The following is a 72089-nucleotide window of genomic DNA, read 5'->3' as shown; positions in this document are numbered from 1 at the left end:
GAAGGTTTTAAAACCATTAATATGGAATTGTTCACTAGACCAGGTTTCCTGTAAACAAAGTATGTCACAGCTCTGGATGTAGTTACACCATACTGGATTAGTTATCTTTGACCGTAGACCTGAGATGTTCCATGAAATGACTTTAGTGTGAGGCACATCATTATTATGTGGGTGTGTGGATGGGACAGGCCCATTACTATTAAAATTGTCAATATGGGCTACCATTGGTGGTTGTGCAGGAAGGCTCCCGGGTACGGACAGAGGAGCCTCTTTCTCTTTGTTGTTTTCACTCGCTCGTATGTCCTCCTCCCGCCGTTGCTGATTTATATCCCTCTCTTGGCCAGACTATTCCATGTGACAGTTATATGCTGTGTACCCCAGACTGCTACTCCCTGCTGACCCAGCCTCCCAAGTTAAGTGTGGAGCCTGTCGAGTCAGTCAGTCAATATCTCCTATGGTACTAAAAACATCAAATCGCTTATTAGTCGGGACAGCATACCTTTGTAGTCCCGCCCCAAGGAACTTCTGTCACTCTAAGCAATAATGTATGGGCCTAGGGGGTTGATAAAAGAATCCCAGGGGAAGGATATTTATCCCCTTATTGGTTACAAACCTGGAGCCCGCCCTTCCTAGTATAGTTTGAATCATTTCAGGGGAGCTAAACCTTAACACAACACAGTCACCTGGCATAGACTTGTTAGAGCTCCCAATCCATCCAATTCTCCTGGCCATCTTAAATCCAGTAAACAGTTTGTTAGTTAGACCTGTCCTTTCACCTAAAAAGTGAAGCGACTTATTTATTAGAGTGGACCAATGTTCTTCCTCACCAAATGATAACGGAGGGACATTTGCCATAACAACTGTATATGGTGTAGCTTGCGGGGAAAGGTTTAAAATACTCATTTCCGATGTCCTTCTCCGGGTCTCATTTGGGTCTCTTGGGGTGTTTGAGGGGTTGGCCCTAATGCCTGGAGTTTGTACTCCCCCCCCCCAGGGTAAACCGCATAGGACCGCTCACCTGCTGATTTTCCCCTGCCTTTATACTCAAAGATGTGTGTATTGACTCCACTTGATTATGTGATGATAGTGGTACACTTGCTCCCGTCAAGTTAGGTCTTGACGGATCGTTTATACTTCTCACAATTGAGTGACCCTGGTTCTGTGGAGCTCTCTCACTGGCACAATGATCCTTAGGTCGGCTACCTGGTGGGCCCTCTTGCGTTCTGCATGCACATGGAATGCAGCAACCCGGTGGAATCGAAGTTACAGAGTTCTCAAGATTAGTTAGCCTCCCTTCGATTTGCGTGAGTACTAACTTTAGTGGACTCAAAAGACCCGCCATAGTGGCTTCCATCCTTTTCGAGTACTCCTCCTGCTCAATTTCCAGAAATGAACTTGTGTGCCCTTGGGCATTCGGAGTGGTATTTAACTCCTAGTTGGTTTCCTTCTCCGCCATTTTGGCCTTACCGCCCGAGCCTTTAAAATATGACTTTGTTTATTAAGACCCTGCCCCCTTTTCTTCTTAGGTAGGGGTGCAGGATTACTGCCTTCTTTAGATTTACCCTTCTGTCCTCTGATGGTCACTGTCATACTTTGCATTGTGTTCTTGGGCTCCTTGGCCACAGGAGAATCATTATTATCCAAGCCACTCGCCATGGGTTGCAATGGGTCAATTACAGAACTATCAGTGTCCTGGGTGTTACTTGCTACTGGGGTGGTTATTGCGGAGCGAGCATGGGAAAAGTGTGGCTCCAATGAGAGCCTGCGCTCTGTGAGCTGTATTTCATGTATTAATGCTGCCTCAGCCCTAATTAGAAAGGCATCTAGAGTCCCAGCCACTCCCTGGCCAGTAAGCGATTTGTGTCTACTCATGTAGGAGGTCTCCTCTGTTTGTCTACAATATATAGCTATTGGACTGTTCCTTTGAGCCTACATCGGGGCAGATTTATGTTTCCTGGCACATCCCTGCAAATCAGCAGGGATGCGCCAGGAAAGATGCGTCATGCAAGTTTACCCTTGCGCCACCACTGATGCGCCGCATTTACAATGCAGCGCATCATGGCACAAGGATAAACAGATGCGTGACGCATCTGATGGCATAAGGGCGGCGCATTGCTGGAGTCGTGTCGCAAGCACAACGCAACTCCAGCAATGCTCAGGGGCTGCCCATACCTAACATGCTGCGTCATGCCTTACGCCTGCTTCAAGCAGGCGCAGGGTTTTGACGCAGCAGCGTCGTAAAAGTGACTCAGTGAAATCTTGTAGATTTCACTGCATCACTTTTTCGAGGCTTTTTCCGACGGAATGCCCACCCTGCATACATTAAACCTGACGCAGGTTTATTGTAGCGCAGGGCTTTACAACGTGACGCATCTCCCTAGATGCGTCACGTTGTAAATAAGGCGCAACATGGCGCCGGGTTTACGCCGCCGCTGCGTAACAGAAGTGACGCAACGGCGGCGTAAATGTTTCGCAAGGGGCTTGTAAATCTGCCCCTTAGTATTTAACAAGTATATGAACTCTTACTTTAAAATGTCAGTGGTGTTGCCCAGACCAGCCTCCTCCGGTCACTGATGGGCGCAGACGGGTCCACCCTTGGCCCGGGCATTTGTCCGGGCGTGGCCCAGGCACGCCCGCGCGCGGCCCAGGCACGCCCACACACGTTCTGCACTGCGGGAGCCCTGGTCCGCTTAAAAGTGCCTTCTGGCGCGCTGTCAGGCCGTCGGCAGAAGCGTCCTTGCAGCTAGGTAGCCTGGGAGCTGTAGTTCCTGCTTCCAGGCAACGCACAGCGGATTGGCCTCCTGGACCTCCCGTCAGCGGAAGCGTCCTTGCAGCTAGGTAGCCAGGGAGCTGTAGTTCCTGCTCCCAGGCAACGCAGAGCAGATTGGCCTCCTGGACCCCCTGGCAGCAAATGTGGCAGAGTGCAGGCTACAAAGGTGAGTGTCGGCCTTTGTATTTAGAATTATACATGCAAAAGACTGACCATCTTGTATAGATAAACCCAACGAAGTGCTCCAAGTGACGACGCAGTGAGAAAGTGATTATCAGTGAGCCATTACAACTAAAGTGACATAGAAAGATCAATATTTACTAAATAGAAATATGTAAAAAATAAACACGCAAATCAGGCCCTGACAAACTCAAAGGAGGCTTTAACAGCCCTCGAAAAGACTGTTTCGAAGTTTAGGATTGTGACACAACAGAGGAAACTTGACAAGCTGGCAAAAGACATAAAAAAGTACGACAAGGGTTTGACTTACCCATACCTAACAGAGGGCTATTACAATCAAGATAAGCAAGGTACATTTTCCAACAGTGGTAGACAATATCGCCGTATTTGTTTTAAATATCGCCACATTTGTTTTAAAGCCTGCACTTTTAAAAATTGTACTAATTGTTGCTGAACTTGAATTTGACCTGTATTTTTAATTGCGGGTACCTGCACGCCGCACTTTTTGGGAGGGTAGTACCGTGATTCTTGATCTGCTGGAACCGGAAGTCACCGGAAGCTGCAGTCTCTGAGGTCAGCGGTCTAGTGGTATGTTTCATGCGGCCTATCATAAAAACAGGGCCGCAGCGCAGCCGTGCCAAAGGCAAACCCATCTGCTCCTGTCCGCGCATGGTCGGGATAAGGGGCCAGAACCCCTGCACCCCCACAGCCAATGCAAGATACTAGACTGAGTTATTCAAGGAAGGAACTTTTAGACTTGGTAGACCATCAATCTAACACTAAAAGGCATTGCATAGAAGCCTCCCCAGGGAATACGATGGGCCCTTTCTCATGTCGGGGTTGCAAATGGAGCAGCAATTCATCCATCGACCGGCCACAGAACGCAACCTCCCAGACTGGCCACCACCTGAACTGTATGTATCTCAATGCCAGATCAGTGCCGAAGCACTCCCTAGAAATCTGGGACTTATTAGTAGAAGGACAGCCAGACTTAGCTTTTGTAACAGAAACTCGGTTAGACAGTAAAAACACTCCAGACATAGCCATTGCCGTGCCAACGGGCTACAAACTATTGAAGCAAGACAGAATAGGCAGGAAAGGAGGTGGCAGGATTGCTTCTCCTGCCTCCCCGAACCAATTGTTCAGCTGGGAAAGCACGAAATTCTGGCATTTCAAATTTTAAATAGCATCCAGACCTTACTTGGGGGTGCCATTCTTTACAACCCTCCTGGGTATAAACCAGATTTCAGTGCACAGCTTCTGACTCAGCTGTTTCCTTCATGCCTCAAATATAAGAAATATATATCAATAGGAGATTTTAATGTGCGCTATGAAGATGTTAATGACAATGCGACCAAAAATCTAGCAAGGGACATGCAGATCTTGCAACTAAAACAGCATATTAAGGAACCTAGGAACATTGGTGAGCACACTTTAGACCTTGTGTTCTCTAATATAGAACCTATAAAGAGAATAGTAGTAAAACCTCTCTTCTGGACTGATCATTTCCTGATCTCCTTCATCCTTAGTCTACCGATGAAATCAATCCGTTCTCAAATAAATTCAACTGGGGAAAAAAGACCCTGGAGGCTCGTCACTCCCGACACATTTTCCTCAAAAGATCAACATATTCTGATGTTATCACATGTGCATACAAGTTTAGATAATCCTCTAGTAGAAATTTCCAACACTCTTGATCTATGTGTCCCTAAGCTTGAGAATAAATCTCAAAGCAGAACAAAATCCGAAAAATGGTATTCAACTGATCTCAAAATCTTGGAAAGAAAGTGCAAAACACTGGAACACAAGTGGAGACTATCCAGAGCAGATACAGATAGACAGTCATATAAGTTAGAAATGAGATCCTACAATAATGCCATCAAAAATGCAAAAAAAGTCATTCTTTGCAAAACGGGTAAATGAAAATAGTAGTTCACCTAAAGAACTCTATAAAATAGTCAAAGAGCTCTGCACTCCACCCAGCCTGTCTCAAGTGCTGGTACCCTCCGTTGAGAAATGTGAATCCATCAGTGAATTCTTTGTCTAAAAAATCTCGACTATCTATTCCTCTTTTGGAGATCAGCATCCTCCAGATAACACAAACTGGGAAATCTTAGATCCAGATTCTGATGCCCAGGCCCATCTCCAAAACTTCAGAAATTTTACTGAAGAGGAGGTAGCAAAAGCAATGGACGAAGTCAAATCCGGGTCTATTTTCTCCCGGATTGCACGCACTATCTGTTCTTATGTTACACAAATATTTAATCAGTCACTTGATTCTGAAACATTCCCCGAGGTATGGAAAAAAGCCACGGTAATTCCTGTTTAAAAAAAAACTGGAACTGATGTTCAAAACACAGCAAATTACCGTCCTTCTATCCCAGCTCCCAAATCTATCCAAAGCAATGGAGAAGCTCGTAAACAAACAATTAACAGACTACCACGAGATGAATGAACTATTGGATGTCACTCAAACCGGCTTTAGAGCCAATAATAGCACCGAAACCACCCTTCTGGCAGTGCTAGATAACATCAGGTCTGTTGTGGACCAAGGAAGAGCCGCCGCTTTGATCCTGTTGGACCTGTCGGCGGCTTTTGATACCATCTTGCATAATATCCTGTTAAAATCCCTGCATGGTAAGGGCATACAATCCAAAGCCCTTCAGTGGCTTTGCTCCTTCTTGAGTAACCGAACTCAGACAGTACAACTGGGTACTTTCTCCTCAAACCCAAAAACAATGACGTTCGGAGTACCACAGGGAGCCTCCCTGAGCCCTACCTTGTTTAATGAATATGTGTCTTCACTAGCCAAAATCAGCGAAAAATGGGGCATCAGCATCTGCTCTTATGCAGAGGATACTCAATTGATGATTGCCCTTGATGGACACGAAGACACCAGGATTAGACTTATGAGCTGTCTTTCAGAAATGGCAGTTTGGATGTCTGATCACTGCCTGAAATTAAACGCAGACAAATCGGAGATCCTACTGTTTGGAGGAGCACACCTACTGTGGAACGCAACCTGGTGGCCGGCATTAATGGGTAATGTCCCCACACCCAAACAAGCTGAAAAAAATGTGGGCATTCTTGTTGATAGTGCCCTTTCCATGCAAGATCACATACGCGCCCTAGGTGGGAAAAGTTTTGCACCACTAAAACTGTTAAGGAGACTCTTTCAGTGGATCCCCATAGAATGTAGTAGAACCATTGTCCAGGCCTTGCTCGTAAGCAGGCTGGACTATGGGAATGCTCTATTTGTTGGCATGGCAGACTATTTATTCTTACGACTTCAGCTGGTTCAGAATGCAGCAGCCAAATTGGTATGCAACAAGAGCAAGTACAGCTCAGCATCGGAATGTTTGAGGTCATTACACTGGCTCTCAATGAGACAAAGAGCCAATTTCAAATTATTGAGCCATACCTACAAGGTCTTACACCATCTGGGCCCACAAATCCTCCAAGATAGAGTCAAATTCTATGCACCTGCGAAGAACCTGTGATCACGATTCCAGGCACAGGTTAAACGGATCAAGAAGTCCAGAGTAGGGGGCCGCTCCTTCTCTCATCTTGCGGCGACACTATGGAATGAACTTCCGCTTGATCTCCGGCTCACTGACAGTCACATGGCATTTAGGAAAAAACTGAAAACTTATTTGTTCCCCAAAGCCTGATCCGTTACCAGTTATCCTCTTGAAGAACTCCTCACTTGTGTTCCGCTCTCCTTTTGCGCCGTGATATCCTTTGGATGAATGTTTGCACTCTACAAATAAATAAATAAATAAGCAAAAATAAAAAGTAAGTTGGTTACTTTTTCAGAATCCTCAGCATCAGATTACTCTGAGTCTGAACCCATTACAAGCATGGCCACACACGTAAGCAGTGCTCAAAACCCGAACTCCAGAATGTTTTAGAACAGGACACGAGAGACCAATGGCCACCAAGGAAAGGCATACCTCGGGGGTACCAGGGACAACAAGGCAGGGGAGGAGGAAGAGGGCAGGGTCGAGGACGGGACAGCTACCAACAGATGGGGCTCGGGGAGCGACAAACCAGAAGACAATAGTACCAATGGTAGTTGACACTGCTCCAGACACCACTCCCACACCAACATTTATATTCAGTCTATCCCGTCACATCCTGACACATTATGAAATGACAGTCCTCAAAAGAGGACTGGGCTTTGTACCCACTAATAGGCCAGATCCCTCACCTGATTGGAATTACAAAGTTTTTTTAGGAAACTTAGAAATAGAAGTTTTTTCTTATCCAACACATACAAAATACACAACCTTCAATCCTCCTTTGAGTTCTATCCCTGCAGAACTACTTACATTCAAGAATGTTGTTAGCAAGAAAGTCGACAAACTACTCAGTACAAGGAAGCATGTGCACTACAACAGCACAACAGATAAAAGCAAAGCACTTACTAATCTTGCACATAATCAGAATATTGTAATTAAGCCAGCTGACAAGGGTGGGGGCATTGTTCTCCAAGACAGAGAGGCCTATTGTGCAGAGTTACTAAGACAACTAGTGAAGAGAGAACACTACACCAAACTGAGAGGTGACCCCACCCCAGAGGTTAGGTCCCTGATTAAAAATATTACAGATGTGCGTCTAGAATTAGGGTAACTTTCAGAACATGAACATTGTTTTTTTAATGTGACCCATCCCAGGATTCCATTTCTGTATACCCTACCGAAGGTCCATAAAAACACTATCAGTCCGCCTGGTCACCCCATTGTCTCAGGTTGTGTATCCTTATTGGAACCAATCTGTCAATTTATTGACATATTTCTGAAGCCGTTTGTGTCACTCACACGGTCTTTTGTGAGGGACAGAATGGACTTCATAAAACAGATGGAAGAGAAACCTTTTGATAGCTTCACCCAGATTCTAGTGACTATGGACATCCAGGCACTATATACAAACATCCCTCAACAAGCAACCCTTAGGGTTATTCAAAAAACCTTAGGCACCAGGGGACAACTGCACTGGATACCCACTACATTCCAAGTCAATTTGACCAAAATAGCCTTGGAGAATACCTACTTCCAATTCCTTGACACCCACTACTACCAGCGGAAAGGGGTCGCCATGGGAGCAGGCTTTGCTCCTGATCTGGCGAACCTCTACATGATGATCATGAAAGTATACACCTTTTCAGTAATACCAATCGCTTCAAATCCAACATCATACAATGGCACCAATACATCGATGATTTATTCCTTATATGGGAGAGTAGACCTTGGTAACTACTGTCTATGGATCAATTCTCTCTCCACTGACATTAAGGTCACGGAGAAACACAATAAATCACACATTTCCTTCCTTGATCTTACTATCAGAGCAGAAAATGGGTTCCTCTACACTTCTCTGTATGGGAAACCCACAGAAAGAAATTCCCTCCTCATGTATTATAGCCATCATCTGAGAGGTCTGTGAGACAACCTCCCATATGGGCAGTTCCTCAGGATCCAGAGGAACTGCTTCAAGAAGAAGGATTTCTTACGCGAATCCGATATACTAATTTCTCGTCTCATGGAAAGGGGCAACCCCACAAGGTTACTCTGGAAATCCAGAAAAAGAACATGGTATGCACACAGGGAGCACCTGCTTACACACACGATACGTAGGGAGACAGATGATTGCCTGATTTTTTGTCAGTACGTACAATACTGACAGTAATGCCATTCGTAAAATTCTCTACTGGCACCTGATAGGCAACATCATAGATCATAAGGATATACCCCTTTGCTCCTTCAAAAGAGGTCTAAATGTAAGACACAAACTTATCAGAGCAGCATTACCCAATACTACAGCCCCTACTTTTCATTCTCAGTGGGATGTACCACCTGTCCTGGATCATTTCAAATGTGTACAATGTACAGCATGCCAAATGTGCAATGAAACCAACATTTTTGTTCATAGGAATGTATCATATACCCTAAGATCTTTTTCCATTCCCAAAATGTTTTGTATGTAATTTAGTGTCCCTGTCAGATAATATTTGTAGGACAGACCACTCAAAAGGTAAAATCAAGTATCCTACAGCAGAAGAGTCAAATCAATTGAAGGACTGCGGGTGCACCATTAGTGGAACACTACACAACTTTGGGACACACAGCAAACCAAATCCAGTGACAAGTAGTTGAGGCCCTACAACTTGAGAGAAGGAGACTGCAATGCCTGAATTAGTATGTCTTTGGATCCAGCGAGTGGGCTCAATGGAGAATGGCCTTAACTGTCAAGTCGAATGGTGACAGCATACATCTATAACTCGCTGACATTGTGGACCTATTGGGAGAATTTGGATTTTTGTACATACTTGGTTTATTGTTAGAGGATTGCTATGGGGATATTCCTCCCCACTGGCTAGAAACTGTATGGTTCAAAACTGTTTAAGGTACTCTTACCCTCCCTGTGTCCTTTCCTGTTTCTCTTTTAGCTGGTACATTCTCTATTTAACTTGTACTCTCTGCTCTCTCTCATTTTTCATTTATAACCTATGAGCACGAGGAGTCCCCAGGGTCCTGCATACTCTTTTGTATTTACTCGCACCATGTGATTCGATACATTAAGATCATGTAGTTCACACGCACATTCGTAATACGGTCCCTCTCTCTGTGCCTTTGACATGCGTACTTTGTGGTCACTACTCATTTTCTGCTGTACTTTCCTGAGGTGGCAGGGTCACGTGGTGTTTCTATTCAGCATTTTAAGGCACACCACTACGGGCCAGAACTTTTTGTTTTGGGCCTGCACTTCCCGATTTATTTCTTCAGCACAGATGCGGTCGAGATGCGCTGTTGCTACCGATAATGTAAGGGGACCCTGAGTTATCATTGAAGTGAAGAGCAGGTTCCTTGCAACACACAAATGACCTTGTGTTCTCAGTTGAAAAGCGGTCTGAGAGGTGATATGGGACATCAGGCTCCCTATAGCCAGCTCGCATTTTTTGTCACAGCACAGTGTCGATGTGATCCCGGAGTGTCATGCACATGGACCAGCGGATGTTTAGAGAAGCAGGCCTTTCAGCCAGTTCTCACTTTTTCATAATATGGGCCTAGTTGATGGCTCTACACATTTTTGTCAGTACCAACTGTCCTTGCCGGTTGATCAATCCCAATAAATACGGACTTGTGTAAAGGGAACCGAGAAGGTACCGCACAATTATTGGCCAAATGTGGATTTCACGATGACACACTGTGGTGATGTCATGCTTTGTGGTCATCTTTTGATTTTTGAGCTTCCTGGTATATCAAATATTTTTTTGCTGATATGATGCCCGAGTAGATTGAATTTTCACCGGTCATCTCATATTATACTCCCGCGACCACAACAGCCCATCTTTGTTCATGTTCTCTCCTCATCCTTGTAGTCCTAGTTTTCAATCACACACAAAAGGTTTTGCTTTGCATTACCATTCAGGCTAAGGAGTCTTCATCTCTCCTGGTTGGTTTACCCCTGTAGGAGGAACTGGCTGGGCTTTGAGATTTTGTTATTTGTTTATCTTTTCCTTGTGGACCTCCCTAAGTCACCTGCTTTTCTGTTTTCTTTGTTTCTTTTGCAGTATGCAGTGGCTTTGTTTAGTTTTTGGAACAGGTTAGTTTCCATTAAGTGCTCTTCCAGATGTGAGACCCGTCATTTTCTTCCTGCATGTGTCAAATTCCCACATTCTCACATGTCTGAATTTCCCTTTAGATTGGTTATAACACACACTTGCGCATGCTTGTTCCTTTTTTCACGCCTTGGACACTTCAGCATGACACTTGTTAGGTTCCAATGTTTCACATTGAGTAAGCATGCTTGACTTTCTTGGAACCAATTTCAGTTTTGACAACCTGCGCGCTACTCCTGGTGTGCATGTGGTTTTTCTCTCTATACTCCCCCTTCTACTTTTTCTAATTAGGATATGCTCACTTTAATAATGAGCATGGATCTTTCTAATTTCCCATAGAAAGAAATGTGAGTGGGATTCCTTTCATGAAAACTTGCCCCTAATTATTTCTGGTATGGTAAGAACTCATTTTAGACCTTCACTACTTGCTCAGTTTGAATTGATACTGAGCTAGGACTGACTCGTTGTTACCTTTTCTTATAAGTGACTACCTTTTGTTTTGTCCTGATGAAGACCCCAGAGGATTCATCCAGTTAAGGGGTCAAAACGTCGGCTTGATTTACGCCCACCCCTGACATTCATTGTTGGATACTTATACTCTGATGCTTTTAAAACTTTGGGTTTTAATTACTCACTTAAATAATCTAAAGTGGTTTGGGTTGTAAATATTGATCTTTCGATGTCACTTTGGTTGTCATGGCTCACTGATAATCTCTTTCTCCCTGCGCTTTCACTTGGAACACTTTGTTGGATTTGTATATAAAAGATGATCAGTCTTTTGCATGTATGATTCGAAATACAAAGTGGAAATATTTGCAATGTGGTTGTACAAAAAAATGTTTAAGCTAAAAAGAAATTGACAGACACAAGATCAATAAAATTTCGATGTCTTGTTTAAAAATACATTTTGTTTTGAACTTTCCCTCCGAATAGAACACTTGTTTTTATGACTGTATTACCCTTGTTCTAGGGATTAAAGGGTGCCCCTTTCTTCTTTGTCAGGGAGAAACTGTGGGTGCACCGAAATACACCCAACATTGTGACCAAATTATCACCTTTCCAATGTTTGAGGGGTAGGCTTGGGGGTCCAAGCTTAATCCTGTTCAGTTGAAATGTGAGGAGAGGATGAAGGTGGTTGGTTCATTCAAGTGAGGTGGAGAGATATCAGTTGAAATACAAGCAGTGCTTTGATGATAAGCACTATGTATGTGAGCGAGAGTGGCATGTGGATGATTATGTTTTCGTGAAGAAGCCAGGATGGACACCTAAAGGAAGATCAAAATACTGGGGTCCAAAGCGCATAGTGCGGGTGATAAATATGGTGCTTTTGTGTGATGGAAGTGTTTGGAGCATGTCCAGGCTGGCAAGTTGTGATGAGAGAGTTAAACATAGCAACAATAATAAGTCAGATGAGAAGGGGTCTGAGGAAACAGCTGGAGGAAGTATTCACAGTTTCCGTCCCAAGAGAGCACCCTCCTACTTGTTGGACTATGATTTGAGTGATAAGTATTAAAGTTGTTACTAAACTGACTGTATATTTTTTCATCCCTTACATCTGTAACTTTGTCACTGAATATTTTATAGGAACTTAGGATGTGCTAAAGCATTTATTGTTATTTCATTTGAAAAGTATATGTGTAATTGTTCTTTTGACTTTTCTATTTTTTATTGGTTTGACAGTACTAGGAACCAGCTGTAGCTAGTGGTCTTCCTTTATTTTTATAGAGGGGGAGATGTGTTGTTGCTTGTTCTTGGAATGTCTATAATCAGGAGTTTTGCCAGTGATGATGCAAGGGCTCCTAGGCAAATGGGGTAGAATACTGGGGGAAAGCAGGCACAACTGTTGGAGTAGAAGGAAGTATAGGACTGTGTCTCGTTGGTGAAATAAATATCTTGAACTATCTGTCCAGCATGATATCTTAACATATTTGTTTATAGCTATTGGTGGCTTTTTGACAAAGCCAATAGGTTTACTTTATATATGTTGATGTGCTGACTCTTGATAAAGGCAATAGTCCTAGCGCATTTCATATTTTTGCAATCTTACCCTTTGACAAACTCAGTAGATCTGCCTTACTTAAAATGTTACCCTTCACTGTTACATGATATAGTGAGCTCTGTGCGGCAGGGGTGGGCACCCACTGGGGGTAGGGCGCCCACTCCTCACAAGGCCCTGTGTCCAACCCCAGGCCATGCTTGGCTGAAGGTCATGCACAGTGAGGGGTGGGCGCCCAACCTCATGCTGCACACTGCGCTAGAAGGTAACTTCTTCACGCAAATGCGAATGCGCGGGCGCATGCGCGGGCGTCCACGCATGCACATTTGCGTGAAGAAGTTACCGTCCAGCAAGAAGAGGGAGCCCCGGGACGCCGCACTGAAGGTAAGGTGGTTTATTTACCTTTAACCTTCTTTAAATTATTTTAAAATGAGGGCGGGCGGGAGGTGGGCGGCGCGTAGTGGGGCTACGCGGAGCGCGCGAGTGTGCGTAGATTTTGCAACACTACGCGCTGCTTCACGTAGCCCCACTATGCCCACTACGCCCAGGCTTAGTTTTAAACATACATAGCCACTGAAATTCACCAGTTGTAGGTAGCTCTGGTAACTATAACTCTTGCTCTAAGATAACTTTAAATCGTGCCCCACCATACCCAGATTTCTCATCAATAATTACATTGCAAATGTTGCTGTGATATTATCAATGGTGTCACAGAAGATGTCATGAGTGATGTAATATGTGGGGTAATTAGCAAGGGCGAGGGCACAAGTTATAGTTACCTTAGGGCATGAGTTATAGTTACCAGAACTAAGTAAAACTGGTGAATGTTAGTGGTTTTCTACTTTTAAAACGTTATGTTGTCACTGATATTCTCACCTAACTATAACGTCACTTTAACCATTGTTTTTTTCAGTGAATTTCTAGAATTTATTTAACTTTAATAACCTGTTAGCCTTAAAGTCGTATTCCACCAAACTTTTTGCCTTTCTCGTCTATTTTAGCTCACCTCGATTTCACTGGCCTGTCGACTCTGCACACTTTACCCATGGTAAACAGTGCTAACGTGCATGTGCTCACTCTTTAAAATCCGCTTACCCCCAATTGCCATATTTAATTTAATTATAAGTCCCTAGGAAAGTGGTACTACATCTACCCAGGGCCTGTAAATTAATTGCAGCTAGAGAGCCTGCAGCACTTATTGTGCTACCCACTTAAGTAGCAGATTGCAGGGACCTTAGTTAGGCTCAGATTTCACTAGTACAAAAACAGTGAAATTCAGCAGTTATAGTTACCAGAGATAATTATAACATACGCCCCCGCAATGCACTGCTTTTGACCTCACATATTACATCCTTCATGACATGGTCAATGACATCACTGATGACATCTCAAATGTCATCACTGATGACATCATCCAGTGATTGTGAGTGTACCACAAAAGTTAAATTACTGTACTTTGTGTACTACTAATGAGTGATTCAATTTTTTAACATATATTGTGTGAGTGGCTGTATGACTGTGTGTATCCGTGTATGAGTGGTTGTGTGAGTGACTGGGTGTGTGAGTGGCTGTTAGCATGGGTGTTCGGCTAATTGAGTGGGTGTGTGAGTGGCTGTATTGGAGACCGAGGTATGAACTTTAGCAACGCCGCAACGTCACTTTGTTTACTTTCAGGTGGCGCAATATGTAACAGCATATTTACAAAGCCACGTAAAGCTACTTTATGTGGCTTTTCATGGCCTTGTAAATATGTGCACCTTTCTCACTGAACACTGCGTGAAAGGGGCGTTCCATAGAATTTGACAAATTCCCAGATTTACGAGAAATCATAAAACTGGGAATGCATCAGAATCTAACACCATCCCAGGAGTGGTGTTAGGGAGGCGCATAGAGGAGAAATGTTTTCCTTTGTCCTCGCATTTTCCTTTTCCTATGTGTGCTGCACTCTACAGCACTCATAGAAAGAGGAAATCGCCTGAATTGCTTGATTTTGAGCAGGAAGGTCTCCCTTCCTACACAAAATCAATCAGCCCGCGATGCATGCAACCTTGAACCATGGTGCAAGGGTGCCTGCATTGGCGCATGGCAGCCCATTGTGCGCCAGCGCAGGGGAAAAGGGCAGGAATGTGTTAGATACGGCATATTCCAGCCCGTTTCTTTTGATGCAGGGCAGCGCAGCAAGATTCCTTGCGGCACTGCCCTACACCAAAACCTCATAAATGAGGCCAAAGTGTCTGTGTGATTGGCCGTATGGGTGAGTGAATAGACGTGTGAGTGCTTGTATGGATGTGTGATTGGGGATGTAGGTTGTTGTATGGGTGTATGAGTGGCTCTGTCGAGAGGCCGTATGTCTGAGTAAGTCTATGGGTGTGCGGGTGGTTGTATGAGTCAGTGAGTGAACGAGTGGGGGTGTGAATGGTTGTGTGGATGATATCATCAGTGATGGCATTTGAGAAGTCATCAGTGGTATCATGAGTGATGTCACTGACCATGTCATGAGTGTTGTAATATGTGAGGTCATAAGCAGTGCTGTTGTGTAATCTCCACCCTACAGTTGTAACTGCACGTTTGAGGACAGCATAACCATTGGGATGGTACCAGACCCAGACTGATTCTATGTACCCACTCAGAATATGTTGTCCTATAGGTCAGCTCGCTCACAGTGCCACCATACACCCCCCCTAGACCTAGTCGGGTAGCAAATGGTTCTGGCAACCTCTGACCATGACAACCCTGATCTCCAGGAATCGTAGTAACAGACCCAGAACCCTTTTGCTCAGTCACTCTTGCTCTCTTCTTCTCAGAGAAATATACAAGGACTACACAGTGAGATGTTTTCAATGTTTATTGAACCAATGTGATTCTTGTATAAAATATATGTGCTGCAATGATCAATGGACAGAAGCAAATGAAAGTGATTAGAAATACTTGGGCAGTGAACAGAATAAAAAGTTCGACCATCATGCTAAGACAATGTATATATGCAGGTATGGAGAAGTGTGGCTCAATGGTTAGAGCGGCAGACCCTGATGCAGAGGTCTGGCCCGGGACCAGGGTTCAATTCCCGCCTCAGGGGCTCTTGGATTCAATTTCCCTGGACCTGATAATTCTCGCCTCTGTGCCTATTCTAATCATGGGTCCGACTGTGCAACTCTGGGCAATAGCTTGCTTAATCTCCACAACGGCCCCCACAGCGCTAGGATGCCTGGCTTCACCTTGGGGGTGCCCAGGAGTGGACATCTCACAGGAAAACCAGGAAGGGTTCCACAGCGGTATGAATACAGCGCTACGAGACCCCTGGGTAGAAGTGCGCTATATAAGTACAAATACATAACATAACATAACATACACAATATAGAAATCTGGCATACTCCTACTATACGTCCCCTAACCTAAGTGTCTAGGGCGTGTGTGCGTATTCTGCCAAGAATCCAACCCCTGTTACCTGAAAGGAAAGAATGTAAGTACCCTTCGTGTTCACGAGCTGGACACCCTGCACAGAGATATCAGCAAGCTGCTGGGCCAAAGCTTCAGCATGTAGAGACCTCGCCAATGACTGCAAAGTGCTCTTCTACCTAAACCCAGAAATGCTTGTTTATGTATAATGAAAAGCATCCTCACAAGTCTTCAGGCATGCCAGCATTGTTATTATCTATAGATAGCCGTGTCGCCTCATAGATGAAAAATAGAACATTTGCACAATGTGTGTTGAGGCCTTGTATATGGTGTTCAAGGAGTCGTGATAATAGTCTCGCAAAGTGGAATCTGTAAGCGAAGCAATTTTAGGGAAAAGAATCCAGCATTGTCACGCACGCACGCAAATGTGTGTAAAAGGTTATTGTGTAAAAAGGAAGGCAACTGAAGAAATGTGTACATGGTGAAAGATGGCAGTGTTTTCTCATGGACCTAACTAAGACACATGACCCACTCCTCAGACAAAGGGACAACCAGTACATATAGAAAAACTGTATTAAACAGTTTCACATAAAAACTAGCTATGATATAAAATCATTTAAAAGTAATTTTTTAAAAGACAATCATACAATTTGAAAATCACAGCACACAGAAAGCAATTTTTTTTTAAAACATAGAACATGTGAAAGCTAGTAAAATCAAATTTAAAATCATTTTGAGAGAAAAATGAACAAAAACAGGCCGAATTAAGAGTTTCCACCAAACGAAATAGCCAATTGTTTATGTGTTTCGAGTGTTAGATGAAACAAATCAGTTCCCAGCGACTTCAGATGATGTTCCCAGAGGGGCACCTTGAAGCAGGTTTATAGAGCAAATATGTTCCCATCCAGCCCCCAATGCAGTCACAAAGGTAGTGACTACAGCCTGTAGAAGGTCTACAGAGACAAGATCCATTTCACTAGGAGCTACAACATCCTAGGATGGCTCAAAAAATGTGTTCAGCAGCAATGGAATACGCTGGGATCAACTATACAAATAGGCCTTTAAGGGGTCCACCAGTATATCTATGTCCGACGGTTCAACCAATTGCGATCTGAGGCAGAAATCCAAGGCACACTTGAAAGTGCACAGCAGACAGGGTAATACAGTTTGCATGCAGTTGTTCCAGAGCGAAGGGCAAATTTACAGATTCTTCCTATGTCACAGACTCGTCATAACAACCACTCATCCATACACTCATTCATTGGTGGGGCCCATAACACCAACACGCACTTGTCTCACTCGAATCCGTATACAGGAGAAAAAGCGCTGGACATGTGGGTACCTTATTACCTATCAGGATTACATTTCTTTACATTATATACATTTGCACCTATAGAATCCTGACCTTAACATCAAGGCACTCCACCACTTGGTCGACGGACCAATTAGTTGGACTGGTTGATGGTAAATTAGAACCAGCTAAAACACAATTAAAGCCTAGGAAACATTTGATTAATTTCGGTACTCAATTAAAGAATCACAAACTCATTTCCTATTAATCCAAATTTGTTTATCTAACAATAATTTTCTTTGCATTAGCATTTAGGCACTACAGATTATAACATAATTCGGTTTATTTCAAGGAGAAAATCGAACCTTTTGTAAATAAGCATAGATTTAGAAATGCATTTTATAGTTACCAAATATCAAACGTTGGCGACCCTCCGATCACACAGAGGATTATCCACAATCTCTGCTACAATCTCCGGGATAAACTGTCCGACCCACAGCAATAATCAAACCATCAGATGAAATAACTTCCCGAAAATCAAAGAAACCCATGGTAAACCATGGAAATCTTCATCAGCTCAACGTAGACCCAACGCCATGGAAGATCAGCCCAGTGAACCACCCCCCTTTGGCGGATGAGGGTATTTTAAACCCTTTTTCCCTCTTACTTCGGATCAACATGCAACAATTTAGGAGTAGAAACTGTTCTGATTGGCCAATCCGGGGTGGACTTGTCATTTCTCAAATGTTTCCCAGGACCAACTGGTTTTCCATGAGACTTGGCATAGCTAAGCGCAAAATGTATATTATCCATTTGGTTCACAGGCGAAAGTTCCAAAAGTAATAACAAGCAAGCATCCTTGTACAGGTCCTCCATTGTCCCCTTGGTGGTTCACACCGTCCATCACTTGGCAACCCTCCATGCTCCTATCCTTGACATGGAACATGGTGTTGCAGCGCTGAGGTCACCAGGAGATCTCCAGAGCCATCCGATTCTGCGCAGAAGTCATCGTGCTCAGATGACGGCGGCTTCATAGGACCTCCATTTTAAGTACTGCGGCCTAGTAGGCCTGAATACCAACTTAAGCAAAAACAGACATAACAGTGATTAAAATATAGAAATTAAGATTCTAATGTTTAATCCCACTCTAATCCCAATGTATATTGGTATTTTCCTAGCTTGTAGCAACATTTAAAGCAATAATACTCACCATTCTGCAGAAATGAAAGCACAAACCATCACAAAAGCAACATAAATCATGCAATTTTCTATTTCACCACAATCTAAAGTTAGTTTGCGTACCATAGTTAATTAATTAGTTGTTCTGCCATGCAATTAGCATTTTAGTCACACGTGTATGTTGTGTTTATCAAGGTGTAAAGGTTGGTTAGTACTATCTCAATTCAAACTAATTAGTACGAGTGAATTTTTAGAATGATTATGTAATTAATTTCATGCAAAATAGAGAGGTATACACATTTTGTTTTACCTGCTCCATCAATCCCCCCTTTGGTGATTTTTAACATCACCACTGATCACAACATTTTCTACATTTTTCTACGGAAATGGTTACTCAGTCCCCCTGCATTTGTTTGGTTACATCATAATATTTCCCACATCATTCTCTTTTGTTTTCTTGTACATATTTTCTTGCAACTCTTCTAATTCTATATCTTCTATCTCTCTTTCTCTTATTTCCTTCTCTTTTCTTTTCTTAATTTCTCTTTGTATCTTATTTTGTAATTTTCTTCTTTTTACGCACACACATCCTAATCTCAATATTAACACTAAAATAATCACAAAGGTCACAGGTATCAGTATTTTACCCACAAAAGAACTACCTAATCTGCCCAAAATCATGCACCACTCCAAACCCATACTGACTGTCAGTAACCACAGTGACTCGTAGATTCTTTCCCAACTTGCATGCTCTGACCAGTGCAAACAACTCAGCAACTTGAGCAGATCGTACTCCTCTCAAACAAGATGCTTCCAACACAGTCGTTACCGAACACACAGCATAGGCAGCACTCAAAATCCCTTCTCCAGTTCGCAGGCATGACCCATTCACAAACATAACATAGTCACTCTGTTTCAGAGGCACATCTTTTATATCCGGACGCGGTTTGGTGCAAAAATCAAGCACTTCCAAACAGTCATGATCAACATCATCCTTCACTTCCGCATTCACAGCATCAGGTAGTAATGTCGATGGGTTCACATTAGTGCACCTTACAAGACTCACATTTGTAGCACCCAAAATTACCTTTTCATGAGTCATGAACTGGGTTTTGCTCCTTGTCAAAAGGATTGCTACATCATGGGGCACAAACACCCTCACAGGATATCCCATCACAATTCCTTCACTTTGTTCCAAACTTTTGAACGTGGCTGCCACAGCTTTCAAACAACCAGGCAAAGCTACAGCTACGGGATCTAACACAGCGGAAAAATAGGCAATTGGTCGTCTCAATCTTTCATGCCTTTGTACCAACACGGAAAGTGCACATCCATCTCTCTCACTGCAATGGAGCTCGAATTCTTTTTCGTAATCAGGTATTCCAAGAGTTGGTGCTTCACATAAGCTGTCTCTCAATTGTCTAAAAGCTTTCATCTCTTCTTTATTCAGCTCAAGGGGATCTTTTACATCACTTTTTGTTAGACGTACCAGAGGTTTTGCAATCGGCGAAAAGTTGCTGATCCACTGGCGACAATATCCTACCATCCCAAGAAATATTCTGACTTCTCTTTGTGTCATTGGTGCTGTCATTCCTTTTATTATTTTAATCCTGTCCACAGTCACCCTTCTCAGGCCTTTTTCAATCTTATGACCTAAGTATTGTACTTCTTTTTGACAAAACTGTAATTTTGATGGGGATACTTTGAGTCCTCCATCAGCCAAATGATTTAACAGTCCAACTGTGTCCACCACACATGCCTCTCGCATCTTCGATGCCACCAATAGGTCATCAATGTACTGCACAAGCACTGAACTTTTGGGCATTTTTAAATGTTCCAGGGACTTCTTTAGAATCTGATTAAATATTGATGGACTTTCTGTATACCCTTGAGGGATACGGCACCATGCCAAAATAGGCTCACCGAACAGGAACGCAAACATTTGTTGGCTATCAGGGTGCAATGGGATAGAAAAGAAAGCATGACACAAGTCAATGACTGTGTACCATTCTGCATCATGGGGAATCTGATATAGGATTACCGAAGGGTTCGGTACAATGGGACAGCATGGAACAACAATTTTATTCACTTTTCTCAAATCCTGTACTATCCTAAAAGTCCCATTCGGTTTTTTCAAGCCCATGATCGTAGAATTACATGGACTACTCATTATCTCTCTGAGAATTCCTAGTTCAATCATTCTGTCAATTACAGGCATTACTCCTGCAATTATTTCTGGTGTTAGTTTATACTGAGGAATATTCGGGTAATTTACTCCTTCTTTTACAAGTATTTTCACAGGATCTACTCTTTTCATCAATCCAATATCCTCTCCTCTGACATCCCATACTTCGGGTTTCACTGTTTGCTTCAACTCTTGAGGCAATCCTTCCGGATCAAATACAACAAATGCCTCAGTGATTTCAGGTTCTAAGTTTGCCATTGCCATTCTATACAGTACGTCTTCATCAGGAGTTTCAAAAGCTATGCCATCAGGGGTACAGAAAATAGTGCAATTCATTTTGCACAACAAATCTCTCCCCAACAGATTTACTGGGCTAGTGTCACACATGACAAATCGATGTATGTCGGTGAATTTCCCTATTTTAACCTTTACAGAATCTGTAAGATAAGCTTTTATCTGTTTGTTTGAGACCCCAACTACTTGGATTGTTTCACCCGAGAGAGGAAGATTTTTAACGTCAGCTGATCTAACAGTTGAACGAGTAGCACCAGCATCTACTAGGAAAGTAATGTTCACTTCATTCACCTTTCCATCCACAAAGGGTCCTGTCTGGTCTACCTCTAGAGTTGCGCCAAGTACGCACTCCTCTTCCTCTCCTAGGCACCGTCAATAACTCTCCTCTGACTCACTCTCATCGCGTTGCAGCCAATACTGAGAAACAGCACTAGCGCGCGGTAGCTTTGTTACCTGTTCTTCGGTGTAGAATCCTGTCTCATTACTGTATCTCTGAGGATTTACGTGCTGTGGAAAAGGTGGCTTTGACACCTGACGCTGTTGGATAACAACCTGCTGTTGTCACGGCGGTTGGCAATGATGAATTATCACCATTAGCTCTCGGTGGCAATTTACACTCGGATTTCCAATGCCCTAATTTTACGCAATTATGACATGCCAACTTCTTCTTAGATTCCTCTATGCTGACCTGTCCTTTTCCATTATTAGGTTTTTGTTTTGCTTGGCCCATGCCATTAGCTTGCTCGATCAACTGGGCTTCCTATCGCTCAGCTACCTTAACCTGTGCCCACATTGCCTTTTCTTTCAGTTTACGTTGCTTGGCTTCAATTTCATCACTAAAATATTTAGCATGTCGTAACACCTCATCTATCTTTTTATTCTGCCAATCTACTGTATGTTGTTTGATCATTTCACTAACCTCAGGCTTTAAACCATAAACAAATCTGTACACAAAATGACTCAAATCCTTTTCGCTTAATTTCTCATCTCCACTATATTGCTTAAAAGCTAACAATAACCTCTCATAATACGCATGTACAGATTTTTTAGCCTTTTGGTGAGTTCTGTCAATTTTTACCCAGTCAGTTTCTTTCGGAGCTACTTTATTTTTCAAAAAGGTAATTTACCTGATCATATTTTTTCCTTACTTCCGGATCAGGGGCTCTCATTTTAGGATCCCTAAGATACTCTGGCATTGGCCAATCTATTGTAATTTTACATTCTGCCCATAAATCTGCAGGTACAATTATATCAAGAAGACCATTCAGATCTATCCGCAACACCTTTGAAAGTTTGACAAACCTTTCTACCTGTCGGTACCATTCAACTGGTTTTTCTCTTAACCTTGGAAAATCATTGCTAAACAACAAAATATCCTGTCTAGTCCAAGGGACATGCACATATCCTCCTCCTGGGATTTCTCTCATGGGACATTCTGTTACCATTGGCTCTTTTTCTCTCACTGGGAATGCTGAGAAAGCCTTATCTGTAGTTTCTTCTCTTTTTCGGAACCATCCACTTTTCCACCGATCCAAATCACCCATTTCCTTAGCAAGGCAATCAGTTCTTTAATTTGAGTCAACCTTCCTGCAGTATTCAAGTTTTCATTATCCTTTTTGGAAAAATCTACCCTATATGGTTTTTGCAATGACCTTATTTTCTCAAAATCAATTTACCATTTCACTCGCTGTCTCTTCTAATTTTTCATGCAAAGTTCTCGCTCTCAAAGTTATTCTTTTGCAGAGGAACATTAGCTCCTCATCCTGATATGCTTTTAATTTTTCAGTTGGATTGGTTCCTACGATTAATTCTTCTAATGTTACCTTTAATTTTGCTACATCTAAAGGTTGTGGTTCTGTATCTTTTCTCTGTAAACTTCTTAACCAATCACTTAATTCTTCAGATGTGGGTTCTACAGGGGTTGCCTCGATTCTTATTTTATCTGTTATTCTCTCTGGGTTTTCAGTTGCTGATTCTGTTGTCATAAATGTCTTACTCGCTGGACTTTGATTTACAGATACATTTTTAGGAGTATTTAAACCTTATGTTCCTGCCATATTCTTCCATTCATTTCCTCCGGAACCACTTCTTTCTGTCTCCTTTTGCCTACCACACTTATAAGGAACTGTTAAACAATGCTCACTATCTTTCTGTTTATAAAAGACAGGCATCACCAGCCCTATAGTTACAGGTACAGCCACTGCTTCCATATTCTTAGTCAACTCCTCAGTTAATTCCAATGTAGTTCTAGCTAACTCGCCAGAATTTTCATTTCCAGTTCTAACGGGTTGTGGTATTTCAGAATCTTTAAACGGATTAATTTTCCCCAAATTAGGTGGCGTTTGCTCAAAATTTTTATTCATTACGGTTTCTTTTACCGGTGCACTCGGCGTCATTAATGTGGAATTCGGTGGATATGGGGGTGGATTTTTATAGACCATGTCCTCCAGCACTTCAGCGCCTTGATGCCTTCGGGCTTAGTTGCACGATATAAATTCTTATTCATTCATTCATTCATTCATCTTCTGATTCACTCACTCAATACTTATAACCTTCTGACCCTGTGTTATTTCTCTTTTCTGTTCATTTCCTGCCACTTGTCTCTTCAGCATTTCTCAGAGGAAACATACCATCAGTCATATTCGTATTCCGCCATCTTCTAATTCTGTCATCATGACTTTCTTGACTACAATGTCTACCTTCTTCCACTCCGATGCCTTTTCCTTTCATACATCTCTTACTTCCGTTTAAGTCAAAGACTCAAATTGGGTTTGTCTGGGTTTCGGTTCTAACCTCATCATCCTTTCTCTTAAATTTCGGAATACAGCCAAACTAAATGAAACATTTTCTGGAAAGGCTAGTACTCCATCATCTTTGGTATACTTTGCCCAATTCTCCAACCAGATACATGTATGATAACCATATTTCGCTACCATAAAAGATGCAGGCGATTTCGGTGGAGGAAGTATCTGTCCTTCCCTAGTCACAATCGGCTTATCCTTCTTAAATAGGCCTTTAATTTTCCCAAACCATGATTTTTTCTCTTTCTCAGGTGGATCGTAGTACATAATTTTTATTTTTCAAAGTTCTTAATCAACTAAGCTTTGCAAATCCCTTCCTTTACGGCTTCTCCGTATTCTGTCCAATCCCAGCGCGACTCACACTAACGCACCAATCCTGGGCGTCTACGTCACTCCTGAAGTTCTCCACTCCCAGCGTGACTCACACTAAAGCGCCAATCCTGGGCGTCTACGTTACACCGGTAATTCTCCACTCCCAGCGCGGCTCACACTAACGCACCAATCAGTGAAAGCTTTGTCTCTCTACAGCTGACCAAACCCAGTGCGGTCTTTCTGACGTCAGCCTTTCTCGCTACTCCTGCTGACCCCTCCTTTACAAAATTTTCGGCAAATTTTTTTGCGTCTTCTTTACTCAAAATCTGTTAGTAACAACATAAAACACATCTCCATTGCCTGTTTCGCTAAACCAAAGAGATAGCTTTGTCTATGTACACAAGAATTCTGTCTTTCCAGTGGGCAGTGCTTACCTCTACCCTACCACAGAATTATTTTGTTTTGCCGATAAAATAGCACTTCCCTCTACCTGACCCTTCTAACAAGCAAAAGGCTAACCCGTTTCTCTGGAGATAAAACACATGTGGAGACTACAATGCTTCTGAGAATTAAGGCCAGAGTTTCACAAGAAAACCTATTGCTATTTTACTCACACACATTCATACGGAAAATGTCCCTAAAGATAACACACAACGATGTTACCACTTTGAAACCAGACAATGCACTGTGCGACTTCACTTGCCACACGTTTCCCCCTGCCTGCATACAGGGCAACCAACTTCCTACTTGCCGGAAGTCTTTAAAACATTTGACGACATAAATGCAACACAAACTCAACATAAAGTGTTAAACATAAATCAATAATCACCAAACCAATGCAATAAAACCATCAATTTGCTACCAAGAAAACTGCTCCAGCGCGAAGGGCAAATTTACATATTCTCTATGTCACAGACTCGTCATCACAACCACTCATCTATATACTCATTCATTGGTGGGGCCCATAACACCAACACGCACTCGTCTCACTCGAATCCGTACACAGGAGAAAAAGCGCTGGACATGTGAGTACCTTATTAGCTATCAGGATTACATTTCTTTACATTATATACATTATATACATTTGCACCTATAGAATCCTGACCTTAACATGAAGGCACTCCACCACTTGGTCGACGGACCAATTAGTTGGACTGGTTGGTGGTGAATTAGAACCAGCTAAAACACAATTAAAGCCTAGGAAACATTTGATTAATTTTGGTACTCATATAAAGAATCACAAACTCATTTCTTATTAATCCAAATTTGTTTATCTAATAATAATTTGCTCTGCATTAGCATTTAGGCACTACAGATTATAACACAATTTGGTTTATTTCAAGGAGAAAATCGAACCTTTTGTAAATAAGCATAGATTTAGAAATGCATTTTATAGTTACCAAATATCAAACATTGGCGACCCTCCGAGGAGGATTATCCAAAATCTCTGCTACAATCTCCGGGATAAACTATCCGACCCACAGCAATAATCAAACCATTAGATGAAATAACTTCCCGAAAATCAAAGAAACCCAAGGTAAACCATGGAAATCTTCATCAGCTCAACGTAGACCCAACGCCATAGAAGATCAGCCCAGTGAACCACCCCCCTTTGGCGGATGAGGGTATTTTATACCCTTTTCCCCTCTTACTTCAGATCAACATGCAACAATTTAGGGGTTGAAACTGTTCTGATTGGCCAGTCCGGGGTCAACTTGTAATTTCTCAAAAGTTTCCCAGGACCAACTGGTTTTCCATAAGACTTGGCATAGCAAAGCGCAAAATTTATATTATCCATTTGGTTCTCAGGCAAAAGTTCTGAAAGTAATAACAAGCAAGCATCCTTGTACAGGTCCTCCATTGTCCCCTTGGTGGTTCACACCGTCCATCACTTGGAAACCCTCCATGCTCTTATCCTTGACAAGGAACATGGTGTTGCAGTGCTGAGGTCACCCGGAGATCTCCAGAGCCATCCGATTCTGCGCAGAAGTCATCGCGCTCACATGACGGCGGCTTCATAGGACCACCATTTTAAGTACTGCGGCCTAGTAGGCCCGAATGCCAACTTAAGCAAAAATAAACATAACAGTAATTAAAATATAGAAATGAAGATTCTAATGTTTAATCCCACTCTAATCCCAATGTATATTAGTATTTTCCTAGCTGGTAGCAACATTTAAAGCAATAATAGTCACAGTCTGCAGTACTGAAAGCACAAACCATCACAAATGCAACATAAATCATGCAATTTTCTATTTCACCACAATCTAAAATTAGTTTGCGTACCATAGTTAATTGTTTAGTTGTTCTGCCATGTAATTAGCATTTTAGTCCCACGTGTGTCTTGTGTTTATCAAGGTGTAAAGGTTGGTTAGTACTATCTCACTTCAAACTAATTAGTACAAGTTCATTTTTAGAATGATTATGTAATTAATTTCATGCAAAATAGAGAGGTATACAAATTTTGTTTTACCTGCTCCATCACAGTGCATCCAGAAAGTCAAAATTACAAGAACCGATGCGCATTCAGTTTCTGAAGCCAAGGTGTACCGAATCAATGCATTTTGCGTTCATGGCACAGCAGCAATTGTGGTAGTGCTAGTTCCGTTTAGTTTTGAACTTGAGCATTCATTGTGGAGCAGAAAAATGTAAATTACAATACCATCAACCAGGAGCAGGACAAGTGGAAGACCTCCAAAAATGCTTCAGAGTACGGAAAGCATAAAGGATGGAATTACTCTAAAAACGATCTGGAAGGTACTAACCAACCCAGAGCCCATATACTTAAAAAAGTGCACTACTCCCATTATATCAGGTATTTTAAAAATACGATGAACTATCTCCCAAAATGCAGTGGGAAGTTAGTATGGAGTAGCGCCTGTATCTACAAAGAGGACCTTGCAACCTGAAGATCAAATGTCTCTTTAGCAGATGTTAAGGCTGTTTTTCTTTGAAACAGTATGGCTTTCAGTTTGCTCAGAACATCAAAGCATATGTTTGAATCATTTGTTGAAGGCCAAAGCATTGCCTCCCTAACTATCCTTTGGCAGGAGACGGATGCACTCGTTTTTTCAGATTAAGGATTGCACATGAATCATGACTGGGTTTGACCAGAAGAGACAAACTTGTTTTGCGTTACAGCTTTTCAGATTTGGCCACAGCGTAATTGGAACGTTCCTGTCCTTTGGGACTCAAGTTATGAGTAACTTACCCAGCAATTGATGTTTCACAGGGATTATTTCTAAATTTAATTCCGCAAGTGCCATCTCTGCTCTCTGCTCTTTGGAGCCTACGAGCCCAACAGCTACATTAACACCATTCAGTTCTGGGTGGATCAGGGTGCCCCTTTCTTTCTGTCCTGAGGAAGATCCGGTCATAAGGACTTAAGTGACCTACTTTGTGTCTTTGGGGTTGAAACGTCGACTATGTCATTGTTTTACACCAGTTGGATCAACAGTGCTTTATCACTGTGATGGAGTTTTCCATATCATGGCATTGTATTGCGCATTACTGAAATGTGTGGCTGTGAAAAGCCATGCTTCAATGTAAATATTGATGTGATGAATATAATGTCACTATTTTCCCTCTACACTTCCCTCACTTGATGCACAATACCTTTTCCTTGTCTTTTCTCCCCTCTACGTGGGGCACTGTTTTGGTACTACTTTTTGGAGTCATTGATGCTGAGTCATTTGCTGATTTACAAGCAACCATGTTCAATGTGATTAAATAACATTGTTCTTTACATATCCATAGTATATTAGTGTATTACTTTGTAAGTTTGTTTTGTTCTCAAGAATTGTTCTACTGGGACCAATTCTCTTCTGTACTGTTCTATATCCAGGTCCCAGTGGCTTCATTGGGTTTACCCCGTTTTTTGTAACTCCCTAACTATGCGGGCAGGTGGAAACAGAACTTAAGTTACCACTTTGGAATTTACAGACACCAGAGAAGTGATGCTGGGTTCATTTCACAACAACCTTAACTGTTAAGCATTAAATAGATCCCTCTAGAGAGTAGTCTGAAAGCCGGATGAATCATGGCTACCGGGGAGCCTTTCAAGTAGCAGGACATGTTCGGCACAGAGGCATTACAAGCCTCATGCAACAAAATGTTATTGCAAACCTAGGATCCACTTAAAGTACTCTCGCACTTAGAACTGCTGAGAAAGAATTGAGTTTCCCCATTTCTATATTGAAATTTGAAAATTAGATCCTAATACTTGTGTACAAACCCTACCCCTATATGCCTACTTTGTGGTGTTGTAGACAATATTGGAAATGGAATGTTGAAATTTGCAAAGTAATATACCCATGGATTATCCAATCTGGGGACATGGTTCCACAATGGTGAAAGGTAACTTCTCTAGCTTCTCTATGTGCAACATGGGGTATTTTGCATCTTTACCAATTGGGGTCAAATGAATTGCGTGTTCCATTATGCAGCATGGTATCTAATGTACATTATGTAAATTGTTGCCAGTTTTCAAAATGTGTGAATGTGGGAATTAGTGGCGTGTTCAAATCTTTCATCCAGGCTATTCCAAAACATGACATTTGCTGCACATTTTTCATCAGGAACATCATTTGTTTTGGTATCAGGCATGCTCTAAACAAAGCCTCAGTTCCTTGAACCTGCCAGTCTTTTGTCCCCCCAAATAGACTTTGCATCTTTAGTGCCCCTCCAAAAGTCAAAATCTTGTACTTTTCAGCTGGGAAAGAAAAGGAGCAGAATATATCAGATTGGTGTCAGTTAGCATATTTTTCTTTGCAGGTGGTGGAGGAAGCCTATAAAAGTATGAGGCAGGTTCAGATGTATTGTAACCAGAAAAATAAGCAAACTTCTGTGCACATGTTTTTGAACTACTCCGTGGTGGTGTAGGGCAATATTCCCATTGAGTGTAATTGTAAACAGCACGTGGAACACTTGCTTATGCAGAAAATTATGACCTTAGTGTTATAAATAGAACATGTCATCAGAGAAAGCACAGTTGAATGTTCTAGATTTTCTAGCAGTTCATACACTGTATCAATGTCCCAATCGTCAGAAACAGTAGTAGGGGTAATGATATCATTATAAGAAATTTTGAACAAATATGGAATCTGTAAAAGCTCAGTGGGGACATACACATCATACGATACCCTATCCCAAACAATCCCCTTGGGAACTGGAACTGCTGTACTGTTCACCAGAGAAAGGTCTCTTCATTCATGGGATGATGATGCATGTAGTTAGAGTACCAAGCTCACCAGTTGTACTGCAGAGCTTTCTGGAAGACAGTGTCCATTTAAAAGCAAGAAAAAGACTGTCACCAAACCAATCCAGAGGACCAGGAAAAGTAACCCAATTGTAATCCAAAGATGTAGTCAAGGAGGAGCAAAATATGTCCTTTTCAGCCAAAGATAGAAAACATGCCCTTTCAGGAGAGGCACCGGTTGTGGTGGTGGATCCGATGCTTCAGAAGATAAGTAATCAAACTCAATGAAATAGCCAGAGGCAGTCCTATCTATTTTCGGTAGCTCTGCAGTTTTTGTAGAAGTGGGAGATACCTCGATCTGTGGAACATTGACGTAAACTGTGTTCTTCTCAGGTTTACAAATTGAAATCTGTGTTTCTGTACTAGTTGACTGTACAGTTGCTGTAGTTGTAACAGGTAGAAGACATACTTTGTTGTTGTTGATTGTTGTCTCTTGTTGGAGAGAGGATGCTTCTTCACTTATTAAAGCTTTCATCTGAACTTTCTGTACGCTAGCGAGAGGTGGCAGGTAGCTACCCAGGAGCCCACGTGGCTTATTGTTGAGAATCAGCCACATAGTATGGTTTGATCAGATCAATGGAGACAAATCTTTTGTGTTTGCGACCGGCAAGGGGCAGAAGAAGTACAGTTCTGGTACCTTCAACAGCCACAACAGGTACAAGCGCTCTGTAGGATGGCCCAAAATATTTTTGGGCCACAGTTTTTTCCATGACCAGATCCCCAACCTACGGAATCCAGCCAGACCTTGTTGTCCCTACCTTCACTTGTCCAGTGGTGGTGCGTTTTACTTAGAGGTTGCTTTGTTCATCCCGGAATTCATACAGTTCCTGTAAAACAGCCAAACATTAATTGATGTCAAATGGCTTTCCACCACCATTGTGCTAGGATAGTTGAGATCTGGGATTTCATAGGGAGTCCAACCACCCAGGGGTTTCCTCAGCATATTGTTGAGTGCCCCCTGGACATCATATAGGTGATAGACCCACCTGCGACCTGAGCCTAGTACTCTTGCTGTTAAAGATTGCATTAAGACACAGTTTTTCCTCTCCACTACCACATTTCCCTTGGGATGGGATGGAGACGAGAAATGCAGGGTCACACCCAAACCCCCCATGGCCTCTTTGTAAGCCCTAGAGCTAAATGCCAGACCCTGGTCGGAATGTAATGTGCCTACTGCATATGTCCCAATAAAGAGAGGATGTAGCCTTATGGCTAGAGTGGTCAACATCGAAGCTGGGGAACTGGATTCGAGTCTCGGCAACAACGCTCAACATCCTGTGATTCTGGTCAAATCACTTAATCTCCCCGTGCCTAACAAAAATGAATGTGTCCTCATGTAACGAAACTGGTGCTCATTTAAAGCGCACTGATACCCCATGTCTCGGGTCTACTTTGCGCTATACAAAACTCTAAAAAAAAAAGAAAAAAGGAAGACTTGCACACACTATAAGAGTATTGGTGCTTAGTCCCCACAGCAGGCTGGGCAGACCCATCAGTATATATGATGTAATCATAGCAATCTAGAGGCATTATTTCATTAGGCAGAGGATATTCTTGTTCATACTACACACAAGCTTGTGTTTGTAGTGTAGAATCAAATATGTAGTCTATATCTGTTGCAGTGAGTGAATTATCCCATTGTATCCATTGTGGATGTAAAGCCAAAGCATTCGGAATGTTTGCTTTGGTGACGGCCTCTAAGGTCAGCCCCGGGGTTACGACAATTATGCGTTTACCCTGAGCCAGGGTTTTATCTATCACCACAGCAGTCTGCATTACTGTCAGAATTTCTTTCAGTCGGCGCAATCAACATTTCAGCATTAGTGCATAAATGCGATTTCCATGCTATTGGCACTGTGTCGCATTTATTGGAACATGACGTAAGTGTACACTGATGTTTTTCGATTACATGGATCATCATGTTCATTGTGTTCACAATTGTGTGTAAATGTTTGGAAGCTATCATATCAGCCGGCACAGAACATAAAATGTTTGTGTGTTCCTGTGTACAATGTACGCTTGAGAAATCTGGATGTATCAAGTTGTAGAATGATTTAACCCATTCTGCGTGCTCTGGAATGTATGTTCTGCCAAAATGTAGGAATCCCAATGTGGATTGTAGTCTTTTCAATGTTGTTGGTGGTTGAAGCAGCACACATTTCTCCAAGAAGTGAGTCACAAGGTTTTTTCCTTCACTTGACAGCTCATTTCCCAGAAAAACTACATTGAGGTGCGCGATTTTAAATTTTTAAAGATTAAATTTATAGCCCATGTGAGCAAACCCTAAAATTATACGATCAAATCTTGTCAAGTGTTCCATGAGGTCATCATCCGTCAGATATATGTCATCAATGCAGGACAATGCCTGGTCATCAACATTTTATAGTAGCTCTGTTACTCTGGCTGAAAAGAGCCAGGGACTATTCTTATTCCCCTGGGGTAATTTACAGAACAGTTTTTGAGAATGCAGCACACTGAATGAGGTCAGATATCTGCTTCCAGGTGCTATATTCTGACAGAAAAATCCATTAGAGATATCAAGTTTTGTTTTGTATTTCTTTGGCACAATGTTGTTCATTAGTGCGGCACTATGTGCATTCTGTACTGCGAATGTGCGAGTAGCTGTATTTAAGTCTCTGCAGTCTAATACTAGAAGATATGAATGGTCCGGTTTTATTACTGGAAACAAAGGATTATTCATAAATGAGGTGCACCTCTCTATTAAACCTTGTTATTCAAGTTGTTCTAGGATTTCCCTAACTTTTCTTTTAGCATCATGTTTAATCAGTTATTGTCATTGAGGTAGTGGGGTTGTCCTCAATGAGATATCATGATAAGGGGAACTGTCATCCCACCCCACATGGCTGCAGTATAACGAAGGAGCTAGTGCTAATGCCAACTCCTTGGTTTATGACTGTTTCAATGATTCTGGAACGAGGTCGGAGAAAGCAGGTCAAATTATCGTTTCCCCAATTGGGTACTCCATTATGAAATCAGGTGGCCTATCTTTTTCAGCCAAAAGAATATCATAACCATAAGTTAAGTCCTCCCAAAATAGAATGTTGATGTTTCTGGGTATGTCCCCCTCCAATTGGAGCTGTATTTTGTATAAAGGATGGGAAACACTTGCCCTAGTATCAGGTGTTTCCACTGTGACATGTTCTCTCTGTGCTACTCCCTCCAGACAAACCATCAGGTTCCAGCAAACTATCATGACTACTGCCATGCTGTCTAGCATGGTCACTGCACATTCCTTGCTCAGAAGCAGAGTCAACAATATCCGGGGCATGCCTTAGTCCGGCTACCTTCTTCTTTCTGGATTGAGGCCTGGAAGATTCCTGTTTTATTATGTAGTCAGATAAGCATTGTGTGTCATTCTTTGGTTTCATCTGCTCTTCCAATCTGCGCTCTGACCATCCACCTCTCTCCGAACATTTATCGGATGACTCCTGAAAGGAACGAGATGAACGTGTATCAGTATAGTTTTTTATTGCCTTCCTGTTGATTTTGTCTTGTCTTTATTTATTTGTTTTTTGTCCCACTTTTTCTTTGTTGAAGAGTCAGGTGCTTGCTTAGAATCACTCTTTAATTGTAGTTTACCAGATCTGGCTCCCAAATTATCTCTACCTAGTGTAGCATAGGTTTCTTTGATAATTTTCGGTAATTCGTGCTCCTACAGTGCAGAAGTCAAATCCTGTATGCTTTGGAGTATAGCCAATGCTGCTGCTCCCTCTTCTATGTTACTTAACTTAATGGCAGATACTGCAGCAAAATTGCCCATCAGTTTTATCCCCAAGTTAAGGAAGGGCATATATATATATATATATAGTTACTAAATATTTGTATAGTCTATGCAGCTCTGCTGCTGGTAAGTTAATAACATTAGGAAGTAGTGTGTAACCGACTAACACTGGCCATGTTGCTCCTTCATTGCTGAGCGGACAAAGTATAACATTTGCTTTTGTGTGGGGGAGTGCACTTTTAAACCAATTGATATGTTCTTGGTAAATGAGAGGTATTTCTAGTTCTTCATACGAATTAAAGTTATCTGGTATTTCATCCTCAGTGTAGGTGTGAAGTAAATGTGTAACATTGTCTGAAGCCAGGAAAATGTCCTAAATACTTTGGGTGCCGCAAACACGAATGTAACATCTGCACCCCTGGATGGGAGACCATGGTGTAATAGTTTCAGAGTAATCACATGATTGCATTTCTCTGCAATGTTTGATGCCCGAGGACCTTCGTCTCCAGACATAATAAAAAATGAATGACAGAGTGGGTATACATAGTGGGAAGTAGATCCTTTAATAGTTCAAGCTTGAACAGCCTACAACCAATACAAAGGAGTTACCTACTCAGCTGAGGAGGATTTCCCTACTACCACAGACGTCTCCATTTAGGAGGTAAGTAGGGGTCTCTGTGAAGTCACGATTGAACTACTCAGGTGATCCATAAAATTTAGAACCCAACCAATGTTGGCAGAGCCATGTCATGTAGTTTCCATCCTATGGTAGGAACTGTGTGTGTGTGGACAGCATAACCGTTGGGATGGTACCAGACTGATTCTATTTACCCCCTAAGGATATGTCATCCTATAGATCAGCTAGCTCACAGTGCCAAAGTTGGACTTGGCCCTCTTTGCCGGGCTATCCCCAAACATTTTGCTTCTTCCTCCTATTTTTTCCTGACCTGGTGTTGTTAGTTATAGGACTCTGGGCACTTTACCACTGCTGATCAGGGCTAAAGTGCATATGCTCTCTGTAAATTGTGAACATGATTGGTTATCCATGATTAGCATATTTGATTTACGGATAAGTCCCTAATAAAGTGCACTAAGTGTGCCAGTGCCTGTATATCAAATGCAACTAGTGGCCCTGCAGCACTGATTGTGCAACCAACATGAGTAACTCTGAAAAGGTAACTCAGATCTGCCACTGCAGTGTATGTGCGCAGTTGTTAACTGCCATGTTGACTTGGCAAGTGCACCCACTTGCCAGGCCCTTGCCAGGCCCTAACCTTCCCTTTTTCTACATGTAAGGCACCCCTATGGTAGGCCCAAGGTACCTTTACCCCCCTGGGCAGGGTGCAATGTATGTGAAAGGTAGGACATGTACTTGTGTGTGTGACCTGATAGTGAAATACTGCCAATTTCACTATTGAAAGGCTATCTTGCCCCATATGATAGAATGAGAGCTTATTTATATCATCTTAGAAATATAACTTCCCATTAGGACAAGATAGAGAAATAAAGTTTAGGCTCTCTGAACGCAGAATATAATACCACATCTTTTAGTAAAGTTGTTTTTTAAATTATCTGTTTGAAAATGTTACTTTAGGCATTTTCTTGTTTTACCATCCTGTATGCCTCTACCCGTTTGTTTATTGACTGTCTGGTTTTGGAGTGAAAGGGGCAGGGGATGTGCATTCTCGCAGACAGCCATCGGGGGGGGGGGGTGGTTGATGTGTGTCCTGCCTTTCCAGTATGAGCCAGGGCTGGTCTGAATAGACCTGGGCTGCATTCAGAGTAGTGGGAGGAGTTTTCACTAGCACCTGAATAGGCCTTGTCTGCATTTAGAGTGGTGGGAGGAGATTTTCCTGGCACCTGAATAGGGTCTGTCTCCCTTGCACAATGCTGTCTCCACCCCCTGTGGTCATAATACACCATTGAGGACAGCACTGGGTTTGACTGGACTCAGAGACCCTTGCAGGAAGACATTTTGGGGTATAAGTATTAGTCATAAAATCCCAGAACTTATGACTACTTCTGGAATCAAGAGGAACCCTTGCCAAGGAGAAGAGCTGTGAAAACCGAGGAGAAGTACTGCCCCTTTGCTGTGTGCTGTCTGGGGTTGGCCTGCAGTAGCTGTTTCTATCAAGGAAAGGACAAGGACTTTGTTGTGTGCTGTGTTCCCCTGCTTGAGGAAGATCTCCAAGGGCTTGAGTAGAGCTTGCCTCCTGTTCTGAAGTCTCAGGAACACAAAGACTTCACCCCAGCTCCCCTGAACTTCCTTGCTGGGAGTTCTGACTTACCAAAAGGTGCCTGTAACTGTGTTGGACCCCTGGAGGTAGTCCCTGCTTTTGGGAGCTGGAAAAGCAATGTAACTACAAGAAAATCAACTCATCGCTGTTCTTGCAGCAGTTTTCCCGACTCAGCACCCCTGTGCGAGAAGAATCTCTACGTATCTCTGCGCCACTTCCAAAACCGACGCAGCGCCTATTGGCACTGCAAGAACTGACGCATCGAGGGGTTGCGGCTGAAGAAACCGATGCAGCGCCGCTCGATGCTGCTGCATCGATCGCGGACACATCCCGGATTTTCACACATCGAACCTGCGCGGCAAGTTTTCCCGATGCATCACCCACGGACCAGAACCATCTCCGAATTGATACATCACTTTCCCCTACAGACCTGATTCAACACATCAGTTCTGCTGCATGCAGCAGAACTGTCGCACATCTCCTCCCCATGGTCTTAGGAACTGAAGCATCTCTTTGTATTTTGACGCTTCCCATCTCGGCTGCTGTTTGGCCTTGTGAATTTTGTCTCAACTACAGGTACTTTGAGAGAAATCGCACATCCATAGTTTTCTTTGGAACCAGTTGCTTAAAACCTTTTTAAAGTCATATTCTAAATACTTGTATGTTGGATTTTTGGTTTTTTTGTCATGTTGAGTTTAGATAAAGATACTTTTTTTTTCTAAGCTGGTGTGGTGTCCATTTGTGGTGTTATCACTGTATTACTGTGTGTTTTGAGTACAAATATTTTAGACATTGCCTTTGGGATAAGTCTTTCTGCTCATGCCAAGCTACCCAGGAGTTGAGCAGGGGTTATCTAAAGTGTGAATCCCCTTACCCTGACTAGAAGCAAGGGTCCCTATTTGGACATAGATACCTACCTATGCTAATTAGAGACCCCCATTTTTAACAGCCATCATACGCCCCCTAGACCTAGCAAATGGTTCTGGCAAGCACTGAACAGGACAACCCTGATCCACAGGAATCATGGTAAAAGATCTAGAACCCTTTTGCTCAGTCACTGGTACTCTCTTCTTCTCAGAGAAATATACAAGGAATACACAATGGGACGTTTTCAATGTTTATTGAATCAACATTATTCTTGTATACAATATATGTGCTGCAATTATCAATACACAGAAGTAAATGAAGGTGACCTAAGTGTTGAGTTTGTGTGTGTGTGTTCTGCCAAGAATACCAGTACTGGGTAATCCAACCCCTGATACCTGAAAGGAAAGAATGCAAGTGCCCAACATAGTCATGAGCTAAACACCCTTTGCAGGGATATCAGCAAGCTGACTGGCCGAAGCTTCAGCATGTAGACACCTCGCTAACACCAGCGAAGTGCTCTTCTACCTAAACCTGGAAATGCATATTTATTTATAATGAAAATTATCCTTGCGAGTCCTCAGGCATGCCAGCATTGTTATGGTCTATAGATAGCTGGGTCGCCTCATGGATGAAAAACAGAACAACGTTTGCACAATGAGTGTTGAGGCCTTGTACATGGTCTTCAAGGAGTCATGATAATGGTCTCACAAAGTGGAATCAGTAAGAGAAGTAGTTTCAGAGTAACTAATCCAGCGTTGTCACGTACGTAAATGTGTGTATAGGTTTAATGTGGGAAAGGGAAGGCAAGTTAAGAAACGTGTTCATGGTGAAAGATGACAGCGTTTCCTCATGGGCATGACAGTGCATTGCGGGGAACGTAAGTTACAGTTAGCTCAGGTAACTATAACTGCTGAATTTCACTGGTTTTGTATGGGTGAAATCTGAGCCTAACTATAACGTCCCTGTCACCTTTATTTTTTTGTGTGAATCTCTAAGGTTTTTTAATTCTATTTCCTAACTATGACGTCCCTGTAACCTTTGTTTTTTCAGTAAATTTCTCTGGTTTTTTATTGCAATGTTATAACTATAACATCTGTGTAACCTTTGGCTTTTTTAGTGAATTTCCACAGTTTTTTAAATTTTATTCCTAACTGTAACCTTTGTCAGTGAGTCTGTGAGTGGCTGTATAGATCAATGAGTAGGTTTGAGAGTGTCTGTGTGGGTCTGTGATTGGGCGTGTGAGTTTCTTTGTGGGTCTGAGTAGGTGTGTGAGTGTCTGAATCTGTGAGTGGATGCATGAGTATCTGAGTTGATCTGTGAATGGGTGCATGAGTGTCTGACTAAGTGTGTGAGTGGGTGTGTGAATGCCTCAGTGGGTTTGTGAGTGGATGTGTCAGTGTCTCAGTGAGTGTGTATAAGTGCATGAGTGTCTCAGTGAGCGAATGCCTGAGTAGGTCTGAGATTGAGTGCATAAGTGTACGCGTGGGTGTGTGAGTGTCTGAGTAGGTCTGGGAGTGAGTGCATGAGTATCTGAGTGGGTCTGTGGCTGGGTACGTAAAAGTCTGAGTAGCTGTCTCAGTGGGTGCATGAGTGTCTGAATGGATCTGTGAGTGGGTGTGAGAGTGTTTGAGTAGATTTGTGAATGCCTGCATGAGTGTGTGAGTCATTCTGTGAGTCAGTGTATGAGTGTCTGAATGAGTCTGTGAGTGGGAGCGTGAGTCTCTGAGTAGGTCTCTGAATGGGTGTGTACGTTTCTGAGTGGGTTGGTGAGGTGATGCGAAAATCTCTGAGTAGGTCTGTGAGTGGGTGTGAGAGAGTATGAGTGGTTCTCTGAGTGGGTGCATGAGTGTCTGAGTGGGTCTGTGACTGGGTACGTAAATGTCTGAGTGGGTGTCTCAATGAGTGCAGGTGTGTCTGAATGAGTCTGTGAGTGTGTGCTTGAGTCTGTGAGTGGGTGTGTGAGTCTCTGAGTGTGTTGGTGAGTCAATGTGTGAGTCTCTGAGTAGGTCAGTGAGTGGGTGTGAGAGAGTATGAGTGGTTCTGTGAGTGGCTGCATGAGTGTCTGAATGGGTCTGTGAGTGGCTGTGAGAGTGTCTGTGTGGTCCTGTGAGTGAGTACATGAGTGCCTGAGTAGATTTGTGAGTGGGTGTGACAGTGCCTGCATCTGTGAGTGGGTGCATGAGCATCTGAGTGGATCTATGTGTGAGTGTGAGTCTCTGAATAGGTCTGTGAGTGGGTGTGTGAGTGGATCTGTGAGTGGGTGTGTGAGCATCTGAGTCAGTCTGTGAGTGGGTGCACCAGTGTATGAGTGGGTCTGTCAGTGGGTGTGTAAGTGCCTGAGTGTGTGAATGGGTGTCTACGTGTCTGTGTGGTTCTGTCAGTAGTTGTGTGAGTTACTGTGCCACAACACAACTGCACATGCCCCTTTATACAACAAGAGACCACAGCTTTGCACAAAAGTTCTACTCAAGTGGAGTACTTTCTACTGGTTAATTACTGTGTGCTACCTCGTAAATGTCCAGGACGTTTTCTGCACTACATCTGCAAAATGGACCACTAAGAAATGTCACCAGTGACCTTGTGTGCATTTTGGCAATGTGATTGTTCCTCGTATGACTTTATCCAGACATCTGTGATAACCTGAATATTCCTATAGAGAAGTCAATGAGAGTTCAAAGAGGTAAATTTCCACCAAACAAGGGTCTTTTTTCTTACCTATATGAAGTAAGTGCTTCTTTGTTTGGTGGGGATGTCCTCATATTCCTCGACATCAAGAACGCCTCACCAAAATCGGTGGGAAATGTGCTGTGGGTCTCTTCTTAAGCTGTCCATCACCCTGGCAAAAGGTGGGGAGACAGTTGCATACTACTAAGGTGGGCGGGGCAAAACGGGCAACGCTTCCAAGTGATTTGGATATATGCATATTTGCAGTAATTTAAAGGGAGCACCATGGACTCTGCTCTCACCAGATAAGGCAAGAAAGAACTCACTCATCACAGTCGCTACAGATTGCGCTCCAAAAGATCAAGAATGTATTCACCTCCACAAAACATTTCAGATCGTCTTTCAATTTGGAAATGCTGAGAAAACACACTTGCTTTGCTTTTAAAGAAGACGGTGGAATCAAACTATTCACAAAGACCCTTCTTGAGCTAAATGCGGACAAGGAACTTTTTGTACATTTGCAGCTCTCAGAATTATGTGCTCCAATGTGGAACACCACTTTCACAAACATTTACTTTGACATGCACAAGAAACCTTTCTCTTTTCTTCTGTTTTCTATTTCCCTCTTTCTTGTTTAGTTTCTTTTTTCTTTTTTTTTCTTTGCTATGGCAGATTACAAAGGATTTATGCTGGTAAAATGTTACTTCATGATTAATAAGTAGTCTTTCTTGATGAGTATCGATTGAATTTTACAATTCTAATATTTAAAACAAAGGAATGGTGGATAGAGGGACTTAGCCACTAATAGTATGTATAACTTGTGAACATACCCAGTACATGTCCTAATGTGTAGACTATAATTAAGGGTGTGAATATCGGCACCACGGACCTGAAGATGCACCAATAATGCAACAACATTGCAAGACACATGCATGTAACAATGTTGTAATTAATAATTGTGTGTAATTACCTTATGAAATTATATTGTATTAATTGATTTGAGCCAAAAAATATATTCAATTAGCCTTTTTTGATTAGTACATAGTTGTCATTTGTTATATCCAGTTAAACTACGTATCTCACAATGCACTAGCAATCTAATAGAAACTGAACAGTATAAAATGCAACAGAGAAATAGGACTCAGTAACAGTGAGAAAGACCTCAGTGTCGAAACACGTTGGTGCTGTGCTATGCGATTACTGAACTGAATAAACAAATTACTGAAACAAACTATATGGAGTGCAGCGTCTTCTCTACTTGTTTGAATATATATATATATATATATATATATATATATATATATATATATAGCCGAAACGCGTAATGGCGATGACAGAGGAATAAAAGATTTTTTGCACTTACTTTTTGGGTCCGTGTCCATCTCTCAGGAGAACCGTTTTTCCAGAATCGCCCATCGGCGGGCCATCATTTTGCCAAGTAGGAGTGTCTAAATACTCACCTCAAGTTGAGCCTCTGATGAGAGCGAAGGCTCAGAAACGTGTCAGGCTGAACATCTAAGACATGAGCGCTGGAGAGAGTTCTCGGTGTGCGGAGGTGTGTTGCACCCGCCATGACTGCTGCTCGAGTGATGCCTTGCCATGGGGCACCAGGTAGCTTTGATTTTCACGCGGCAGCCCAGTCGCGAAGGCAAGCACCACCCCAAAGAAAATGGGGGTCACGAGCCCGGAATCATGCCGAGCTCTCTATGTGAAGCAGCAGTTGAGGGATGAAGGCACACTACGCACCCCGAGGCCCATCCAAGGGCTGCATAACCATAGCAGCTGTGAGCATGAGCACCAATCCAGGGAAAAGACACGAACTACAAATTCCATCAGTCAGTGCACAGGACATACCTGAATCGCCCATCAGCAGGCCATCATTTTGCCAAGTAGGAGTGTCTAAATACTCACCTCAAGTCGAGCCTCTGATGAGAGCGAAGGCTCAGAAACGCGTCAGGCTGAACATCTAAGACATGAGCGCTGGAGAGAGTTCTCGGTGTGCGGAGGTGTGTTGCACCCGCCATGACTGCTGCTCGAGTGATGCCTTGCCATGGGACACCAGGTAGCTTTGATATATATATATATATATGTATATATATATATATATACAAATACACATATATGGACTAATATTTCATTTTGAAAACTGACTGGGACTGGAGAGTATTTGGAAGGGACCCTGTTGGTGTGAAGTGGTCTTGTGAGCAGTTAATGGACCTGTCAGAGGGGTCAGTAATTCACTGTGGCTGGAGTTAACTAGAATGTGACTGCATGGGTGAGAATGGTTCCATGGTTGTAACCAAGGGATGCTCCAGAGGCATAGAAGAAACACATCAGAGAAGGGAAGAGGTTGAAATGGGATGAAGAGAAGCAGAACTAATATAATATATAGGGCAGGGAGGGCCTGAGGAAAGTGAGCACAAGTTGAAAGAATGAAGGATTGACAAAATACAAATGAAACCAAAAGAATCCATCAAACAGAAAACAATAAAAGTGGAACTGGACGTAATAGAATATTTGAGGTGGTAAGCATTACTTGATATATTTTAATAAATGTGAATTGACTAGTATGTTTTTTAAGCAGATCACATGTGGATTTATGCTGGTAAAATGTGACTTCATGCCTGGTTGCTCAGTGGACTAATGCATCCACTGCAGGGGCCTGTGTTCAACCTCATGGTCACAGATTCAAATACCAGCGGGTCCACTCAGCCTTTCATCCGTCTAAGGTCGATAAAATAGATATTGGGTTTTTTGTTTGTTTGAAGTAGCTGTACCATGATTCCAAAATATCTGTATGAAATGAGTACCGATCCTGTATGATATGAGATGTTACAAAAGTGGTATACATTAATTATCTGCCAAAAAGAAAGGCTCATAGTATTTCCTTTGTCTGTTCTCAGTAAAGGACAGAAGGACTCGATCCAATGTTGTTCTCAGTGGCGGCTCGCAGAGGGAGTGCCACCTCGCCGATGCAGCGAGCGCAAGGTAAATAGTTTAATTTATTTAATTACTTACTTTACTCCTGTCCGTCGTATGTTCGAGGACCACCACCCCTCACCCTGCCCCTCCCCGTCCCACTGCCCCGCAGCACTCCCTCTGCGAGACGCCACTGGTTGTCCTGTGATGCAGGTTGGGCATTTCCTTTGAAATTTAGACTTAACTGTCTTCAGCTCCCTCAGCACCATAGACTAGCCCCCATTACACTATCAGATATTGGATAATCAATAGAGCCATAGTTCAGCGATATCGACTCCTAAAGAGTCTTTTCTGGTGACTTGGTGAAAGATGTCACCGTTCATATTTTAAAAGAAAGAGAGAAAATGAAATTGAACGACTGGTACCTATCACATTTTATATCTGTTTCTATAATATGTATGGAAATAATTTCAGGGACTGTTTGAATTTTTGAAATTTTATAATTTGTGTAATTTAAACTTGTATCCTGTTTTTTTCTCTTCTGTCTTTTTTTGGATTTTAATAATTCGAATGTAGATATATTTGATTGTTTTGATGTCACTTAAAGGGGGAATGAAGAGATGAAAAACCAAATCATATCCTGTACGAAGCATGTCTTCCCCAGCCTCACTCTACTGACCTCCCTAATTGACTCTCATGCAATTGAGAAAGTGACACATTTTTTGTTGTTGCAAATTGTGGTTTAGAATCGCCTGCAGAACTGTAATAATGAAGCCACCACTAACAAAGGAATGTTAAAGACCTATTCTTGGGAGATGTAATGAATTGGCGTAAAGATTGAGCCTCAGACATTGAGAAACGTAACAGATGCGTGCTAAATTGAACAAATGACATGCACGCGCATTTGTATCACTTATATCTTAGTTTCTTATGATAAGATTGCTAATCGCCCCTCTTGCATTTATAATTAGCCTGCAGAACAGATGTGAAGGCTTCATTAAAAGTGATGTGCCCATTAACACAGTTGTATTGCCCAGTGATTATTCAATACGACAACGCACATCATTGCAAATCGCTCTCTTTCCCGCCTTCACAGTGATTTTGCAGTAAATGGAACTTTAAGAAATGTTCACTATGGTGTATCAGTCGTTTCGAGGTTGAACAATTTTCGAATGTCATGTGGTCTGGTGATAGTCTAAGAAACCCCTCAAGATTTATTTTATTTTGTTTGCAGAATACAGCTCCATGTTTGCCAATCGCAATATGGCGCAAACAACACTGTCATGACGTTGGACCGTTGACATTAGCATCATAAAACTAGAAGATTGTTTTGAAATCCACAGCTCAGGCAGAACATTAATGTAGTTCATACACAGAAATAGCAAAAATGGATAGAGAGAAAGGCTGGGTCGAAAGGAGGCGGAAGGTGAACAGAGATGAGACGAGTCTTCAATTCTCACCTAGAGTTGAGGAGTGCAGGTGAAGAAAGACTTCAGTGAAGAAAGACATGATTCCAGAAGAGACGCCTGCAGGAGAGGAAATCTCATCTTTTCTTAAAATGACTTTGAGTTCTCAAGGTCCATGTGACTTGGGCTGTGTGGTGCTGGTAAAACCAGAAGAGGATGTGGTTTATCAGAGCCAGAAAAGTTTGAACTGCTTACCTGTTACTGCTACGTTTTAATACATATAATTAACCTAACCTTTTCTACTAAGCCCAGTATGATTTTATACCTTTATTTCTGTTCTGCGTCCAGTCAATATATATTTTAGTAGTAATGTTGATGCTGCTAATTTGTCAGACTGATAAAACAAGTTTAGAGGGTCCAGGTGACACCTCATGCAATAAATATCTGTGTGTGTGATTCTGTGGTGCACATTTCCTGCTTTGTTGATCAGACATTTTATGGAATGACCTTTGGTGTGTTTAGCCCACGAAGCACCAAAAGGAAACCAAGGTTTGCTATTAAAAAGTGACAGTGAAGACATCTGAGCACATAGGGGCGAAAAGTCCTCAACATGGGGTACATTTGTACCTAAAATAAAGAAGAGATATGTCGGAGCATAAGGGTACTTGCACATCTTATCTGCATTGTTCTTTGTGGCACATTTGCCAGAGTCCATAGTGCGCTCCTAAGATCAGAATAAACCGTTGGGTTTCAGAATAAGAGTGGGGTTTGGCTAGGCACATACTGAAGCCAAATCATCAGCTGAAGGCAACACAAAACTATGACTCGTACCTGCATGAATGCGCTAAGACAATCAAGACCATTTGGAATAATTGTATGAGTTTCCTAAAAATACTTAAACACATGAAGAACACGTAGGCACCAAAGAAAGACATTTACCAGTGAGTACAACTTCAGCAAGCATTGGGAAAGCAAATAGGTCTCGCCTATGCAAGAGCTATGGCCTTTGCCAATGTGTTTTAGCCATGTTGTACACCAGCGTGGCTGCTCTTCAGCTGCATAAAAGTTAGTGGGGTAGCAGAGAGTGGCATGGAGTGGAATGTCATAGAGTGGAGAGGAGTAGAGCCAAATGACGTATAGTGTAGTAGAGAGGCATAGAGTGGAGTGTTGTAGGGTGGAGTGGTATAAAGTGGCATTGAGTGGAGTAGTGTTGTAGATTGAGTGGCGTGGAGTTGCATAGAGTGGAGTAGAGTGGAGTAGAATGGAGTGGCATAGAGTGTCGTAGACAGGATTGGGGGGTTCTGTGGTAGAGTGGAGTAGAGAAGCACAGAGTGGAGTCGCATGGATTAGAGTGTCATAGAGCAGAGTGTCATAGAGTGGCATGGCATAGAGTGGAGTGGAGTAACGTTGAGTGTCGGAGACTGGAATGGAGTAGAGTGTCGTAGAATGGAGTGGTGTAGAGGGGAAAAGAGTAGAGTGTCCTAGAGTGGAGTCGAGTAGCGTAGAGTGGTGTAGAGTGGGGTAGAGTGTAGTAGATTTGAGTGACAAAAACTGGAGTGGTGTATAATGTCGCAGAGTGGAGAGGCATAGAGTGTCAGAGTGGATTAGAGTGTCATTGAGAAGAGTGGTATAGAGAGTCTTGGAGTAGAGTATCATAGAGTGGAGTGGTTTAAAGTGGAGTGGCATAGAGAGAAGTGGAATGGCATAGCGTGGAGTGGCATAGAGTGGAGTAGAGTGTCAAATAGTGGAGTGGTGTAGAAGAAGTGGAATAAAGTACAGTAGAGTGTCATAGAGTGGAAGTAGAGTGTCGTGGAATGGAGTGTCATAAAGTGGAGTTACATGCCGTAGAGTGGAGTGTCATAGAGTGGAGTAGAGTCTCATAGAGTGGCGTGAAGTAGAGTGGCATAGAGTGGAAAGAAGTGGCATGGAGTGTAATAGAGTGGAGTGGTGCAGAGTGACTGTGGGTTAGAATGGAGTGGCGAAGAGTGGAATAGATATCATGAAGTGGATTAGAGTGGAGTAGAGCATTGTAGAATGGAGTGGCATAGAGTGGAGTAGAGTGGAGTAGCATAGAGTGGAGTGGCATAAAGTGGAGTGGAGTAGAGTGTCTTAGAGTCAAGTGTTGCCCAGTGGAGTGTCATAGAGTGGCGTTTAACGAAGTGGCAGGGCGTAGAGTGGAGTAGATTGTCAAAGATTGGAGTGGGATAGAGTATCGTAGTTTGGAGTTCCCCAGAGTGGAGTATAGTGGGGTGGCGTAGAGTGGAGTATGAATGGTGAGCTAGCGCCCTGCCATTATAGACAACACATTTTCAATTGAAATGACCTTTACATTTGCAGACAAACCGTTTTACTGATAAAACTATACAGTGCACAAACGATAACGTGTGGAAATTGGCATCACGTTGTGTATTGATTTGGTTTGATCCCTTTAAAATATTTGTTTTCAACACACTTCAGAGTTACAAAAAATGTGCTTTATTTGTGCTTTACTAATTCTGATATATTCTGAAATATTTTTAAAGTTTATTTAATGGCATTTAAAATTTTGTTCTGGGCTATAAAAAAAATATATAACATCCTAACACTTTCCCTTTCACAAACCCCACTACCCAGCAAAAATGGCACATAGATTCTCTCACTTTGTAGTCAGAGAAAGTAAATAAACACCAAGCTCCCTGAGAGACAGAGCCTAACATTCGCCCTCGGTCTTTGCACAGCAAATGTGACAAGATAAAAACAAAATGTATAGGCCTTTTTATTACTCCTTCACTTCTGAACTCCAGCATGGTTATTTTGGGGGTGCTTCAACACTCCCCAATTCCCTACATCCCGTGCCTATGGCATGGGCGTGAAATCGATGAAGAGGATTGTTTAACTCTTGCTACTAGTAAAGAGCACTGACCAAAATAAACAAGCTCGTAGCTATAACATTGTTCCTCAAAGGCATGCAAGTTTGATGTACTGGAAGAGATTAGAATCAGTCAAGCAGAAAGATAGGAGTCAGGGAACCTTTTTTTTAAAAACATACAACACATTAACTACTGTGAAATAACATGCATGAAACAACTGAAAACACATGTACTCTCCTGGAGTGCCTAATAAAAAAGAAAAAAATAAATCCCAGTAAGCAAGCATTCATAGAAGAATACAGGGGAACAACCTTTACAACGCAACTTTTACAACGCACTACACTTACAACGCATTTTTTTACAACGCAACATCCAGTACAACGCATTCCATTACAACGCAGGACACTACAACGCATTGTTAAAAACTACCTTTACAACGCATTCCATTACAACGCATACTACCTTTACAACGCATACTATTACAACGCATAATATTACATTAAAACCCCTACACTATCCAACACTTGCCCTACTGTTGCACCCCCTGGAGTTAGAATAGTAATTTTTACCCCTATACTATTCAACACTTGCCCTACTGTTGCACCCCCTGGAGTTAGAATAGTAATTTTTACCCCTATACTATCCAACACTTGCCCTACTGTTGCACCCCCTGGAGTTAGAATAGTAATTTTTACCCCTATACTATCCAACACTTGCCCTACTGTTGCACCCCCTGGAGTTAGAATAGTAATTTTTACCCCTATACTATCCAACACTTACCCTACTGTTGCACCCCCTGGAGTTAGAATAGTAATTTTTACCCCTATACTATCCAACACTTACCCTACTGTTGCACCCCCTGGAGTTAGAGTAGTAATTTTTACCCCTATACTATCCAACACTTACCCTACTGTTGCACCCCCTGGAGTTAGAATAGCAATTTTTACCCCTATACTATCCAACACTTGCCCTACTGTTGCACCCCCTGGAGTTAGAATAGTAATTTTTACCCCTATACTATCCAACACTTACCCTGCTGTTGCACCCCCTGGAGTTAGAATAGTAATTTTTACCCCTATACTATCCAACACTTACCCTACTGTTGCACCCCCTGGAGTTAGAAAAGTAATTTTTACCCCTATACTATCTAATACTTACCTTAAATGCAATTTAATATTATGCGTTGTAATGGTATGCGTTGTAAAGGTAGTATGCGTTGTAATGGAATGCGTTGTAAAGGTAGTTTTTAAAAATGCGTTGTAGTGTCCTGCGTTGTAATGGAATGCGTTGTAGTGGATGTTGCGTTGTAAAAAATGCGTTGTAAGTGCATGCGTTGTAAAAGTATGCGTTGTAACGTCATACATCCAAGAATACAGGGTGAGAGTCAGAGAGATGGTAACCAGGCTGTGCTCCCCGGGAGGGACACAAACATGGTGGACAACGTAAACAAATAAAGTAAGCAAATAGCAAGCAAATGTGTGTTACAAAACACCAAGCCAATGATAATCAATAGGTGGAATGCATTCCTAGGGAAGCTTTCGACCTAAAAAAGGAATTTGCAATGTGGCTGGCCAATAGATTCAATGTGGGAAATACATTAGGATGGGGTTCTTTGGAGACTAAACCTTAAAAACAACAAGGTCTTGCATGGGATTATCACCATTGCTGAGCATCTAATAACCCAGATAAACCAGGGGGACACAATATACCACGGGATAGACAACTTTGGTTGCTGCATTATGTTGCATCAAAGTGTGACATAAGAACCCCACTTTATGTACTTAGGCCACACTATCTACTAAGATATGATGCTGTTTTACTCTCCCTCGCGGTGTCATATTGTAGGCTGTCATGTGCCAATGCATAACCCTTGCATCACAGAGCAAGTGTGTGGGTGTTCTGGCAAGCATAGGTTCTGTACTTGAAGGAGACCCATTTAGTGAAAAAAAAATATTTTAATACTTTTACCACTTTGTATGTGTGCTGTACAGTACACCACAAAGAAAAGTTAGAAAAATGTGAGACTTGTAAAAGATCCTCCTTTATCACGCCACCCCTGACGAGGTGTCATTCTTTAGCTCAAATCCCTATTTATCAATGTTAGAAGATAGGGATTTGAATCAAAAACAATGGTTGATTGCGTAGGGATGTCAATGTACCATCCGTGGTACGACCTCTTGACGCAAAGTATTGCAAAGCAGTTCATAACACTCCTTTAAGCAACGTTCAATGCAAATCATGATTTGCATTGGAAAGCAAATCCCGCCACAACACTTTGCACAGGGTTTGCATCATTTTTGCAAAACATTACTTAATCTGGGCCCAGATGCTCAATGGATAATAAGTGGGTTCAGCAGCATGATGATGCTTAGTATACATACAATCAACAATACTATGATAAACATCCGCTGCCAATAGTGTGAAGGACAAAGACAAGGAAAGAAAGAAAAACAGTAGAATGACAGAAAAAATGCACATTGTTGAGTCACGGTCATCTCTAGAAACATTGTACCTAACTCAGACAGTATTACATTGCATTGCTGGTTGGCGTTTTCTTGCATTTCTCTTCTGTCGTCATGTCACAAGTATAGTTGGATGATCACATGGATCTCAGTTGTCTTGTGAAGCATGAGGGAGGCTCACCATGCTTTGTGAAATCTGGTTAAGTTAGGCTTCGACAAGCTACATTTAGGCTAACATAATCAGTAGCGGCTGGCAACGGGGGGAAAAAATTGAATACATTTTAAAAATGTTAAACTTACCGAGCGAACGAGACGTCCTCCGCTGTGGGCCTCCACAGGAGCTGGAGGCTGGAGCCTGGAACTCCCTTGACCAATCAGGGCACTGCTCTTCTGCTGTGAGAGCAGCGCCCTGATTGGAGGCAGTGACCTTACTCTACACTCCACAGCATCCTGGAGGCCTGCACTGACTCTAAGTCTTAAGACAGCTGGTTTAGAGATGTTTAAAGTGTGCATGTGGCTGTCTCAAGTCGGCCGGCCAAAAAGACATGCATACTTTAAACATAAGTGTATAGACAGTCCACCCTCCTCCTTGCTGCTGTCACTCCGCAGCAACTCCATCCTCGTCCTGACGCTTGGCTTTTCATGGTGCTTTGGGGGGATTTTAAGTGGGGCGACTGATCCGGCGGTAAACCAGCCACAAATACTCTAATACCTCATACTCACCTTGGGCCCATAAACACACACTCACACACAGGCCAGTTAAATCCACTCGGGTCAATTTTTATGCTTATCTCTCTCAGATTAGTTATCTGACATTTCTAACCAATCTTTCACAGATCAAAAGTTCTTTCTCTGGTCAATGGACCATTAGTTAAACTAGTTGATGGTGAAATAACATGAATTAAATCTTCTTTCTCTGTAATGAAATTCATGTGAGCCAAATTCAAAGTACAGAACGCTCTCCGTCACCCATGGAAGGAAAATTATTCAAATTAATAAGACTTTCAATGACGGTACTTGAAAAGGAGAAGACAGAGAGAGAAGTACAATTTAAAATCTACAGAACATTATAGTTACCTAGAATGGTGTGAGAACCGACCCCTTAGCCAAGGAGTTGGGAAAGGTCCCCGGGAAAGGACAGGAGACAGTGGCTTCAGGTTTCAGGCCAGGATTCAGGACAGGATTCAGGACAGGATAAGGTGACCTCTTCTAGGTCCGACGCCTGCGTCGCACCCCTCTCTGACACTATCTTCCTCCTCGATTCTTCCGCGATTGTCTTCTAATTATTTGGTTTAAATTCTAAGTCTGCAATATGATTCTTCTTCAGCATTCATTCATTACTCTGACAGCATCCCGAGCTCTGCAGCATTTCGGTCTCTCTGTTCAAACTAATTAGCTAAACTACCTCAATGATACCCTGCTAATGCCATGCACCACCCCTTAATGTTTCAGTTTCATAGAACTCATAATTCTGCTTGGACAGGCAAAAGGGATACATTTTGGTGTAATATTTCTTCCTTTCACAGGACATCATGTTGGTTCCCAGGGTATGTTGCTGTTTCTTTTCTTGGATGGCATTCAAGGATGACAGTGCGGTTTCTGGCTCACTTAGTGGATCACATTGGATACAGACTTTGGACTTCGACAAAGGCCCGAATACGAACTAATAAGAAAATCAGAAAGAAATATATTAATTTCAAAATAAAATTATTTCACTGTATACCACCTAACTCTACTCTAGTCCTATTTACTTATAAATGCTCTCCCCGCATTAGCAATTAGTAAAATTGTGTCATTTAGTTTCAGCAAAGCAGATACTTAGCATGTGAGTTTTCAAGCAGCCATTTTAGAGGTGTCTGCGCAAGTGCAGAAAATTCCCTCCGAACAAAAACTCGTCATACTACGTAGGTGTAGTTGATGCATTCGCATTTCAATTTTACACGATAGCGGCCATTTTAGATTTCACTCGAGTTACTTGTTGATAAGACACTTAAGCAAGCTTCTCTATTCTTGATGTTTGAAATGTAGTGCATATTAATTACACAATACACAATTAGTATGCCGTTATAAGTTATATGAGAGGATTGTCTCCAAGCAAGTCTCTTTTCTACAAGTCCTTGCTCCATCACGACGCTTCTCCGCTCCAACAGTGGAGCCACCCCTGAACATAATTGAGTCAGCCTATGCATATCATTTTATGGCTTCTGGCATTTTGCTGTCCACCATCTTGTCTTGGCAGGTTTACTAACCCTGTTCCTATACAACTGTTTGTATGTTTAGTTACAGAGGATTGGGGGGTGGAAGGCATTAGGATATTAAATACCAAGGAAATGCATGCAGAAACAGAAGTGAACCATCTAGATCACAGAATGTAACAACTCACTCTTACTTAGGAATACTCTGGGTTGAGCCTATCCTTCTGCACTTTAAACTTGTCCAGTGTTCCCTATCCAATGAAGAGCCTGGAAAATATTAATGGGATGGAAGAATAGAAAAGTCATGGAGTGGCGAGATGGAATCAAAAAGATGAGGATGGGGAGAGGCAGTAAGCTATTATCTTCGTTGATTCCATTGACAGTATCCCAGATTTGCCTGAGGAGCCAAGGCGGGCAACTAGTACTCTCTGCACACCCCTCTCCCATTCTGTCTCTCTCTGTCTCTCTTTCCTCCCTCTCTCTCTCTCACACACTCACATATCGTCATACCCAAACAAGCCACCCACCACTCTGCATGTGATCTCTAAATGTACGGGTCCCTGTCCCTGCATGATGTCTCCCATCCCTGGAATCTTGCCCTGGAGACTAGCAATAGCCACATGTGGGGAGAACAATCCCTCAGAGCCTCACTGCAATAAATTGCCACACTTCACTGTGGTCTTCACCCAAAATGAGGTATGCAGTTATACAGACCTCCACAAAGTGTAAGCAAATGCCTCTGCATTCTTACATGTCTTGCTTCACAATTTCTGGTTTCAATCTTAATCTCATAGTTGTTTCACATTCCCAACAAACATGTTCATTGTTCAGATTTATATCGCTCACATTATTTTATTTTTTATTTATTTGAAAGGTTTTATATAGCGCGAACAAGACCCATCAGGGTATCAGAGCGGTGTACACTGAGGTTGAGAAGTTGAGCTGATCACATTCACCAATGCAGAAACAACAGAGATAAACGTAGATACAACGGATGCACACTGCATGGTAGATAACTAGGACAATGATATGAAACGAATACAGATGGCTTTCAAGGTTACAGGTCTATTGTCACAGGTGGCTATTCAGGAGTAATGCTTTCACTTCACTTTTAAAAGCTGCGATCGAAGGGTTCGTTCTGATATGGGGAGGGAGAGTGTTCCATATTCTTGGAGCAAGATCGGAAAATGTGCGGTTGTAGGTTCTCTGCTTTTTGAAATGTTGTGGTTTTAACAGTAGAGCAGTTGAGCTTCTTAGGGCTTGATTCCCAGCAAATAGGTCAAGCTTATTAGCCAAGTAAGTAGGAGTATTCTGATGCAGCGCTTTGCGTGTCAAGCAGGCTATCTTGTACCTGATCCTTGCATCGATCGACAGCCAGTGGAGTTGGATTAGATCTGGTGTGATGTGATGTGATCCCGTTTTCTAGATCCCTTGATGAGCCTGGCCACCGAGTTCAGAGTGGCCCTTAAAGGGGCCAGTTTAGCTTTGGGTAGACCATCCAGGGTCACAATTCCATAGTCTAAACAGGAGATAACTAGGAATTGGACTGCTAGTTGCATGTCTGCAGGCAGCAGGAACGGTTTGATTTTCTTTAAGGTGTACAGATGGTGATTAGCTACTCTTGTTGTTGCACTGATGTGGTCTTTTATATTCAGGAATGTGTCTAAAGTTATTTCTAATGATCTAGTTGAGTCAGCAATGTGTGGGGTGCAATTGAGGGCCGTTAGTTGTTTGAGTCAGACTTGAATGGGGGCTGGATGATTGTGGGGGGCTAGCAGAATGAATTCTGTCTGAGGGTATTTAGCATAACGTGGTTATGAGATAGCAACTGTTGAGTTTTCAGTCTAGCAGAGTTGAGAATATTTATGTCATCTGGTGAAGAAATTTTCAGATACAATTGAGTATCATTGGCGTACATGTGATAGCGTATATATCTGAGTTGCAACATTTCAGTGAGAGGTTCCATGTACAGGTTAAATAGTGTGGGTGAGAGTGCCGAACTTTGCGGAACTCCAATTGAGACTGGCTTGCCTGTGGAAAGGTCATTGTTGACTTTGATTCTGTGTGATTTATTTTGAAGTAATGAAGCAAACCAATTTAGGACTGGACCCGATAACCCTATCCTTTTTTCAAGAAGGTCAATCGAGTTGTCTTGTTTGACTGTGTCAAAGGCAGATGAAAGATCAAGTAGTATAAATAGGCAAGGTTCGTTCTGGTCAAGTAATCTAAGGGCATCATCAACACTGTGTGTTTGTGCAGATTTGGTACTATATCCAGATATGAAGCCCGATTGGTATTGGTCTAGTAGCTGAGACTGTTCAATGTGGTTGCAGAGTTGTGTGTTTACACACGTTTCAAGTAGTTTGGCTAAGGTCATGATATTGGAAATAGGACGGAAGTTGTTAGGGTCAGATAAATCTGCATTTGGCTTCTTTAGGATAAGGGTAACTTGCCCGATCTTGAGGCAATCTGAGATCACGCCTTGCATGAGTGATTCATGGACAATCTTAGACCAGAGAGGAAACTGCCTGAGGTAAATTTAACAGAAACCTGGATTGTACAGCTTTGCTTGCATGCACGGTTGATTTCAGCGTCATCCTAAATGTCAATGCAAAATTCCCCAAATCATCAAATTTGATGATTTGCATGCATAGAGTAATCTGTTCATTCAGTGCTTGGTGTGATGTAGGTGCAATTTCAACACTACGGGACTCATTACTCAAGGTATAGTTCAAAGGTGTTAGTGATATGCATGCTAGCATCACACACAGCAGTAATTAAAACAGCCTTTACCATCGCCCCAAGACTTGTGTCTTAGTCTTTAAAATCATAAACCGTTTCAACATTATTTATAAGGTTAATGAGCATCTGAGAGCTGTCATGTAATAACTTTACATTGCTTTCCATTTTTATCACATGACTAATAAACAATATTGTTGTGCATCCAATCCATATTGTCTTCCTGTTCCACCTAACATGGCTAAAGTTTGTATGTTATACGTGAAAAACTATATTTTTATTTTTAATTGATATTTTTATATTGAGCTTTGCTTTATATTTTCGTGTTTCCTACTGAACTAATCACTAGCTCGCCACTTCTCCCATGGATTGCCCCAGCTCATTTTTTGCTGCCTCCCCAATGCACATTGTTCAGCTCCAACAGGTCGGGAATGTAATTGCTTATGTCTTCAGTGGCAACAAAATTGCACTTATATCTGTAGCCAGAGGCAGTTGCTTTGGCTTCTAATGAAAGAAAATCTGAACAGATAGGTCCTGCTTGGAATTAAAGACCGATAGTGTGCGTTCCTGTCTAGAAAAGATTGGACCAGAACCAATTCTGCTTGTGCTCAATCTCCCAGAATGCTTCTTGTTTGTAAAAGAGCCATTTCTGCTGCTGTTATCGAATCGTTCATTTTTTATTGCTAAAATTGCCATGTCGGGATTATAGCACACATTTGCCATGTGTTGAGGTAAATATTTTTTAATATTCTTTTATTAGCATTGGTTAATGTTGTTTTATTTTTGCATTTTGCAGTATGGTATGCTAAAGAGACTGATTTTGAATAACACAACCTAAAGAGATAATGGTTACCTTGAGTTCCATTGTTTGTTGCCTTGTTTTTCATTGAATGCACATCTACCTTGTGGTATCCCGAAATTCTCGCTTACTTAAAGAGATTGCTTAAAAAATGCCATTCACTTAAATGTCCATTGTAAAATGACACACATGAATGTCTCCAACCTCAAAGGCCATGCCCTCTGATCCGTAGTTCATTTTTCCGATTCCTGACTCTTGCTTTGTCTTCTGGGAATGTTTATTTATCTGGGTGCTTGCATCACAAAGCTTCACCATTCATTCTTTCAAAGTGTCCCCATACTAAACTTGGGCTGGCTCTGAGTCGTTGCTTGCTTTATATTCATCTAGCATGGATGCTCTTAATCACCCCTCAGCTACCTCATTAAGACTCTGGTTGATTGTATATGCTGTGGTGATTTGTCATCCGAGGTCGCAAGTTGATTTCTTGGGGCATCCAACCTGAAGCCTCAAAGCAGGGGAGCATTTCCAATTCAGACACGCTTAAAATTAAAATTAAAATGTGGTCAAGGCCGGACTGGCCGTAGCGGACACCAGACATTTCCCTGGTGGTCTGGTGGGGTAGGGGCCATTTTTGTTCCCATGGGTGGTGCTTTTGTTATTGGGGCCCCCTTTCACACCCCCCCACCGCTCTCAGGGCCGGTCAGCAACCTGCCAGGGCTGGTTGCTGTTCCCAGTCTGGCCCTGAATGTGGTCTGGCCCAATACTGACCCATTAGGTAGTCGCTCACAAGCCACTCAAGGCATCCAACGAGCTGCCTGCAGGGCATTGTTGCCTTGGAACAAATGCTCCCATGCATCCCCCAGCTTTCATTTTAACTGTTTGAGGGGTCTGCAGGCACTTCGTACCTGACTGAGTCCCGACCTACTCTGCTGTCCACCCGGTCCCAAAATTCCCCAGTGCTGAAGTCTGGATCATGTTATGAAAGTGCTGAGCAGCCAGATAATCAAGTGAAGCTAAAATGCCCGGCCTTTAATTTTATTTCAAAGTCAAGGGGGTTGCTTGCTTTCTTTATCTGATTCATCAATCTTACAGCTGCCTTTTCAATCTGGATCCTGCCTTCTAACTTACTACACTTGTACCTAGGTACTTTCAAGATATGTGTGTCTTTTCAGCGCAGTTGCCTAGGTGCCAAAAGAAGTAGATCTGTCCCTTAGTACTCAGGGAACTTGTTCTGAAGATTCACCCCCCCCCCGCCCCCATTGTGGCAAAAATATCCTTGTAATAGAAATGAGCACTGTGGCCAGCAGCCACCATAGACCCGCCGACACAGAGACCTCCTTTGTTTTTTTACTATATCTGCTTCATGGTTCTGCATGACCCACTGTGCCCTCACGGCCGGTCGCTCCTTACCTCTGCTCTGCTCCGCTCTGACGACGCCGCCTGCTGCCTGCCACTGCCACTGCCTGCTGCCTGCCGCCGCACGCTGCCTGCGGCCGCTGCCTCTCTCCCTCAGGTGGGGGTCAACTCCTGCTCCCCGCCGGACGCTTAGCTTCTTTTGGCGCCTTTTCCCGCCACCGCTGCCCCTGGTAAGTCGCTTCTCCCGCCGCTGACCCCAGACCCGCCTCCCCTCGCCTCCCATTGGTCGCCCAGCCTCCCGCCTCCCAGCCGACCCTCCCACACGGCTACCTACTTAAGGGGACCTCGGGGGACCGGTCAGTGTGACCCACTGTGCCCTCACGGCCGGTCGCTCCTTACCTCTGCTCTGCTCCGCTCTGACGACGCCGCCTGCTGCCTGCCACTGCCACTGCCACTGCCTGCTGCCTGCCGCCGCCCGCTGCCTGCGGCCGCTGCCTCTCTCCCTCAGGTGGGGGTCAACTCCTGCTCCCCGCCGGACGCTTAGCTTCTTTTGGCGCCTTTTCCTGCCACCGCTGCCCCTGGTGAGTCGCTTCTCCCGCCGCTGACCCCAGACCTGCCTCCCCTCGCCTCCCATTGGTCGCCCAGCCTCCCGCCTCCCAGCCGACCCTCCCACACGGCTACCTACTTATGACGCCCCCTCAGCGACCGCGCAGCGGACGCGCGCAGCGGGAGCGCCGACTGAGCGCCGAAGGTGCGCCAAAGGTAAGCCCGTCTGCGCCCGTCCGTGCCTGGACCGCGCCCAGCGCCAGAGCCCCTGGCCCCCACGCCCGCCAACCCCCCCGCAGGACCTACGATGCCGCCACACTCATCGCACTCAACACCGCCCGAGCACCCGGGTGCTACCGAGCGTCCCCGCGACGCACCCATGGACCCTTCGCCTGCCGATCCTGCAACTTCTCCTGCCTCCAAACAAGCACCACGCCCACCAAGACGGACAACAGCAACCACCTCAAGTGCATCCTGCTCAACACCCGCTCCGTCCACAGACACGCCGTGGAACTTTGGAACCTCCTCGACACAGCATCTCCAGACGTCGCCTTCCTCACGGAAACCTGGATGAACGACTCTTCAGCCCCCAACATCGCCATAGCCATCCCGGACGACTACAAGATCATCAGGAAGGATCGCATCAACCAGACCGGAGGGGGCATCGCCATCGTACACAAGAGCACCATTCGCATCTCGACGGACTCCATCGACGTATTCAACGCCGCCGAATACCTGCACTTCCAGATCCACACCGAGCCCAAGACTACCCTCAGAGGCACCCTCGTCTACAGACCCCCGGGACCACGCGCACAATTCTGCGAGGACATCACGGACTTCATCAGCCCTCACGCCCTCCCCTCCGCCGACTACATCCTCCTCGGGGACCTCAACTTCCACCTGGAGAACAACAATGACCGCAACACCACCGCCCTGCTGGACAACCTCGCCAACCTCGGACTTCAGCAACTGGTCAACACCCCCACCCACTACGCCGGCCACACGCTCGACCCACTCTTCTCGTCCAGCAAACACGTTACCTTCAGCCACTCCACCGGACTTCACTGGACTGACCACAGCTGCGTCCACTTCAGCTTCAGAAAGAACACGGTCCACCATCACCCGAAGCAGGCTCCCCACAGAAACTGGAGCAAGATCACCGCCGACCAGCTCGCCACCTCCCTCAGCCAGAGCCCACCTGTCAGGACTACGGACCCTAACACAGCAGCCCTCGACCTCACGCAGTGGCTGACCTCCTGTGCCGATGACCTCGCCCCACTGAAGAACCCCCTCACCAGGCCCAGAAGCAAGAAGGCCCCCTGGTTCACCGACGAACTTAAGGACTCCAAGAAGGCCTGCCGCACCCTCGAGAAGGCCTGGCTCCTCAACAAGACCGCCGACAACATAACAGCACTCAAACTCGCCACTCGCAGACATCACCAGCTCATCCGCACCACCAAGAAGAAATCTCTGAGGGAACGACTGGACAAGAACGCCCATGACAGCAAGGAGCTCTTCAACATCGTCAAGGAGTTCTCCAACCCCAGCACCGGCAACAACGACATCACTCCCTCACAGGACCTCTGCGACTCCCTCGCCTCGTACTTCCACCGCAAGATCGCCGACATCCACAACAGCTTCGACATTTCACCCCCGCACCCATCGGTCGAACCTTCGCACCCCGCCGCCACCCTCCAGACATGGACCGAGGTGACCCCCGAAGACACGTCACGCATGATGAACACCATCCACTCCGGATCTCCGACCGACCCGTGCCCCCATCATGTCTTCAACAAGGCAGCCTGTACCATCACACCCCACCTCCGAGACATCATCAACACCTCCTTCAACACAGCAACCTTCCCGGAGAGCTGGAAGCACGCCGAACTCAGCGCTCTGCTGAAGAAACCAACAGCGGACCCGACCGACCTCAAGAACTTCCGCCCCATCTCGCTCCTTCCTTTCCCTGCCAAAGTCATCGAGAAGGTCGCCAACAAGCAACTGGCAGCCTTCCTCGAGGCGAACGGATCCCTCGACCCATCGCAGTCCGGATTCAGAGCCAACCACAGCACCGAGACCGCCCTCATCGCAGCCACCGACGACATCCGAGCCCTGCTCGACAACGGCGAAACAGCGGCACTCATCCTCCTAGACCTCTCCGCAGCATTTGACAATGTCTGCCACCGCACACTAGTCCAACGCCTCAACGACACCGGCATCCAAGGGAAGGCTCTGGAATGGATCATCTCATACCTCTCCGGCAGAACACAGAGAGTACACCTCCCTCCGTTCCGCTCCGAGGCCACCGAAGTCATCTGCGGCGTCCCGCAAGGATCGTCGCTCAGCCCCACTCTCTTCAACATCTACATGAAACCCCTCGCTGCCATCGCACGCCAACACAACCTCAACATCATTTCCTACGCCGATGACACCCAGCTGATTCTCTCCCTCTCCAGAGACCCTGACACCACAAAGCCTGCCTGCACGAAGGAATGACAGACGTCGCTGAATGGATGAACATCAGCCGCCTGAAATTGAACACGGACAAGACAGAAGTCCTCATCCTGGGACCATCACCCTCCGCATGGGACGACTCCTGGTGGCCTCCGGCACTAGGCACCGCACCTGAACCGACGGACCACGCACGCAACTTGGGCGTCATACTGGACTCCTCCCTATCGATGACCAGACAAGTCAACGCCGTCTCCTCAGCTTGCTTCCACAACCTCCGCATGCTCCGGAAGATCTTCCGATGGATCCCGACCGAGACCAGGAAGACGGTCACCCAGGCTCTCGTCACCAGCAGACTAGACTACGGAAACACCCTCTACGCCGGTACTACAGCCAAGCTTCAGAAAAGACTTCAGCGTATCCAGAACGCCTCCGCCCGACTCATCCTGGACGTCCCCCGACGCAGCCACATCTCGTGCCACCTGAGAGACCTGCACTGGCTCCCTGTCAACAAGAGGATCACGTTCAGACTCCTCACCCACGCACACAAATCCCTCCACGACCTAGGCCCAGGGTACCTCAACAGCCGCCTCACCTTCTACACGCCCACCCGCCAGCTATGTTCCGCTAACCTCGCCCTCGCCGTTGTCCCTCGCATCCAGAGAGCCACCGCCGGAGGAAGATCATTCTCCTACCTGGCAGCTAAGACTTGGAACTCCCTACCCGTCCACCTGCGGATGACCCAGGACCACCTGGCCTTCAGGAAACAGCTCAAGATCTGGCTGTTCGAGCAGTAGCAGACCCCCTTCCCCAAGCGCCTTGAGACCCTTCCGGGTGAGTAGTGCGCGATATAAGTTCCATGATTGAACCTATAGACTATAAAGGGGATGCATACAGGACATTACTGTAGTCCATTTGGTGCAAATAATGATGATGGTTTGGGTCACCAAGGCATAATGGCTTTCACTCAACAAGTTGCAGTAACCAATTTATTCCTTATCTAATTCAACTGTTTTTCCATTCCAAAACCAGAATCCAAGAGGACTTTTAAACTTAAGTGTCTTTATTATTAACAATTTGATAATAAACATTGATGCCCAAATTTATTAAGGCAATGGAACGCACTTGTGCCACGCAAAATCTAGAATGAGTTTAACCAAGCCACGCAAGGCACCATGCATGGCCCTGCGTGGCTTGGTAAATCTGGAGTAACGCAAGGCAACAAAAGTTGCTGGCTTGTGTCATTCTGCATGGTGATACCATTACATGTGTGGATCATGGTTGTTCCCACACATCCACCCATGCATTCTGACTCATTCCCAGATTTACAATCACTGGTAGACATGGAAATGTGTCAGAAGTGTACGCCTTCCCACCAGAGGCACAACAGGGAGAAATATCTTTATTTCTCCCCGTTCTTTCCTCTTTCTAAGTGTGTGGCAGAAGAGGAAAATGCCTCTGATTGTTTTTGTGCAGGAAGGTGTCCCTTCCTGCACAGAAGCAATCCTCCCTGCACTACAGGCACCTTTGCTTCATGGCTCAAGTGTGCCTGCATTGGCGCTAGGCTGCAGATTGTGCTCCAGTGGAGGCAAAGGAAAAGAATGTGCCATATGTTTGAAGATATGGCACATTGATGTACTCTTACTTTCAGGCAGCGTAGCGCAGCAAGCTGCCTTGCTCCATTGTGTTGCGTGAAAAAATGATAAATCGGTCTCGGAGTGAGGATACTTTATGATTTTAAGAAGGCAATAAGTTGATAGACACAGAAGCAGCAATATTTTAGTGCCAATCAGAGTGAGAAATTTGGCGAATTATTATAGAAAATCAGTAATAGAAAATCCAATGTATTGTCTCCTGTAAGAATACAGTTAATTTGTGTATCAACACTATAAGTATGGATTTTGTCAGTGGCGGTGCCTCCATACAAGCGGAGGAGTGTCACCCCCCCACAGTACTGCATATATACCTGGAAAAATGTAATAGTAATAAAAATGATTTTATTACCATCTTACTTTTTTAGTTTTTGGCCAAACGGAGAGGGCATGGTGGGCCAGTGCATCATTGCTGCTGATTGGCAGCAATGGCGAGCAGCATCTTCAGTATGAATTGCGCATGTGGGTTTGGCCGGCTACCTTGCTGCAGCCAAACCAAAATGTGCAGTTCAACCACTCCAACTCTGCTGTCTTAGCTGGGTTGTAGAACAGGCACAGAGCTGCAGTGTCTTTCGGTGCGCTGAGGCAGCCTGCTACAGCCAATCCAGACGCTGCTCTCATGCTGCTTGAGAGCAGCGTCTGGATTGGATAAGTTGTCGTTTGCTTTCCTACGACACTTCATGCTCGGCGGTATCAGAGCCGCAAACTGGAGAGCATGAGCACGTGCTGCAAGGTAAGTGAAACTTTTATGAATTTTTGCCTTCCTGACTCACTGTGTGATTGATTGTGTGTGTGTGTTTATGACTGTGACTGTATGTGTGTGTGTTTGTGATCTTGTCTGTGTGCTGCACCATTTTTCAATGTCACCGACTGCCGCTGGATTTTTTAGATTTCGGTCTAGAGTAAAATTTGAAGTAGCCCTATGTACACGTTGAACAGGAAGATAGTCCCTAAAACATCTGTTAGAACCATGCATGAACCCTAATTCCAGCTAAATGACAAACCTTTGTTTTTAATACAGCTTAGGGTGTCAGAAAGAAGGGAATGCTAAGTCTTTGGCAACATTTAAAACCTCTGGCCTATGCAGAAGATGATTTAATAAAACTGAATAAATCAGGGTGTTAAAGGCTACTGAGAGATCCAAGAATATCTGCATCGTAGCATCACTCTGATATCGAACTCTGCACGAACCCCAAGGCAGTCTCCGCCCCTAGGCTCTGCCTTTGAGCCTTGAGTTGCACCGGTGTGTTATCAAACAATAGGGCAGTGCACCTGACCTAGCTGAAGTGAGAGCAGCAATGCCTGAAGGCCAGTGAGATCCAGAAGCTCTCATTCACCCAAAGAATGTTTGTGAGTGAAGCCCCCTGGAGCAGTCATTACATGACGCTCCCGGTCTTAGCTGGACTTAACATTGAGGTCTCCTGCTTCACTGACATTCTTACCCAGTACTTCGAACCAATAGGCTTCCTTTTGATATTGCTGCAGCCTCAGATTCCTGAAGAGATCTACTGTGGTCGCCAACATTCACCAATCCCAGAAATCCACTCCTATCCCGGAGAGGCGGGGGAGCATCTTCTTCAATGTTTTGGTCATGCCCAGCCCCCAGCGGCATAGGGAATATAGTGAATATAATAGTAGTAGTAGTAATACTTTATTCGGTTACCATGAACCATCAAAGTGTACACACATAGTAAAAATCACAAAATATCAAGTTTCAAACGAATACATAAACCAGCAAGTTCACAAATCGATTTTGATGCATCCGCTCAACCATAAAATACGATCTGTACCATTACGGCTCCATCCCGATATATGATATAATCCATGCAAATCACAACCCTGGGTTACGTTAAAAATAGTATGTTAATAGCAAATGTCCCAGAGCAATTTTAAAACATCGGTGCAACCATGAAGTAGGATCTAAACCAGTACAGGTCCCCCTCGATATAAAATGTGTGCAAATCGCGACCATAGGTTATGTGCAAATAACAGAGAATACTAGGACAATTTGTTCATAGATGTCATAAGAAGTGAAGATAGTATATATGAACATATATCCTCTGGTCCTAGCAGAGGTTTGTAGAGCTTCCTACCACAGACAGAGAGACAACAAAGGCAACATTGTGGCAAAAGGCACTGGTATTGATTCTGTAGGGGAGTGGAGTCCAGAAGGTGTGAGAGGGCGAGATGAGGCACATTGTTGTAATTATGAATGCAGTGTACCTGTCTGCCAGGATGCAAGAACAGCTCATATGGGACCAGATGTACTGAACAATTTTGATATTGCAAACCCTTGATTTGCAAAATCATAGAGTTTGTGACTCTAAAATGGCTGTTTCAAATGTCACAACCCAATTTTATGAGTAGGGAACATTTGCCTAAAATGAAGAAAGGGGCATTAAAGAGGCGTTCCTTCCAAATTGAGATTCGTTATGCAATGTAGCAATAGCTGTAGATGCAAACCATTGTGCAGTAGGCGACACTTCAAAGGGAAGTGGTAACTGATGTTCAAAGGGGAATCATGTTGGTAGCCGCATGGGGGTAAGCAGTGGTTCAGGAAACCATTGCCTGCTCCCCATGGCTCTGATGATTTTCCAAATGGAAAACATGTTTTTAAAGCAGCACTGGTTCATTTACGGAATACTGGTTGGTATAATTTTCAATTTGGAAATGCAAACACATGGATGGTGGTCTGCTGTCCTTTGCAGGCCACCATCCTTGGGTTTGTAGCGAAAGGCAATGAGTTTCAAATTGTGAGCTCACTTATTAATATCAATTGTTAAGTCAATCCCTGCAAATGAGTATCTTGTGAATTTGCTTCAAAGTGCATACGTTGGTGAGAAAAATCATATACTGCTCACAAAATGCTCATGCACAATTTGTGACCACTTTTTAGTACCAGCGTCTTAGTACCTCTGGTACTTAGCGCCCTATTTACAAAGATACTTGCAAATGCAAGTGCAACTTACACGTGTAAATGGCTTATCAGTCTACTTTTTTTTAATTCACAAAAGGTGAATTTGCCTTTGTAAATCGATTTACTCACAGGTAAGATTTCCCCAGTATATTGTAAAGTTACATGAGAGTAAACCTGCTTCCAGGCATTGAGAGTGTGGGGACCAGTGTGAGCATGGCCTAGAAGCCTTGTGTACGCTCACGAACTGGGAATTTGTGAATATTCACAAACTTTTTTCAGCCAAATCTCAGGGCAAGGGTCATGGAGCCTGGCATTCACCCTATAAGCTGATGGCATAGTTTGAGAGCATGGGAATGGCTGTGCATAAACATGTAGGGTAATTACAAAAAGGTTTTCTAGGACTGCTGTAAAGCTGTGACTGTCTCAGCTTTCCAGGAGTAATCTTGAAATCCTTTGTGGATCCCAGAATATCGGAAACCTAGAATAAAACGCAGGTATAAGCAGGCTCTGGTAGGGGTGGGAGAAGTTTGGGGGGGGGGGTTGTTTCCAGCAGTACTCAAAGGAGTGATTTCCTAGCACAGAAAATGTAAAATTCTCCAATCCCAGATCTTTTCGATAAAACCCTATATGGAATGTGTCTAAATATAATCTATACAACATCTCACACGTGTGTGTGCGTGCAGCGTGGGCCACTCTGTGAAAATGACAAAGAAGTTTGGGAGACAAGCTGAGCCGGCTTGCATGCAGCCAGGTCCTGCACACATGGGAGGGGGCGCGTGCTGCCCCCTCTGGTAAAAAGTAGGTCAGGATGACAGCTAGATGATAAAAGAGCTTCTGCTCGCTGGCCTGAGGGGTCCTCGCTTTGAAAGATCATTAAAGCTGCTGTCTTTTGATCAGATCCTCGTTGGCCGCAGTCTCCCCTGCAACATGTTTACTCGTTGCGGAAAAGCGCTTACAACCCAACACTGTTTTGCTTTTATTTTGTACTAAAAGAAAATCTCAGAGCATGGCTCTCTGTCGTCTGCTGTTTACACACAGTAAGGGAAACATCAGCGAATTTTTCGTCTGGACCTCGGCCAGTTATCTCCCGCCGCCATTTGTTAAAAGTGGAAATACAGGCACCGGTAATTGGTGAAAGTCTGGAATCAATTCCTGTGTCAAAGGCCCATGGATGCCAGATCTGGCATGCAGATTCACAACACCGGGCATGTTTTGCCAGTTTGTTTCACTTAAATGGGTTCCTGCTGGGATGCTCTACGCTCACACTTGTTTCCTGGCACGTCACCAGTTTTGGGGCAGTATCTTTAACATGGCGCATCTGTTGTCAGCCACATACATTTCTGGCTGGTTCAAGCTTTCAGTGATAAGTGTGCGAGGGGCTGGCAGGAGCCCAGGATGCGGGCACCCTTGGGTACGAGGCTCAGCTTCTCTGCTATACACAGAGCAGCCTTGGTTACATTTCACCAGCCATGCCCAGATTAGCAAGTCTGCCTCGTTTCCCCCGCTCCCCGAGCGTCATCAACGTTTCCTTCTTTTTCTGCACTCACTATTTCAGCCACGAGGGCTAAGTAAGTCATATACAGTGGTTGGAACATCTGCAATATATTGCTTCTGCTGGGCATGCTTTTGGCAGGTCTGATGCATTCTCTTGGAAGGAAGGGCTTACTGTACAAAACACGGACGTGCAATTGCCATGGGGCACTTGGAGATTGAGGGCAGGGGGAAATAGGGTTGAAAACTCACGTTTTTTATACACACCAGGGTGATTGATTCATTTGGCAGTAACACCTCACGTCGGTCGGGGCAGACCAAGAACAGCTGAGGTGTGTGTGTGTGTGGAGGGAAAGAGAGGGCGTGTGAGCGTGTAAACGTTTGAGCAGCGAAACATGAGATATACTCTGTTGTGCGCCTTGAAAAGGTCACACTTAGGCGCACTGCATGTCGCCACAGAGCCATTGCTGCAGAATACTATCCATGAGGGAAATGACCCTTTGCTGTTATCAAGCTCTGCAGAAACATCAGTCAAAATTGCTTTAAGCTAGGGGCATATCAACAAGGGCTTTATCTCTGCTTTTTTGGCTTTAAAACTAGCACCCTATCAACAACATGGTGCTAACATGCAAATTGGCATGTTAGCACCCTTTTACTCTACGCTTCCCCTTGCATCTCTAATGAGATGCAAAGGAGGCGTTCCAGAGTAAAATAATAGGAGAAATGTCGCTAAGCGACATTTCTCCTATTTTCAAGAATATCGCTAACCCTGTTAGAGACAAAAAAAGCAGCGCTAACCTCGGTTAACGCTGCTTTTTTACGTCTGGTATTTTTCTGACTTAGCCATGATATCCTATGGAAGGAGGATATCATGGCTAAGTTTGTCTGTCCCTATCAACAATCTAACGTGAGATTATTGCTGGGTTTCCAGCGATAATCTCACGTTAGCCACTTAGCGTGAGGATTTTTATCACTATTGAGATAAGCGTTGCTAATAGCACGCTATCTCAGCGATAAAAATCCACGCTAGCCGGCGATAATTATCCTAGCGCTAAGTGCACTTAGCGATAATTATCGCCGGTTGTTGTTGATATGCCCCTAACTTCTATAAATATTTCGATTTAGCCATGTGCATAATGGAAGGTGGATTGTAAGGTTACATCCACCTCTGCCTATTAACAACATGTCCATCAGCGCAGTTGTAATATCGCTGGTTTTCAGGCGATATTGATGAAAATCGCCGTATATCGCCGGTTGCAAATACGCTGCTAACACGGCGATGTGAACCGGCGATATACGGCGATATTCAAAATCACACTAAGCGCGATTGGCAATGTTCAACGTGAATCGTTGATAATATGCTCCGATATATTTCCAAAAATCACATTCTCAGTTATAGGCTCGATATATTTTATATACAACAAAATCCGCCTAATAATGAGTGAAAACCTAAGATAATACCAAAACACTCGATGCAACCAATTTACATACCTTTTTGTTTAAATTAGGAACACTAAGGTGTTGAGTTTTGAGTGCAAAGGGGAAGATCTTTATCCCTACCGGTACTTTTAAATCTTTTTTGTTGAATATGTCCTATAACATGTATAACACATAACTTAACGTGCATAGATAAAGCGCACGTTCACCCACGGGTATCTTGGCGCTAGACATCACTGATTGGACCTTTTTGTTAAGGATGACAGTGCTCGAAATTGTCTCCAATCCAATTACATTCATTTTTCCGTGTATTCTTTGTATATGTATTTTATGGTCCTACGGCAACATAGTTACCATCTTCATCCTATGTCCCAATATAATGTTGTGGTGAGTGAATTTGACCCTTTCTATGTAAATAATAAGGTGATTGTTTATGTTTATACAATTTTATTTGAGCAAATCCCATTCTGCCAGCTGCTGACTTTGGAACTGATTGTGGGCATGTCTGAGGGCCCATTACCCCTGTGACGTCATAGTTGTACACACTGGGTATGACGTGTGAAGCAGGAGCATTATACACATTTCTAAAAAAATCCATCTATGTATGCGATCTAGTTTGAAGTCAATGATCGTGAAAGAAACGTTCGACTATTTCAGGATGTGGGAATGTATAGTTTTAAGCAAAATATATGCAAACCATCTGACACATCAACACAAATTTTGAGAAATACCCTGTCACTCTTCATTAATTTAAAAACATCTACAGTGATTTTTTTTTGTTAAACTTTGGTTGGAAACTGACTGCAAAATTAGAATTTGCTGGTGAAAAAAGTCCAAAACGACGTTTGAAATATTCTTATTCCGTCCGTAAAAACGTTTTAAGAGTATTTTAACTTAAGTGATGCAAAAACCACGAATTTTCTTTCTTTCTTGTAATCTTCATTTCGGCCAGCGCAGTGAGAGAATAATACTTTCTCGTATCTGTGGTGTTTATTTTTTTAATGTATTTCTTCCAACCGACATGACAGCTTTCAATCACTATAGTATGTTTCTATATGCATACACATGGTCTATAAAGAGAACAGTGACTGCATGTAAAGGAAGCAATTATGTAATTCAGTTAATACAAATTAGTACGTTCTGATTTTTTTTCATAAATCTGAGATGAACTCAGATGTAACATGCGTCGGCAACCTCAGAGTCAACAGAACGTAAAAGCCTACTCTCCTTTAATAGAAATAATGTTCCCCGCTTATCTGTTCTACAGTGAGAGAACTTGTCACCAAATTTCACCAGATAACTGGATATTGAAAAAGTGGAGGGTTGATAATTGGAAGGAAAACAGATACATATCTTCCAAATTAGCTAAAATCTCTGTGGCTATTACTTTAATTATTTTCAGACTGGATTTACCAGTTTCGATGTGTTAGGTACTTGCTGTTGGACAGACACATTTTTATTTTTTCTGATGTATTATGGGTAGGCCGGTGCTGCTGGAATCCAAATAATAAAGAACTGTTTGAAACAAGTACAGTGCATTATTTAGTGGTTACTTACTAGGTCTCAGCTCCAGATATCTTCAGCTGTCTGTAGGCAGACCTATTGTTCTAAATACATAACATATTCTTATAGCATGATCTGCCTCCCACATTCCAGAAATGCAGAGGTCAGATTTCTAACCCTGTGGTGCAAGAACTCCTTGCACCAAAACGAATTAAGGATCCAGTTGCACTGCGACCCATACACAATTCACTGATTAATACTATGTAGGAAATGTTTTCTAGCAATGATCACTCCCCTTCAGTGAGTTCAGGGACACAGTACAACTCCAAACCTTCTGTTGGACCTAGCCCTCTCAGCAGGGTCACCCCCAACCTTTGTGCCTTCACCCCTCGTTTTTTCTAAACCCATGCTTGCGCTTTCTCCTTTAAACATGATACAATTGGCTTATACCCAATTGGCACGATTAATTTACTTGTAATTCCTTAGTAAAGTGGTACTACATGAACCCAGGGCCTGTAAATGAAATGTTACTAGTGAGCCTGCATTACTTTGTGTACCATCCACTTTAGTAGAATGACCTGCCGCCGGTGGTCGTTCGGCGGATGCGTGGGACGGAGCAGAGGGCGAGGTCAGTGGAGCGAAGCTGGCAGTTCGGGGTGAAGCAGGAGAGTTGTTCGTTGAGGTAGGCTGGTCTGGCGTTGTGGAGAGCTTTGTGAGCGTGGGTGAGGAGCTTGAAGGTGATCCTCTTGTTGACCGGGAGCCAGTGCAGGTTTCTCAGGTGGGCAGTGATGTGGCTGTGGCGAGGGATTCCGAGAATGGGGCGTGCAGAGGCGTTTTGTATGCGTTTGAGTAGTTTCTGGAGTTTGGCCGTGGTTCCCTCATAGAGGGCGTTGCTGTAGTCCAGCCTGCTGCTGACGAGGGCTTGGGTGACCGTCCTTCTGGTTTCGATGGGGATCCAGCTGTAGATCTTGCAGAGCATGCGGAGGGTGTTGAAGCAGGAGGAAACAGCGTTGACTTGCTGGGTCATAGAGAGCGTTGCGTCCAGGATGAACCCCAGGTTGCGTGCGTGGTTGGTGGGTGTCAGGGCAGCTCCCAGCATGGTCGGCCACTAGGAGTCATCCCATGCACAAGGGGTGGAGCCGAGGATGAGGACCTCCGTTTTGTCACAGTTCAGTTTTAGATGGCTGGTCTTCATCCACTCTGCGACGGCCTTTATTCCCTTGTGAAGGTTGGATTTGGCGGTGGCTGGGTTCTTGGTGAGGGAGAGGATCAGCTGGGTGTCGTTGGCGAATGAGATGATGTTGAGGTGGTGCGCTCGGACGATGTCGGCGAGCGGTGCCATTTAGATGTTGAAAAGGGTCGGGCTGAGGGATGATCCTTGAGGTACACCGCAGGTGATCGTGGTGGCTTCGGATCGGAATGGGGGGAGGCGGACTCTCTGGGTTCTGCCGGCGAGGAAGGAGGTGATCCAGTTCAGGGTTTTGTTTAATGGATTCCTGCATCGTGGAGGCATGTGCACAGGGTGTGGTGGCAGACGGTGTGAAAGGCGGGCAAGAGGTCTAGGAGGACGAGGGACGCTGTTTCGCCGTTGTCCAGCAGGGTCCTGATGTCGTCGGTGGCGGCGATGAGGGCTCATGTCTTCCACAATTGATCAAAAACCAATTATTGGGACATACCTGGTACAGGGTATGAGGGAGCATCCTGGAAGTGTCTCTTCCTACCTACCAGCCTGGAGACAGAGCAGTGAGAGTCAATGTTGCAGAGCATTAGAGAGCTGAATTTCATAATCAGTGCTAATATAAGTTATGGGTGGGTGGGCTAATCACCGCCTAGTCTAAAACCCACCCAAACCCACCAGAAACCCTCTATAGGTTTGGGGAGAAATTAGTGTGAGGCATTCAAGAGTTCTTGGTGCTCTTTCAGTGCTCCAGTTCCCCGAATTTTCCAATCCTCTGTCTTGCCACTAAGGAGCCTCTCCACCCTTTAACTTTAATTCTCTTTGTTTCATTGATAACCGTGTGCCTGAAGTATGGGCAGTGGGGCTTCTTTACTTGTTCCAAGGTCTATCGGATGCAGAGTGGTATAGTGGTCCCCAGGAATGAAGGGAGCAGTTGCACAGTCTACCCAAATATGGTACCTCATGCCCAAATGGTTCCATTCCAGAAATAAATTGGTTTAACAGCCTTTTGGCTTTTCCCATTGTGTTCAGACTTATTGTACTTATCAATTATTTCTCAATTACTATATTGTCATGTTTTATTTTTCGTGTACATGCATAGGTGTGCTGAATACAATAAAAATGGGAAGCTAAATGCTGAAGGCCACCAATTCGAGCTCCGAACCACATTCACCAACGCTCCCTTCGATTTAAAATTGACCCCACAGAGGAGTCTTCAAAATCAAGCCATTTCACAAAGTCTTGCAAGCAGAGGTCTCAACGGCAAAAACTATACTAGAAAAATGCATACAAATGTGGCTACCTTCCTGTTGAGCTTCATAGATCCATTCAATGTATAATCAATAAACGATGTAATGATCAGAACCACTGACAAGTTATGATGGAGCTGGAAGGTCTTCTAAATAAATTGCTGAAAAATGTATTGGTCCAAATTGGATCCCCAGAGTGCAAACTTCTGAAAAAAAATGTTTTAACAACAACAGGAAGTTATTCTTTCACCATTCCCTGCATATTAATGACTGATTCCTATTAAAGAGCATTCTTCTCCTGTATTCTGGAATGACGGTAATAATTCATTGTTTACATTACATCATTATGTGTTGCATCTACAGACTGGCAGGACAAGCCTATCAACTCTAAGCATGAAGAGATTATGACAAAGAAGAGAAGAGTTCAACATCCCTTTCATGACCAGGTTGCCTCAGTGTTGCTTTTAGATCATTTTTCATAAGACTTCTGACAGAAGTGAACATTTTTGACTACAGCGGCTGGCATGGTCACCCATTTTAAAGCCTGTCTGCACACCCAAACTGTGGTGTCTCTGTCAACTGAACCATAAACATCAGCTGCAGTATCATTCCTATGCCCCAACATCTGCTGACCAACTTTCAGTGACACTATGAGCCATACATCAGTCAGGTAAAACACAGGCTGATTGAAGAGTGTCTTGGGGCTGGAGAAATGTCTTGCAGTGGAAGACAAGCCTGGTTTCCGCATACTTTGTTTATATCCCTGTGTGCCGTTGTGTTAGAACCGGGGTCACCGATTCTGACACCGTAGCTTGGCGCGAGGCAGGAAGGCACCCGAAGGCAATGTGTTAAGCAGTTGTGCAGCACACACTCGCACTGACTCAGTAATGCGCACGCAATGAAGAGACAACACACCAGGCTGTTTTATAAAACAAGACTCTTTATCTAATTCAAGTCAGAGCAGTCGATAGGGCAGATAATCTCAGAGAAACAGTAAATTCACTTTACTTCAAAACATGAATAAATTCCTTCAAGTACATCAGAACAGCAGAACTTCCTGCAGGTAAAAAGGCAAGAGTAACAACCTTCTCACTGCAAGTATCACTGTAGGTAATGCAGTGCAGGTTAAACACATAGGCTTCAATGCATTTAGGTACATTCAATTCAACAAAGAGCTTCATGCAGGTTTGCAAACGACATGAGAACATTTCTTAAGGCACTTTCAATAGTGTACCATCCCTTGTGTGGGCATTCAACACCAAGAACACTCGGTATGCATGAACTCACTTTTGGCAAGGGCAGGTCACACAGCGCCCTCTGCTATGCAGCACAAAGATTAACTTTTAATGGGGATGCAATCGGTGATCAGGCCAGATCTCTACCGGCCTTCTACATTCAATCAGAGAGGGAGCAGTCAGAGGAAGCACACTTTAGGCATCTGCCACCCCCTCAGTCACACAGCGCGATGTTGAAAGGGGGCACCGTCCCCTAGTTTCCCCACTCACCACTTGATCTTTGAGGAGAAGTTGCAGCCACAAATATCGTCGGAAGCCTCTTCCCCGGTCAGCCCGCTCCTCTCTGCACGTGGGGCTTCGGCCGGGGGAGGCAGATCGGCGCACTGCGAAAGCTGGCAAAGTTACGTGCTCCCTTGAAGAGGGGGTGGAAAGACACTCCTCGATCCACCCGGAGCCTCGCAGATCCTCGCAGGTGCGGCCGGCAGCAGGCCCTGCGTCTTCGTAGGCCTCGAGACCCGAGACCCAATCACAGCGCGGCCTGAGGAAGGCGTGGCCGATGACGCGGCCGGCACCCGAATTGCTGGGTAACGCCTCCTTTCCACGCAGCAGGCCTAGCGCGGCCTGTATTCAATCACTGTGGCTTCGATTTACGCGGCGCCTGGGCTGCGGCGGTGATTCGGGCCTCAGCTTCCCCTGGCTTAGCGGCACCCGGGCTGCAGCGGTGATCGCGGCACAGCGCTTCTTTCTACAGCGACCCCGAGGTCGCGGCAGTGAGTTTCGCACACAGCGCTTTTCAGTGCAGGGCACAGAGGCCGCGGCGGTGATCCTGGGCAGAGTGCTTCGTTATCTCTTAGTTCGGGGGCCGCGGCGGTGATTTTTGGACACAGCACTTACACACTTCCAAGCACAGGGG

The sequence above is a fragment of the Triturus cristatus genome, chromosome 6 (assembly GCF_964204655.1).
Source record: "Triturus cristatus chromosome 6, aTriCri1.1, whole genome shotgun sequence".
Lineage (NCBI taxonomy): Eukaryota > Metazoa > Chordata > Amphibia > Caudata > Salamandridae > Triturus > Triturus cristatus.
This window is presented reverse-complemented; position numbering follows the sequence as displayed.